The sequence below is a fragment of the Camellia sinensis genome, chromosome 1 (genome assembly GCF_055761805.1).
Source record: "Camellia sinensis isolate YWXY chromosome 1, ASM5576180v1, whole genome shotgun sequence".
NCBI lineage: Eukaryota > Viridiplantae > Streptophyta > Magnoliopsida > Ericales > Theaceae > Camellia > Camellia sinensis.
The window spans coordinates 166,399,513-166,471,601 of record NC_138961.1 but is presented as its reverse complement, the minus strand read 5'-3'; the positions used below and the strand labels follow the sequence as shown (position 1 = coordinate 166,471,601).

At 35.4% G+C, this 72,089-nt stretch overlaps 3 protein-coding genes across 4 annotated transcripts; 2 read left to right on the top strand and 1 right to left on the bottom strand.

The window, feature by feature from the left end:
- Positions 1-41,038: 41,038 nt before the first annotated feature.
- Positions 41,039-47,451, bottom strand: LOC145820615 (uncharacterized). The gene is made up of 6 exons (XM_082916877.1): positions 47,251-47,451; positions 42,494-42,564; positions 41,754-42,445; positions 41,467-41,657; positions 41,241-41,270; positions 41,039-41,149 (listed from the first exon to the last, which is right to left on the bottom strand). Exons 1-6 carry the CDS (start codon positions 47,449-47,451, stop codon positions 41,039-41,041), a joined length of 1,296 nt encoding a protein of 431 aa, XP_082773003.1.
- A 2,949-nt stretch (positions 47,452-50,400) lies between these two features.
- LOC114289259 (zinc-finger homeodomain protein 2) lies at positions 50,401-52,496 on the top strand. 2 transcript variants are annotated; one of them, XM_028232936.2, is made up of 2 exons: positions 50,401-51,455; positions 51,966-52,496. In XM_028232936.2, exons 1-2 carry the CDS (start codon positions 50,705-50,707, stop codon positions 51,971-51,973), a joined length of 759 nt encoding a protein of 252 aa, XP_028088737.2. In that variant the 5' UTR covers positions 50,401-50,704; the 3' UTR covers positions 51,974-52,496. The 2 variants fall into 2 exon arrangements, with proteins under 2 accessions (XP_028088737.2, XP_028088727.2); XM_028232926.2 differs by lacking the exon at positions 51,966-52,496 and having other exon boundaries at positions 50,404-51,887.
- A 17,478-nt stretch (positions 52,497-69,974) lies between these two features.
- Positions 69,975-71,180, top strand: LOC114288658 (uncharacterized). Its single transcript, XM_082916871.1, has one exon. The coding sequence runs from the start codon at positions 69,975-69,977 to the stop codon at positions 71,178-71,180; it is 1,206 nt and encodes a 401-aa protein (XP_082772997.1).
- Positions 71,181-72,089: the final 909 nt, after the last annotated feature.

Genomic DNA, 72,089 nt, shown 5'->3' with positions numbered 1-72,089 from the left:
AACAGCTCCAAAACTTCAAAACCAACCTCTTAGAACCTCAGTAGCTAAGTGAAGGTGAAACACTATGTGTTTGTGTGCAATAGTAAGACACAAATGCACTTAAACACACACAAGAGGGAGATATAGAGATAGAAAGTGTATGGTTTCTAACCCTAGAACTCAAAACCCTAAAAATGGCTGTCTAAAAATATCTAAAGTCTCTAAAGTGTCTAACTCTAAAGCCAAAAGAGAAGGCTCTCTCTTATAGAGCCTTTTGTCTTGTAAAGCTTACAAGACAAGCTTCCAAGAGAGAGATCCCTCCATACACGTGTATGGAGGGGAGCCAAAAGCAAGACAGCTGTGATAAAATATCTGCAAAAGCAGATGCACAGTAGTCGGCCGGCCAAAAATGTCATTTTGACAAAATTGAGTGTCGACCGGCAACAAAGAGTGCCGATCGGCAATATACATTGCCGATGGCAGCAAAAACCAGCCGGTGACCTCTAGCCACTGCCGGTGGTGTGTGGGGATGCCTCACAAGGCATTCCCTGCCCCTCCAAGGCAAAACACAAGTGTTTGGTGCAAAACTAGACACTAAACAGTCAAGTTCGGAGATCCTGAGGCAGGGCGCGTAGCCGAGACCTCCGGGAACTCCAAACGAACACAAACATGGATAATCACCGAGTGTTCAAACGGTGATGTCCAAGTCTTGAAGATGGTCAAAAATGGGGTGTCTACACCAGCTGCCTCGAATGCTGAGTTTAGAGCTTCGTCGACCTCTTCGGCCTCCGCAGCAAACTCTCTCATTGGTTCGGCAACTACCTGGACCACCGGCGCTACGTTTTGCTCCGAATCGGAAGCTTCGAGACCAATTTGCCTAAGGGTCTTGAAGCTGGGAAAGATTAGAGCCGTAAGGTGATGTTCGCCGGTTGGGATCAGAATGTTGTCCGCAGCCGAGAACATAGTATAAGTAAGCTCGTACTGCAAGAGTATATGGGCAGATCTCCCTTGTTTCTGTACATTTGGACGGCCAAAATACTTTAGTGCATTCCTAATTTTCGCAAGGACTGCGTCGTCAGCCAAGGTCAAAATCCTCTTCAACTTATTGCCTACAAAAACAAAGAATTAGACTTGAAGAAAAAGCCGAATAAAAGAAAGGTCAATAGACACAAGGGGTTACACGACAAACCTGGTTCGCCCTTCTTTCTGGGAATAGGGTCTAGGCGATCTTCGCCCTCGTCGAATTCCCAGTTGCCCCGGACATTGACCATTACATCGTCAACTCGTTTGCCAGAGTTGGCAAGCATGGTTACCAAGTGATGGTCGATGTCCTTGGCTCTGAGAAAATAGCGCCCGACCCGACCGGAGGATTGGGCTAAGGTGTAGCAGTGCTGAATCGCTGAAATGTCAAGGTTGATCCTAAGGCGCCGGTTCAACCCTACGATTCCCATTATGATTCAAAAGAAATTCACATTGGGTTGGGAAGGAATCAGACCCCAATGGCGAAGGACGGCCCTAAGAAATGGGTGAAGGGGAAAACGAACCCCGCCCTCCACAATGGATAGGAGAGGAAAAACGATGGTATTTTGGTCTTCTCTCTCCATGTCAAGGGTATTGTCCGTTACTAGAGATAGATGGACATTGTCAGGGATAGAGAAATGTCGTCAGAACCCAGAAATTTGACCCTCGAAAATGAGGTCTTTCAAATGTTTAGCCATTCTCGTAAGGACCCAAGGATATTCTAAATCAAAAATAAATACGAAAAGTAGGATTACAAAGAAAAGAGAAGAAAACTTACGAAGAGCAAAGGAGACAAGAAGAGACGGAAAGGAGTTGCAGAAAATGCGAATCAGAGAAGAGATATTGACTGGCAATCCAGGAGGCTCAAATATTCGAAAAAGCATGCATTCGAAGGGACTGAAGTTTCAAATCGTGATAAATGCGAGAGAAGCTCGAATGAGGCGGGAAAGCATTATAATGACCAAAAAGCATGTACGCGTTTTGACATGCATCGGGGAGAGGATTAATCGCCGAATTTTTTACTTCCCAGACTAGAAGCCAAACAAGCCGACTGGTGCTAGTAGGGGTGTTTGGGGGCAATTGTGGGGGCTGGATAATTTGAAGAATCAGAAGCGTACTCTAGAAGACAGATATTACTCGGCTCTTTCCTACACGATCAGGAAGCCGAATAAAACAGATAAGCCAAGTAGATACTGAACTATGGAGCTGAGTAAATAAAAAGATAATGAGTGAAAAGTGGACCTGGCCCCGAGGGCCAGGAAACGAGTATAAATAAAGGAACAACAGACTAAGAAAGGTATGTGAGAATCATTGTGCTTAATTTAGAATATAAGTAATCTTGAGTGTTGAGACTGACTTGTCCGTCGAAGTGCTAATTCTGGCACCCCCGGCCGGAGTGTTTATTCCTTTTCAGGTGACTATCAGCGGATCACGAGCGTCCCCCAGGATCAGAAGAGTATTTCCAAACCACTTCTCCACACCCTCTTATCGTTGGCATTGGCCCCTAGTGGATAAACCTCATTTTCTAAGAAGTTCCAAACATCAAAGTACCAGGGGTTCTGATCTAGTACTTCATCTATTGTGGCGATCAGCTCGTAGGCCGACACATACCTCTGTTCAATAATGATTGGACGCATCCGGACTCCCAGAGGGATGTCTATCATGGAAGATAGAGTTGATAAGGCATCAGTGAACCTGTTGCGCTCTCTTAACAGATGGGTGAAGGTTAGCTTCTCAAACCTGGGAATCAGAACGTCCAGGGTTTGATGATAGATTTTCATCCTTTCTTCTTTAGCCTTCCAGTCTTCTTTCACTTGAGACACAACCAGGTTTGAGTCCCCAATGATGTCCAACCATTTTGCCCCTAGTTCCAAGGCAGTTTCCAAGCCAGCAATACATGCCTCGTATTCTGCTTCATTATTTGACACCTTGAACCGGAGTTTGAAGGCTAAAGGTATGTGGGAATTGTCGGATGCTATCAGTAATTCCCTTATCTCATACCCGAACTGATTAGACGCTCTGTCAAAGTACAGAGTCCAAATCTCTTCTTCAACCCGTAGAATAGCCTCATCTGGGAACAGATACTCTACTGCTTCATCTCCCTCCACTGGGTGATCGGCTAGGAACTCTGCTACTGTTCTCCCTTTCACAAACTTGCGAGTCATGTACTTCAAATCAAATTCGGAGAGAAGAAGCAACCAACGGGCTAGCCTACCCATAAGTGCTGGTTTCTCGAAGAGATATTTGATGGTATCTAATCTCAAAACCAATATTACAGAGTGAGCTAACAAGTAGTGCCTCAACTTCCTAGTAGCCCATACCAAGGCCAAACAAGCCTTCTCCAACGGAGTGTAACAGGTCTCATATTCTAGCATCTTCTTGCTCAGGTAATAGATGGCCTTCTCTACCCTATCCTCAGATTCCTGTGCAAGCATGCAACCCATTGTCGTGTCGGTTACTGACAGATACAAAATCAACGGCTTCCTTAGCTCTGGAAGTGACGACACGGGTGGATTCTGTAGATACTGCTTGATCTGCTCGAAAGCAACTTGGCATTGATCATCCCATTAGAATTTCTTTCCTTTCTTCAAGAGACCAAATAGTGGTTCACAAGTCAAGGTTAATTTTGCAATAAACCGTCTAATGAATTGCACTTTACCCAGAAAGCCTCGCACCTCCTTTTCAGTCCTTGGTGGTGGCATTTCTAAGATGGCCTTAATCTTGGAAGGATCGACCTCAATGCCCCTTTGTGTAATCAAAAACCCAAGCATTTTCTCTGCTGTGACACCAAAAGTGCATTTCTGAGGATTCAGTCGTAACCAATATTCCCTGATCCGTTGGAAAATTTTCTTCAAGGCGGTGTAGTGGCCCTCTCTTTCCTTTGACTTGACAATCATGTCATCCGCGTACATCTCAACCTCTTTGTGGATCATATTGTGCAAGATAGTGGTTACAGCCCATTGATAAGTAGCCCCAGCATTCTTCAAACCGAACGGTATCACCCTCTAACAGTAGGTTCCCCACGGCGTAGTGAAGGCAGTCTTCTCCCTATCCTCGGGGGCCATTAAGATCTGGTTGTACCCGAAAAACCCATCCATAACGGAGAGCAGCACGTGCCCTGCAGTGAAGTCCACCAATTCGTCGAGGTGCAGTAGAGGAAAGTCGTCCTTCGGACTAGCTTTGTTCAAATCTCTAAAATCCACACACACCCGAATTCTGCCATCTTTCTTCGACACTGGAACAATGTTGGCGAACCAAGTAGGATACTCAGATACTAACAAGAACCTTGCATCTATCTGCTTGGTGAGCTCTTCTTTGATTTTCAAAGCCCAATCCGGGTGTATTCTCCGAAGCTTCTGCTTGACGGGTCGGGCCTCAAGGTCAAGAGGGATCCGATGCTGTACAATCTCAGAATTGATTCCAGGCATGTCTTCATAGGACCATGCAAAAAGATCTTTGAAATCTTTTAATAAAGCGACTAAGCGCTCGTGTTCCTCCAAAGACAACGTGGACCCGATTTGAACCAGACGCGGATCCTTCTTAGTACAAACATTAATTGAAGTGATTTCATCAACCAAAGGTTTTACAAACCTCTCTTTCTCTCGATCAATCAAATGTTTCAAAATCGGAGGAATTTCTTCCTCAACGTTTTTATCAAAGTTTTGAAAGTCCTGATTAATGCAATAAACGAATGGCACAAAAAAGTACTCAGAAACAGCAGTGGTACCATTCTCATTTACAACTTCCAGATCGTCCAATTCCTCGGTTACAACCGACTCAAAAGAAAAGGAAAAAGACGACCTGGACAAAACAACGGCATCCGGGTTATCAACCCCAGGAATACCGGACTCTGACTCAGAAGAACTGGAATCTAATTCTAACTCCACAGACTCTATGGAATCAAATTCCGGTTCACTACCTAACTCAGAACTGCTGGACAAAAAACTTTCTTCATACTACCAAACGAGGGAGAGTGCGATAGATGCATCCAGAATGCCGGAAGAAGGACCCACAGTCGTTTGATCTCCAATCATGGAAACAGAGAAGTCATCTCCTGAGCTCTCTGGTGTGATCTAAGGATCTGAGAGGAGACAAGCAAACGCTGCTCCCATCTCAAGTTCTGTGCCATCGGACACATCCTCTTTGCATTGTTCAGCCTCAACTGGTAGGTCAATCTGCTCTTCTGTAACTTTATCTCCTTGCAACTGTAGGTCGAAAAAGATTTCAAAGCCGGGCAAACGTTGCTTCTCAAAATTCAGTCATGGCTCAGGAAAGCCACAAAATGGGAAATCCTCCCTCTCCCGGACAAAGCGGTCGTTCAGGGTTCCTTGAATAGGTCTAAGCACCAACTCATAGTAATTCCCAACTTGTTTAGCCTTGGCTTTTCTTGCCATCTCCTTTCCCTTTCTTACCCAATCCTCTTTGGTAAGCGCGTAACCTAGACCAAAGGTATGAGGGTTGTGTGGCACTTCGGCCAATTCAGTAACGCCCTTCCGGCCGCTCCTTCCCAATCCCATTCCAGGTATATGTTAAAGCTTATTCATGAGGTAGACGGATTGCGCACTGACATACAATCCCTCATCAACAGCCAGAATATCTTGCACTACCCGGACCTCGGCCAAGGTGAACCCAGACAAAAAGACATCCTCCTCGCCGTGTACAATTTCCAAGATCGGTGTAGTAACCTCCAGCGACGGATATATGGAAGAGTTCCTAAAAACAATAGTTATCCCCTTCCCATGGGGGTACTTCAGCATCTAATATAAAGTGGAAGAGATAGCTCTTACTTGGTGCAGCCACGGCCGTCCAAGGAGTAGATTAAAGGTAGCTGGAACATCTAGAACATGAAACTTGATGTCCTATTGTGCCGGGCCAACCTGAATTCTGATCCGCACTGTCCCCATCACTTCCCGACCGATATTGTCATAAGCCCGAATCACCTAGGCTGTTGGTACGAAGTGTCCGGGTTTCAAACAGATAGCACAGGCCATGTGCGAGGGACACACATTAATTGCAGACACGGTATCAACCAAGACACTGGTATCCACTTCTTTTTACATTCCACTGAGATGTACAGTGGCTTGTTGTGCTCAGAGACCTCAGGCGGTAATTCTTTATCAGTGAAGGTCAAAGTTGATGAAGTGACACCCGGGAACACCAGTCCTACTAACTGCTCGGAGGTTGTGTCAATAGAGAGCTTAGCCTTATCCATTGCTGATAGGACAGCTTGTCTATGCACCCGTGAGGCCATGAGTAATCCCCAGATGGAGATGTCTGCTTGAATCTTTTTCAGCTGTTTCAGTACAGCTTCCTCCTCCAAAAGTTTCTTTTTCTGTTTCTCTACTTCCTTGTCTTTCCCTGATGCCTCTAGATGGTCCAGATGTGGGGGCTTAAAGTACCACCAACTCCAAGTCATGTGATCGACTTCTTCGGTATACCACATATCATCCGGCAGATTCTGTCCCCAGTCCTCATCAGTAGAGGCAAGACGCAAATCATCGTCTTCCCACCACATTCCCTTGGCAACCGACAAACAACTGTCTAGTTCCGCTAATTGTTCCCGTGTTCGTAACACATTTTGTCCCCACAGGGGCTTTGGCTTTTCTAACCCTCTGATCAGTCTCAATTCTTTCCTGCTCGAACCGCTTCAGCGGAGCCTCCTGTTCTGTATCAGCTGTACACAAGCTACCCAATTCTTGAGCAAAATTCTTTGTACCGGTGCTCTCCGACAACTTCCCTTTGTTATCAATTGTTCCAGCCGTTGCAGACGTTCCCACTTCCAGCTTTTCTTGCTTTGGTTAAGACCCCTCATCAACATCTGGCTCATCACTAAGCCACCCTGCATTATCCGTTGATCCATTCACATCAAACCAGTTGATGCATACATCCCCCGGATCCTGCTCGTCGAAAAATTACAGATTAGCGATATCCTCCTCAAGCTCAGCTAAATCATCCAACGCCTGGCTTGGCCTGTCCTCCCAAACTACATTAACCTCCAGTCCCTTCGGCAATTCCACCCTCGGTCTGGCTTGACCAGCTGGTGCAATAAAGCGGCAAGGGTTGTACTCTTCCTCGATTAAGCTCACAGAGCCCTCGGGCATGCCTTTTTCTATCACAGCCACCACCACGGGTTCGAGTTGGGATATTGACGTGCTCATCATGCACAAGTATATGCTTTTTGAGATGAACAGCGCCGGCTTAGGCATGTGGGAGGGAGTGATGTATATGCTGGGGGCGTACGGGACGACCATTGTTTGGATAAGGTTTACTTACCTGGGTGGAGGAGGGGGTTGGTTATGTGGTGGAAGGGGATTTGTAATGACGTTTGGCTTCTCAGAAGGTGCTATCACTTTGTTGTTAATGAGATCCTAAATCTCATGACGAAGTCCAAAACATAGGTCAGTATCATGCCCATGCTGCTGATGGAAGGCACAATACTTGGCTGGGTTATGTGTAGGAGGGAGGGGATTTGGCAATGGGCATAGTTCTAGGGACTTCAAATGCCTTTTTCTAATCAAGACCCTTAAAGCCGCAGATAGAGACATGTAGAGCGGGGTGAAAACCCTCTGGCCTCAGGGTGGGTACTTTGCAGGCTGTGGGGTGGCTCCAGATGTGCCGGTAAAGGGTGTGGCTGTTTCGGTGTGGTGGTGACCATACCAGCATCAGAGGTCCTTGCAGCTGCGTTGCTACTCGTAGCCGCATTTGAACTGCATGTAAACGCCCTCTTAGGCTACTCCTTTTCATGGTCAATCAGACTCTGTTTCATCGCATCCTCTATTTGTACCCCTATCTCATGAAGATCAGCAAAGGTGGGTAGGGGTAAGACAATCATCTTCTGCAACAGCTTCGGTTGCAGATTACGAACGACCATTCTTATCTGGTCTTTCTCAGCTAGCCTAGTTGTCATTATGGAGGCCTTGGCCCTCCACCGAGTGATGAAGTCAGAGAAGCACTCCTTCAACTCTTGCCAGGTTGCCTCGAGATCACGAGTTGTGACCTCGATTTGAGTGCTATAAGAATATTGGGCAATGAAGGCCTCGGCTATCTCTTCCCAGCTCTTCTTCACCGAATCCTCCAGTTTAGCATACCAAATGGCCGCAATAATCAATAGGGTCCGACCAAAGAGGTATAGCTTTTGCAGTCTAGTCAGGCCCATCGACCGCAGGATATCTAAAAATAGCCACAAATGGACTATGGGATCGACCGAGTCGTCGAAGCGGTCTATGTGAGGCATTTTAAATCTATCCGGCAATGTCACCACCAAATCTGTGTAGCCATCCTCTATATCTGGGATCGAGTTGACTTCCTGAGTTCGTTTGAATAGCTTCTCAAGCTTGCTTACTTTCAAAGCAGTAGGATCGACCTCAAGCTCGAACGGTGTGTCCGTTGGGTAGGCCGGTGCTTTGGAAGTCTAAGGTGGGACTGGCCCTGCTGGACTGTTCGTATTCTCCTGGACATTAGTTGTATCCCCGGGTATTGGAACCCTAGGTGGGGGTGGGTGCGAAGCAGACGTCGCTGCTTGTTGTGGTTGTTGTTGTTGTTACTGTTGAAGCCTAGCAATTACTTCAACTTGCTGGGCTACAACCTGTGTTTGGCAAGTGGTAACTTCCGCTTGGCAAGCAACGTCCCACTACATGGCCTTGATATTCTATTAAAGTTGATACATCATATCCTCTATACTGACTGAGAGGTGCTGATCTATCAGAATCAGTGTACACTCTCTCTTTGAGGTCAAAGCAGAAAATTGAACCCAACTACGCACAGGTGACGTAGATAATGATCCCTGAATTGGCAACTGTTGAACCGGTGATCTATGCCTGACTGTCCTCCGTCTTGTAACCGGGGGTAGTGAAGCAAACACTGGTTGTCCTCCAATAAGATCCTCAGATCGGTAAATCCTCCTGACTCTGGTCCAGAGTGCTCGGGGGGTATCTGCCTCGTCGGAAGTAATGGTGAAATACTACCTTGCAAAAAGGAAACAACAATCAGCAAACGCACATCACCTCGGCTTAGATAGAGACAACATACAGTTGAAATCATAAGCTGGAGAATCTGTACTCAAATATTGATTTCTGTCCCTAAGTTTTCAGCCTCAAAACTGATATTCTCAAACTGATACCCAGACTTGCAACTGATACATACATTCCTGTAGAGACACACCCTAACAGCACATATCAAGCAAGTGAGAGCCAAAACACCCCTATGGTGGGGTAGGGTTTTCTTGTCCTAGTTTCGTCAGGAACTAAGTGTTCACTATGCACGCATGCGGGTTCGCTACAGACGCATGCAGGTTCACTACGCACGCATACGGTTTCACACAATCCTGCATTCGAGTGAGCAACATGTCCTAGTTTGGAACAGTCTCTATGGTTTTCGATATGCAACTAGGTCAATTGGTCAAAAAGCGTGCCTCAGCAAGACCACCTAATATACCTCTCGCTCCTAACACTGAGAAGTGAAAACGAGGATCAAATAGTATAGCGATAGTCCAAATCCAAGGTTTGTGTTCCCATCGTGGCAGGGCCCGTAACCGGTCAGCCTTATGGCACGCTTTTCCAAGCAAGCCTCCAACAAACCGTTCAGGAATAGCAGATGGCAAACACTGTGACTTAGGCGCACCAATGCAAATGCAATACAAAGAAACACATAAATGTAGATAGAACAACATATCATGAGTTCAAGTCAAGTTCGCTAAATCTCCAGTGGAGTCACCAGAAACTGTGGACTCGACTTTCTTCGCGCGCCTTCTTTCGAAGAGGCGTGAATTGGTCTCCTACAGTTCAGACTCCTGTCACGATTTTGAATCTAATCTCACAAAGTGCAATGTGAGACTGATAAACACCAAAGAGTCCAATTCGGCAAATCATTTTGGAAATCAGATTTTGAATCAAATAATGCCAAAATTGAACTGCTTTGCCAGATTACAGAGTCGCCACCTAAATATTTATTTTTGGGAAACTTAGAAAACCCTGACTCGTGCCAAAGGCCATGTGTCCGTCATCACCAAAGTTGCCTCAGCTCGGGAACTTAGGTACGAGAAGGGAAGGTCCTGAAATGAGCACCCCCACTCGTCCGATCAAAGGATCGGCCTCTACTAAGCATGATATGTTGTTTTATAAACACGTGTGTTCTTATTCCGGTTATTAGCTAACTTTACTATGTGATGAACACACACAAGTATAGACTAAGTCGCAAGACTTGGAACAAATCTACTCATGTTTGTTCTCGAAAAAGGTTTGAAAGTGCCACTCGCAAGTGGGCTAAAGCGCAGATTTGCCACCCTCAAGTGGGCTTAAAACATGATTTGCCACTTCGCAAAGTGGGCTTAAAACTCACAATCATCAAATTGTCCCAATTCAAGTAACAAAGCCTTCACCCACAGGCATTCATGCAGTTTAGCACTTAAGCGGATTGCCTCATGGCAAGCATGCTATCATGGCAACACTCATACTCATGCAAGTATGCTAAAGCATAACACTTACAGTGTACTCCAAACAAAAACAAAAAGCTAGTTAGAAATATGCATGATCCTAACTATACAATATGACTAATGTAACACATGCAATAATGCAACTAAACAGGCTCGGCTATCTAAGATAGCATATGAATGCAACAATTTGATACACGTATTCAAGTAAGTATTGAAATACAATGCAGTTTGAATGATGCGCCGCGCCCGGTGCATGTAAAACAAATGAATGATGCAAACATGCAAAGCATAAGATATGCTAATCTAAACGTGCCCTAAACTAACCATTGAAAGAGGTTAAGTAAAAGGGAGGAAGAAGTGGGGTTGGAAGACATGCACACACACACGCACGCTTATTACAACAATGCGCCCTCGCGAAGGAGGGTCCGAATAAATAAGCTAAGCTACACTAAGCTAAGCTAATTATTACAAACCAACCAATTAACTATTCTAGCTAATTAATTATTACAAACCAATTTGAATCTAATTAACTAACTTATTCTAAGCTAATTAATTATAACAAATGAAATTGAATAACTAGTTACACAAACTAATTATGATATTACAAAACGAATTAAATAACTAGTTACGCTAAGCTATTTATATAGTTTAAATAAAGTGAGTAAATGGCCCCGTAGGCGAGGGAGACATGCATGCTCGGTTGCGTCCTCCCGAAAATCCATCGCCATAATCTCTGTTGCCTCTGTTTGCACTTGTTTTGATCTCTGAACACTGTACCAGCTTCCAAACTACCTCTGCTCCAAAACAGGAACACTTTTGCACAAGAATGGACTAGTTGCCGGTCGGCTAGTCTAAGTGGCCGGTCGGCTACTTCAGGTGGCCGGTCGGCCATTGCTTTTCCAAACTTCTGTTTTTGCTGCAACAGAGAACAATAGAGGCACGGCAATGTATTTTTCAAGGAATATGTGTACTGCCACCCTCCTTATCATGTCTCAAGCTCAAAGAAGTATGGCACTTGGCTCTCAAGCCACCAATCAAGCATTTGCATGCATGATGGCCAAAGAACCAAGCTTGTACATGCTTAATGAATGCACAAATAAGACTCTAAGTACCACCACCCTATCATGCGTGATCAAGGGTGATGGCGATCAAGAAACGTGACACTGTACACACGTCATTTTTTACCAACCTTAAGACTCAAACATCATCGTTTGTGCGCACGATGATTGTGCATGTTTGCGCTCGTTTCGAGTGTCTGAAGTTCTCGGCTGAGTGCCTTGTCTTTGAGCCTCTTAACACTCGGTGTTTTGGCCTTGTTTTTGGGCCAAACCTTGATGCCTCTTGCCTGGAGGGGAGAAGGGCCTTGCCAACCACTTTTGGCTATTGTTGGCCACTTGAAGTGGTCGGTTGGCTAGGGGAGGTGGCCGGTCGGCCACCTGAAGTGGCTGACAGCCAATTTTCTCCTTTTTCAGATATTTTTAAATCTTTTAAGCCAGCTGCTGAGCACTGAGGCTCATCTCCATACACGTGTATGGAGGGATTGAAGCCAAGCTTTTGGGTTGACCTTCTACATAAGAGAGGTCCCTCCCCCTTTTTGAGGGTTCTAAAATTTTGGAAGCAAAATTTTACTCTCTCTAGAGCTCTCTCTCTATATATATATATATATATATTATGCTTGAAAGTGAGCTTTCTTTGCATTTTTACACACAACCTCTTAGCCAAACACCACCACCTTGGAGCTGAGGTGCTTGAAGGTCTTGTTTGGGCTCTAAAAGTTGGTTTTAGCTCAGAGTTGTAGTTGTTTAGCTGCTGTGCTTCAAGGGTAAGGCCTTACCCCTTTTAAAGCTTTGTTTCATTTACTAGTTTGGACACCTTTGCATGCTGTTTTGGCCTAATTGTCAACTACAAAAACCTCTATTTTTAAGTGTTAAAAATGGTAGTTTGAGGCCCTTTTGCGGTTAGGGGTGGTCCACCCTCTTTTGTAGTTTATTTGCTAAGCTTTGTGCCATCTTTTAAAGCCTTTGAAACAATTCTTTTTTGGACTTTTAACCATTGAATTCCAGGGGAATTTCAGTGGTAGAAAGTTGATTTTGAAGTCCCAAATAGGGGGGGTGGCCTCCCTTCCTTGTGTTTTGTTTGCATGTGTTGATGGCCTATTAAGTGAGCTTTTATTTCTACCTTTTTGAAGCTTAGTTCAAGCATGTTTTTGTGACTTTTTTGATCTGCTTGAGCTCTATTTTTGGTTGGTTAAGTCACTTGTTGCTTGCTTCTTACACTTGTAGTGTAATCATGCTTACTAGCTTAACATGTTTAATGAGTTGGCCTATCATTTTAGCTTGTGTTAGCTCCATCTCAGCATTCTTTTGCTCATGTTTTGCCATGCTCTAACTCTATTTTGAGTGGACTTGGTCCTTTGAAGCTTGCCTTGCATAGCTATAGTATAAATGGCTTTACTAGCTTTGTATTTTAGGCCCTCTAGCATGCCTTATTTGTGATGTTTGCATGATATGGCATCATTTAGCATGTGATTTTAGAGCATATACCACTGTCACACTCTCACATATATCGCTCATTAATTGCTTTTGAGAATTGTTCCCTATGCCTTGCTTGCAAGCCAACATGTGCGCATGATTTTCTACTCTTTTGTGCCTTAATTTCAACATGTTTAGGCCACTGATTTGGCATGTTTTAGGTCTGTCCATAGTTGGTTTGGCCATTTGAGCTTTGTATTGCATGCCTCTAGTGTTGTGTCGTTCACTAGTTTCAATGCTTTTGGCCTTTAACATGTTATGCATGTGTTGTTTGCATATTGTTGCATTGTTTTTCATGCCACTTTAGCACTGAATATCTGCCACCTCCCACATTTCTTCACTTCTGATTTGTTTTGAGGGATGGTTTACCTTGTGTTTGTGTTTAAGCTTGATAGAGTTTGTGCTCAAATGAATTTAACCCTCTTATGAGGATTCCTCCTAGCCAAAGGCATGATCTCTCTTATACCTTAAACCATTCTTTTGATTAACCCCTCTCCCATTAGAGGACTTTCACATTGGACAAATCAAGTAAAGAATGGTTTGGTAATGTAAAATGAGTAAACCAGAAAATGGATAAGTAAAACATGAATAAGATAAGCATTTGTGTTGCATTATACGTGTTTGGATCGGACGTTAATCCAAACACAAGAAATGTGGGACGTTTCATACTCATAGTGATGAAACACATTGCATTTCTTGGTTGATATCACCCTTGATCATGCATGATAGGGTGGAACCACTTTGAGTCTTATGTGTGCACTCACTAAGCTTGTACAAGCTCGGTCCTTTGGCCATCATGCATTAAGATGCTTGATTGGTGGCTTGAAAACCAAGGGCCACACACCTTTGAGCTTGAGACATAATGAGGAGAGTGGCAGTGCATATATTTTCTTGCAAATACATTGTTGTGCCTCTGTTGTTCTCTGTTGTAGTAAAACCAGAAGCCTGGAAAAGCAGGTGGCCGACCGGCCACTTTTTGTGGCCGACCGGCCACCAATCCATTTTTGTACAAAAATGATCCTGTTTTGGAGCAGAAACTGTGTGGAGGTTGGTTCAATGTTCAAAAACCAAGGTGAGTGCAAACAGAGGCAATTGACGGCAAAGCAATGGATTTCCGAGCGAACGCAAACCGAGCATGCATGTCTCCCTCGCCCGTGAGGCCACTTTATCGCTTTAATTAGTTAGTATAGCTAATTATTCGAGTGTTGTAATATTTTAATTAGTTTATGTAATTAGTTATTTTATTTCAATTGCGTTGTAATAATTAATTAGCTAAGTTAGTTAATTAGTTGTTTTGTAATAGTTAGCTTAGCTTAGCGCAGCTAGTTAGCTTATTCATTCGAACCCTCCTTCGCGAGGGCGTATTGTTGTAATAAGGATGCGTGTGTGTGCATGTCTTCCAACCCCACGTCTTTTTCTCTTTTATTTAACCGCTTACGATGGTTAGTTTTAGGACACGTTTTGATTAGCATACCTTATGCTTTGCATGTTTGCATCATTCATTTTGTCTTGCATGCACCGGGCTCGGTGCATCATTCAAACTGCATCGTACTTCAATACTTATTTGAATCCGTGTTTCGAAGCATGTTATCAAGTTGCAGTCATATGCCATCTTAAATAGTCGAGCCTATTTAGTTGTATATTGCATGCGTTGCATTAGGCATCTTGTATAGTTAGGATCATGCATATTTCTAACTAGTTTTTGTTTTGGCTCAGAGTACACTGTAAGTGTTACGCTTTAGCATACTTGCATGAGTGTGAGTGTTGCCATGATAGCATGCTTTCCATGAGGCTATTTGCTTAAGTGTTTAACTACTTAAATGCCTATGGGTGAAGGCTTGATTGCCTGAATTGGGACAATTCATCAAATGTAAGTTTTAAGCCCACTTGGCGAAATGGAAAAATCATGTTTTAAGCCCACTTGAGCGTGGCAAATCTGCGCTTTAGCCTACTTATGAGTAGCACTTTCAAAACCATTTAAAAAAAAAAAAACATGAATTGTTTTGTTCCAATTCTCGCGATTTAGTCTATACTTGTATGTTGTGCGCATCACATAGTAAAGTTAGCTAATAATCAGAATAAGAACACATGAGGTTTATAAAACAACATATAATGCTTAGTAGAGGCCGACCCTTTGACCGGGTGAGCCGGGGTGCTCATTTTAGGACCTTCCCTTCTCGTACCCAAGTTCCCGAGCCGAGGCAACTTTGGTGATGATGGACACATGGCCTTTGGCACGAGTCAGGATTTCCTAAATTTTTTAAAAATAAAATATTTAGGTGGCAACTCTGTAAGCTGGCAAAGCAGTCCATGTTTGGCACTTGTTATTCAAAATCGATTTTCTAAAATGATTTGCCAGATTTGGACTCTTTGGTGTTTATCAGTCTCAAATTGCACTTTGTGAGATTAGATTCAGAACCGTGACAGGAGTCTGAACTGTAGTAAGACCAATTCGCGCCTCTCCAAAAGGGGGGCGTGTGAAGAAAGTTGAGTCTACAGACACATTTTATCACTTTGAGTATGAAACATCCCACACTTCTTGTGTTTAGATTAACGTCCGATCCAAACACATGCAATGCAAGACAAATGCTTATCTTAGTCATGTTTTACTTGTCCAATTCTTGTTTACACATTTTAGCATTACCAAGCCATTCTTTAATCGGTTACGTCCAAAATGAGTGTCCTCTAATGAGAGAGAGGTCAACCAAAAGATGGTTTAAGACATGAGAGAGATCATGCCTTTGGTTAGGAGGAACCCTCAAAAGAAGGTTAAAGTCATTGAGCACAAGCTCTATCTCAAGCTTAAAAACAATCATAAGGTTAACCAACCCTCAAAACAAATGGAAAAAATGAAGAAATGAGGGAGGTTGCAGACTTTTCAATGCTGAAATGGCATGAAAAATAATGCTAAAACATGCAAACAACATATACACGACATGTTAAAAGCCAAAAGTATTAAAGCTAGTGAAGAGCACTACACTAGAGGCATGCAATATCAAGCTCAATTGACCAAACCAGCTCAAAACAGAGCTAAAACATACCAAAATGGTGGCTAAAACATGCTGAGATTGAAGCATAGAAGGCAATAAAAACATGCTCATTTGTTAGCTCGCAAGCAAGGCTCAAAGCATAACTCTAAAAAGCAATGAAAGAGTGAGATAAGTGAGAGTGTGACAGAGTTATATGCACTGAAATCACATGTTAAATGATGCTATAACATGCAAGCAACACATGCACAACATGTTAGAGGCCTTAAATCACTAAGCTAGTGAAGGCATTTGCACTACAACCATGCATAATAAGTCTCATATGACCAAGAAGGCTCAAAAAGAGCTAAAGCATGCTAAATCAGTAGCAAAAACATGCTGAGATCAAGTCACAAATAGGTAGAAAAACATGCTCGCATGCTAAGCGATCTACACTTGCAAACAAGACACAAGGAAGGGAGGCCACCCCCTCCTATTTTGGACCTCAAAACCAAGTTTTTACCACTGAAATTCCCCTGGAATTTAGTGGTTAAAAGGCCAAAAAAAGTTGTTTCAAAAGGCTTTAAAAAAAAAGCACAACACTTAGCAAACAAGCTACAAAAAAGGGTGGACCACCCCTAACTCCAAAAAGGCCTTAAACCAACATTTTTAAACCTTATAAACAAAGGCTTTTGTAGTTGAGAACTAGGCCAAAAACAGCATGCAAAGGTGGCCAAACAAGGTACTAAAACAAAGCTTAAAAGGGGTGAGCCTTATACCTTTGAAGCACAGCCACAAACAGTAACAATTCTGAGCTAAAACCAGCTTTGACAGCTCAAACAAGACCTCCAAGAACCTCAGCTCCAAGGTGAAGATGTTTGGCTAAGGGTCCTAGAACAAATGTGTAGAGAATTCCCACTTTCAAGCACAAAATAAGGAGAGAGAGAATTCTAGAGAGAGAAAGAGAGGAAAATTTTGCTCACAAAATTGTGTAACCCCTCAAAAGGGAGAGAGACCTCCCCTTATATATAATGCAAGCCAAAAGCTTTCTTTCATCCCTCCATACACGTGTATAGAAATGGTATTCAGTGATCAACAGCTGGCACAGGTGGCACATAAAATATCTAAAAAAGAAGAAAAATGGCCATCGGCCACGTTAGGTGGCCGGCTGGCCACCTCCCCTAGCCGACCGACCACTTCAAGTGGCCGACAAGGAGAAAAAGTGGTTGACAAGTGCCAAAAGTGGCCGACAAGGCCTTTCCCCCCCTCCAGGCAAGAGGCACCAAGGTTTGGTCCAAAAACAAGCATAAAACAAAGAGGGTTTAGAGGCCCAAAGACAAGGCGTCCTGCAGAGAACTTCGGGCACTCAAAACGAGCGCAAACATGCACAATCATCGTGCGCACAAACGATGACATCTGAGTTTTAAGGTCGGTCAAAAATGGGGTGTCTACAATGTGGCACTCTCCTACTCATTTGGAGGTTATGATAAAAGTATTAAACACATGTAGAAAGATGATGAAGAATAACGTGGAAAACATGAAGCATGAATTGGAGGTTAAACGAAGTTATGGAGACATGGAGATGAAGTGGAAGATCATGAAGTGTGAATAGATGGAAGAATATGGTAGTTATTAAGCAGTTTTTTCTTATAAATGTTTGCCTATAAATAGCCATTCATGGCTACATTGTAAAAGATCCAAAACTCAAATTAAAGATAATTGATTTCTATTTTTCTTATCATTTATATTTCCTGCACTTTATTTTATGCACTTCTTTTTCGAAGCATAGGAGTAGAGGTAAATTAATGGTTAGTTTGATTGTTCATTCAATCACCCTGATTGTTCACTCGATCATCTTTCTCCGTCTCTCTCCTTCTTTTAATTTTTCTTTTATCTACACTTTGGCAATTTTAAAGTCCTCTTCATTGAGGCAAAAGAATCATCAACACAATCGCTTGATAATTGGATTGAATTTAATCTGTAAGGATTTTTCAATCTTTGTTGGCACACTCGTATTTATGGTATTTTCTTTCGTAGGAAAAATAAGCCACAATTTTTGGCACGCCCAATAGGACGTCAAGTATAAAAAATGAAAATAAATTGGATTCATTCATTCCAAATAGCCTAGATGAAATCTTTTGGCGTTAAACAAAAAATTTTGGATCTTCAAAAAGAGATCCATTTTCTTGATAAAACAAACCTTCATCTATTACAATATTATTTAGTGGAAGAAAAAAGACACTATTTACTTGCGAAAATTCATGAACTTGATATGAAAGTTTGCCAATGGAATGATGAGTTGTCAACTCTCACTACCAAGTCTTTAACCGAGGCTTTAATGGCCGGAATTGGTGAATTTTTTCAAAATTCTTTCAGTGTTGAAAATGGCAAAAGAAAATAATTGATTTCATCAATGGCTCGGGGATCAAAAAACTCATTTTTAAATAGCCAATTTATGAAAATAACATGGCTAAAAACTACGTTGTTGAGCCAAACATGGTTAAAAATGATGAAACTCATATGGAGGATTTTCATAAGCCATTAATGGTTAAAATGAAACTACCCATTAGACCGCGAGATGGTAAAACTTACATGGAGCATTTTTATAATCCATTAATAGATAAAATAGAAAAACAATCCCATTTGTCAATGAATGATGAAACTTATTTGGGCAAAGAACATGTTCTTAAGCCAGACATGGCTAAGAATGATGAATAATTTAATGTTCATGAATCTGAATTTTTGGAAATTATTCAAAATGCCATGTTGTTTGAAGTTTTAAGGCCATCTTGTACTATGGTTCTTAGTGTTCAAAATCCTTTTTGGATTTGTGGATCATATCAAAATTTAATTTTGATGAAATGACTAATAAAACAATCATCTTTAACTATTGTTTTGATGAGTTTGATGCACTAAAGAACAAATTAGCCGTTTGAAATTTTGAACTTGGCTAAGAATGGCCAATTTATTCGAAATAATGGCAATTTAACTTTATTTTATTTTAATTTCTGAAATTTTCAAGCTTTATGGACAACCTCATACACCATAATTAACTTTGTGGAGTGGATTAATTTCGGATTTCATCTATGAATCCAGTCTTAACTTTGTTTTGACTTTGGGAGACATTGGTTAATTTCCTTTAAGGTAAGACCAAAGTTTGGTATTTGCATGTATTGGAGATGGCTCCAAGATGTCTTCAAAGTAGTTCTATCAATTATTATTATTATTATTATTATTATTATTATTATTATTATTATTATTATTATTTGATATGAATCAAAACATGTGCTTCTAAAGTTCTTTTTGTTGAGACTTCGAAAGCTTCAAAGGACTATCTGTTACATCAACAACAGTTTTGGGTTTCAAACAATCGATGGTTGGATGTGATTGTACGCCTTCGAAGCTTAGGGAAATGTTTTGAAAGTTAGCTACTCGCATTCGAAGCTTCGAGAATTGTTTCAAATGTTGGTTACTCACCTTTGAAGCTTTGGGAATTGTTTTGAAAGTTGGCTACTCCTTTTTGAAGCTTCAAGAATTGTCTCGAAGGTTAGTTACTCGCCTTTGAAGCTCTCAGGAATTATTTTGAAGGTTAGCTACTCGCCTTTAAAACTTCAATAATTGTCTTGAAGGTTGGTGTAGACACCCCATTTTTTACCGTCCTCAAGACTTGGACGTCACCGTTTGGAACACTCGGTGATTATCTATGTTTGTGTTCGTTTGGAGTTCCCGGAGGTCTCGGCTCGCGCACCTTGCCTCAGGATCTCCGAACTCGACTTTTTAGTGTCTGGTTTTGCACCAAACACTTGTGTTTTGCCTTGGAGGAGCAGGGAATGCCTTGTGAGGCATCCCCACACACCACCGGCAGTGGCTGGAGGCCACCGGCTGGATTTTGCTTCCATCGGCAATCTTTTCTGCCGGTCGGCACATTTTGTTGCCGATCGGCACATTTTGTTGCCGATCGGCACATTTTGTTGCCGGTCGGCACTCTTTTTTTGTCAAAATGACATTTTTGGGCAGCCGACCACTGTTCATCTACTTTATGGAGATATTTTGTGCCAGCTGTGATAGCTGGCACCAACTCTGCCTCCCTCCATACACGTGTATGGAGGGATCTCCCTCTAAGCAAGCTTGTTGTATAAGCTTTGCAAGAGGGAGTTCTATAAGAGGAAGGCTCTCCTCTTGGCTCTAGGTTAGAGACTTAGAAGCAAAAACCAGAGGTTCTACATATAGATACATCCTATCTCTATATCTCCCTCCCTCTCCTCCTTTGTGTGTGTTACTTGGCCCGAAAGTGTGATTTTACCTTACTTTTGCACCATTACACACACTATTACACCTTGCTCCGAGTTTGAGGGACTTGGGGGGTTGATTCTTGTGTTTTGGGACTGATTTTGATCAAAAGAAGAGGGCTGGACCATTTGTTCTTCAAAGGATCTTCAAGGGTGAGCACTTTACTTTAGATTCCCCAAACTTGCAATAGTTTTTTACCTATCTTGCTTGCTGATTTAGCTTTCATGTATAACATAAAAAAGGCTTACATTTTCATGCTTTAGAACTTTCATCAAGGTTGTTTTGTGGTTTGAGTGCAAACTCACCTTATTAAGCCTTGTTTGGCCCCTTTTTGTACCATCTTTGTTAAGCTTTGGTCACTCTTGTGTCTTGGCCTTCTCACCACTGAAATCCAGTGAATTTTCAGTGGTGAAGAAGGGATTTTGAAGTCTTGCATAGGGGAGGGACACCCCTCTCCCTTGGTCCCTCTTTTGTCCTCATTTTTGGCTTAATATGGTAGCATGTATGCTCAGTTGTTTATGACTGCTTTTCAGAGGTTTTTTTGGGTGTTTTGGATCATGTTATACCTCTGTCCTATGTTGGGTTTATTGGCCTTTTACATGAATAACATACTTGCTTTGAAATCCCATCATTTGGTTTAAAGAGTGCCATGTTGTAACACATCATTTGAGCATGATTTTGGTTCGGCACTAAGAAGTTTTTAGCATTGTTTTTCCATGCTTAAAGTCTGTTGGTTATCAATTTGGTCATGTTTGTTATGGTTGCTATGCATTTTGGCTTGTAAGCTTTGAGTATGTTGACCTCTAGCATGCATAGTTTTGACCATCCTCATGATTTGGCATCATTTAGGACCACATTTCAGTCCAAGAATCATGTTTGTATGTGTGCATACATGACCTCTTTCATGCCTTAAAGGTGCGCCTTTTTATGCCTACACATGAGCCTTGGTGCATACACCCCTTTGGAGCCATCTTAGCTGCCATATTAGGAGGATTTGGAGTCTTATTTTGCCTGTAAAAATTCTGTTTCTTACTTGTCTGAATCATGCTATGATTGGTCTTGTTTTTGGAAGTGAAGTGGCCCTTTTTGTGCCTTAGCCTTAGGGCCTTTGGTTTGCTTGTTGGCATGAGCATTGGTCCACCTTTTGGACACCTTTTGGCCACTGTTTTGGGGTGGATCAAGGTCTGCCCCTTTATGGTTCAAAGCCTTCTTGCATGCTTGTCTCATGTCCATTGCTTGATTGCTTCATTAAGCCTTGTAATGTGTTGATCCCATTGCTCGAACGGTCCATGTTTGCATTATGTTTATGTCTTGCATACCTAGCATTGCATACTTGCCATACGAGTTGCATAACATTCGGCATGCCTTGCATTTCCATGTCATTGTTGCATTTTGAACCATGTTTGCATAACATGCATTGCATTACTTGGTTTGGGGTGTCAAACCAAGTGTGAGGGTCAAGGAACATTCATACTTCAAGTGATGTAATGTCCCTTGATTCTCGGTCACCGGGGCTTTTGACTTCGACATGATAAGGCCTTGGTCTTCATTTGTGTGATTGCATGCATTTTTACATCAAGTGGCAAACTTGATCCCTTAGGCTATCATGCACCATTGATGGCTCGGGGGTCGAGGGCCATACTTCCCTGAGTTTAAAGCATGATAGGAAGCATGACCATGCTTACATATGCCTGAAATCCCATGCCATACTGTCTGTCCTCTGTTTGCTGTCAAAACTGTCTTCTGCAGGAAGTTTCTGCCGACCGGCAGAATTCAGTGCCGGCCGGCAATCTTTGAACAGCCGATTAATCCAAAGGCAGCCGATGGAAATCCTGGACTGCCGGTGGGTATTTCCCCCAGCCGATGGTACTCTGTGGCATGCAAGGAACCTGTCCTAGGGCTTTGGCAATTTTCAGAGAGACAGGGCAATATAAACAGAGGCAGCAATGGTAGGGTACGGGTTTTTCAGGCGAGCCGGGTTTCGAGCACGCATCATTCGCGCATCCCGAGGCAGAGGCTGCGGCCATCTCCTTTTTTTTTCTTTTGTATTCTTTCTATTAATTAATTAGAAATTCTGTAATAATTTATTTGCTTATCATTTGGACTGTAATATTTATTTGGCCCCTCCAAGTGAGGGCAATGATGTAATAAGTGTGCGTGAGTGTGTGTATGTCTTCCAACCTCACGTCTTCCTTCCTTTTTATTTGCCTGCTTATGATGGTAGACTAGGGCATTTTTTTTCTAAATTAGCATACCTTATGCTATGCATGCGTGCATTCATGCATTTGTATTGCATGCATCAGGCTCGGTACATCACGCTAACTGCATTTGTACTTTAATTCACAAATTGAATATGTAGTAGTTGATCGCATTTCACATGCCATGTTTAAGTTAGCCGAGCCTGTCTAGATTGCATTTTCGCATGCGATGCATTATCCATTCTTAACATGAACTAGGACATGCATATTTGCTAACTAGTTTATTGTTTTGGCGCGGAGTACGATGTAAGTAGTTATGCTTTAGCATCCCGCATGCGTGTGAGTGTTTCCATGACAGTATGCTTGCCATGCGACTAAATGCTTATGTGATAGATTGTTTGAATGCCTGTGGGTGAAGGGTAGATTGTTTGAATTGGAAAAACTCATTAAAATCCGTGTTTTAGCCTACTTACGAGTAGCAAATTCCAAAACGCTTTTCAAAACAAACGGATATGCAATGCTTATTTTCAAATTAGGCAATCTAGTCTATACTTGTTTGCTGTGCGCATGACATAGTAATTCTAGGCTAATAACTGGAATAAGAACACATAAAGTTTTCAAAAACGGATATCATGATTAGTAGAGGCCGGTCTTCGGACCGGGCGAGAGGGGGTGCTCATAGCTGACCTTCCCCAATCGTACCCTAGCTCCCGAGCCGAGACAACTCCAGTGATGACGGACATGTGGCCTTCGGCACCGAGTCAGGGTTTCCTAAATTTCCCCATTTTAAAATATTTAGGTGGCGACTCTGTATCTGGCAAAGTAGTCCATGTTTGACACTTCTTTTCAAAAAAATCTGTTTCTCAAAACGATTTGCCAGATTTGGACTCTTTGGTTCAGACTCAGAACCGTGACACAAATCGAGTCCGAACTGTAGCGAAGGCCCCCACGTGGGCGCGTCTACAGTTGGTTACTCACTTTTGAAGCCTCGAGAAGTATTTCAAGGTTTGGTTATTTATCGATTTCAAAGTATACCACGAAGCAAGAAAAGTTTCAGGTATGCTATAATCTTGAAGTCGAACATAATATTTGAACTATGTCAAAACATTTCGAAGGTCCACAGATTTGGTTCGAAGCTGGGTTGATGCTCCCTCAAAAGCACTTTGAAGGTCCATATATTTGGTTCGAAGGTAATTCGAAACTCAAAAACACTTCAAAGTTCTATATATTTAGTTCGAAGGTTGCTCAAAATTCCCTCAAAAGCACGTCGAAGGTCCATATATTTGATTAGAAAGTAATGCAAAACTCTATAAAACACTTTAAAGTAGTGTAATTTGAAGAGTGTGTATGTTCTTTGTCACTTTGAAACAATTTGAAGTAGTGCAATCAGAAGTGAAAATATATTGTTAAGGTCTGAAGAATCATGCTGCAAAGGTCTTGAAATTTTCATAGTCTCATGATGCATCGAAAGTCTCGAAGTAAAGCACAGAAAGGCCAACTGTTGCTAATGGCTCAAAGAATTAATAACATTGGCATGCATTGTGACTAAATCAAATTAGTAATATTTTGCTAAGAATTCACCATTTCAAACACATGCAAAGTAATCCAATTTCAAAACACATATTAAAATTCAAAGCATGTGAAATTATTTTAATTTTGTTTGAAGCTTTATAAACTCTCCAAGCAGGTAGCTATTATGCATTCGAAGCTTTTAAAGCTTCTAAGATATGCTATGAGCACCTTTCGGAGTAAGGTTTTGGTTTTTTTTTAATAAAATTGAATCATGTTGTATGACAAAAGAACCTTTGAACACGTGTCTTCCTTCGAATACATTAATTAATTTCTAAATGTGGTCTAAATTGATGTACAACTCTTTATGAATTCGAGGTTCCTCATTTTGAAAGAGTTGTAAGGGGTAATGTTGGCACCATAAATAAATAATTTTTTTTAGTTATTATTTATATAATTGTAGAACATGTGGCACTCTCCAACTCATTTGGAAGTTATTAGAAGTTATAAAGTATTAAACACTTATAGAAAGATGATGAATGACAAAGTGGAGAACATGGATCATGAAATGGAGGTTAAAGGAAATTATGGAGACATGGAGATGAAGTGGAAGATCATGGAGTGTGAAGTGTGGGAGATCAAAGAATATGGTAGTTATTAGGTAGTTTTTTCCTACAAATATTTGCATATAAATAGTCATTCATGGCTATATTGTAAAATATCCAAAACTGAAATCAAAGACAATTGATTTATATTTTTCTTGTCATTTATATTCTCTGCACTTAATTTTCTGCACTTTATTATATGCACTTCATTTTCGAAGCATATGAGTAGAGGTAAATTTTCTACACTTTATTTTATGCACTTCTTTTTGAAGCATATGAGTAGAGGTAAATTAATGGTTAGTTTGATTGTTCACTCAATCACCTCAATTGTTCATTCAATCATCTTTCTCTGTCTCTCTCCTTCTTCTTTTAATTTTTCTTTTCTCTACACTTGGCAATTTTGAAGTCTTCTTCATTGAGGCAAAAGAACCGTCAGCACAATCGTTTGATAATTGGCTTGAATTTAATCTGTAAGAATTTTTCAATTCTTGCTAGCACAGTTGCATTTATAATATTTTCCTTTGTAAGAAAAATAAGCCAACAGAAATCTATAGTTTGGTTGAAAATTTGGAGGTGGGATTAAGAGTACCACTAGACTATGAATCCCATATATGTTGGATTATTGTATTCTAGGGGAATGTGAATTAAGTTGTAAAATGACACATTTTCCTTTCAAGTATTTAATTTCATTATATATTGTATATTACTTAATTTATTTAATTTTTATTGATGTTTATTTATTTAATTTTTAAATAAATTTTTATAGATGTTTTATTTAATTTTTATTGGTTTTTATTTAATTTTTATTGGTTTTTATTTAATTTCATCATTTAACATTTATTATTTTTTAAATTAAATTTATTTAAAATTTTATTTTAAAAATAACATAAATTTTTATTGATGTTTTTTTATTTAATTTTAAAAATATATTTATTTAATTTTAAAGATAAAATAAAATAAAATTTTATTTAATCTAGCAAAAAAAATTAAAATATTAAAGACAGATTTAGTATTGCCATTAGTTAGTAAACAGTTGAAAATGGTAAAATAGTCTATTGAGCATTTATCCTTCTTCATAATATTCTAATCAAACATTGGATTCAATAGGATAGTCCTTTTCAGACATCTAATCTCATGAGAAAATAAACACGGGATACACATTATTTCCAACCAAATAGTTCATGGACTTTGGCCTCGTTTAGAAAAATGTTGTTTTAGGAACTTTTTTATTTTTTAGCTAAAATATGAGGTAAAAAAATTAGTATTTTTAGAATGAATTTTTTATTTTTTACGAAAAGATGTGCCAAAGGTAAAGAGAAAAGGAAATCTTTGACTTTTTAATATAAATTATAGGTTTTTTGATTTTTTTAATAAGTTTTTAGTTCTTAGGCTAAAAGTATTACATGCCAAACGAGGCCTATATATCTCAGAATTAATAGTATAAAAGATTATAATCCTTCATTATCTAATCCGTCCAAATAAATATGAGGTGAACATAAGTAGGTCGAATGTCGGGTAAGTTCACCGTAATAATTATATATGTGTCATTTTAAATCAAGTTGACCCAACTTGACATCAAGCTTAAGTAACCATTTCAATTTCAGCTCTGCCTTTTTCAGAGCTCAAACCAAACTTTTAATGACTATGTTTGGGAAGTGGTTTTTGGGATTTTTTTGGTAAAAATAATCACAAAAAATAAAATAAACTTTTTACCTTAATAAGACAAAACATTACATCCAACTCATAATCTACATTCTTTCTCTTACAAAAAAGTCAAAAGTTCTTCCTAAATTAAACTTTTTAGCCCCAGACTAAAATAACTAAAAAAACTAAAAATCTAACCCCCTTTCCAAACGAAGCCAATATGAGATTTCATATACATATATATATATATATATATATATACGTCCTAAAGTATAATTATAATATGAACCAAATTTTTAATTATTTTTTAATAGAATCGGACTAGTTGATTCAAATGTTATTTAAATTTTTTGAACTTTCGCACTTATAATTGTAAAACTACTAATAAAGTTTGTTTTAACTAACTTATTAACCAAACTCATTCAATCTTTCTTGTGACATATTTCACTAAGGTGGTGTTTGTTTCAAAGGATTGGGACATGGGATTGGACTGTTAGTCCGGATGGACTAATAATCCGTTGTTTGGTAGCCAATTTTTGCTCTGAACTAGTAGTCCCATATTTGTTGGATTGTTGTATCCCATGGGGGGTGGGATAGAAATCATAGGATAACTCATCCCATAAGATTAGCTTATGAAATTACATTTTTGACCCTCTTGTATTTAATATCTTTTTCAGTGTTGTTAATTTAAAATTTTATATTAAATAAAAAATATAAATTATAAATTTAATTTAATTAAAAATAATAAATTATAAATTATGGCCTTATAAATTAAATTTTTTTAGTGTTGTTAATTTAAAATTATATATTAAATAAAAAATATAAATTATAAATTTAATTTAATTAAAAATAATAAATTATAAATTATGGCCTTATAAATTAAAATTTTTCAGTGTTGTTAAATTATAAATTATAGATTACAAATTTAAAATTATATATTAAATAAAAAAAATAAATTATAAATTACAAGGTAAAATAATCTTTTGAACATTTATCCTTATCCAATCCGTCCAACCAAACATTGGATTCACTAAAAAACTCAATCCAGACATTTAATCCCATGACTAAACAAACATAGGATACAAATCTAGTCCAACCAAATGGTCCAGGACAATGTATCCCAAGATTAACAGTCCAATGGATTACAATCTCCCCTTATCTAGTCCATCCAAACAAGCATGCCCTAAATGTATTATTTAATCAATTTTAACTTTAAAATGTTTCTTTCTTCCGTAAACAATTATAAGTAATAACTATAATCAATTACAAGCAACTTCGAATGCATTTTTGCATTTTGCTTCGGGGGGCGCTACCCCTCAACCCCGCCTTGGCGTTACCCCAGACCCGCTAAGGGGTGCTGCCCCCTGGACCCCTGTGAGCTGACCGGGCAGCTTAATGTCCATCATAGTCAGCGAAGTGGCAAACATGAAAGAATTATCTTATGAAACTTCACTGCAATGCGCAATTCGAGTTGGATTCGCGTCTAAGTACTCATAATCTCACCAAAATAAAATAGCGAAAAAAAGTACAACTGAAAGGAATTTTGTCAAACGGGATTGCCAAGAATAAAAACTTAACAATCTCCCCATTTGGCAATGCCGTGACAAAACACACCTAACAAATAAAATCCTAATCACCTGAACCCATTACAGCAAACAAAAACAAACTTCTTTGTCAAGGTCATGATCTGCAAAACAGCTATTAGTGTCACAATCTCCAAAACAACTATTAGTGCCACAAGAGTATATGAAAACAAACATATGACAAGATTATCTTGAAGCATAAGATGGAAATATGAATAAATGTAAATTGGAGATTTTAAGAACATGTAGCATGATAACATGAAAACTAAGACATATGCACCTAACAACTTTTCTCCCCTTTTTTGTCACAAATTGACAAAGGAAGCTTTATTAACGAAAGTAAAAACATAAATCACACAAGCAAGGATATGATGATGTAATTAGCAGTAGCATGCAAGAAGGAAACAATAAAGAAGCAGTGCACAGCAACATGCAAAACAACTAAAGCCAAACTGCCTTACGAAACAAATCAAAGTGACCATGCTAACAAACTCTTGCAATGATAAACCAAACTCTCCCTCACTAAAAGCAACCACAAACACGATATTGAAAACAATGAACAAGAAATATATATATATATATATATATATATGTGTGTGGTGAAGCAAGTAAAGAATTTTATATTTGTACCTTAAAACACACAAGATTATCCAAGAAGCACAATTACTTGAAAACACAATGTGCACAACCTCTAGAAGATTCCTCATAAAAGAAAGTGATGCAAAATGTGAAAAGCATAGATCCCATGAAAAACGTGTGTGTGTGTGTGACTGTTGAAGTTCGACAAACATTAGATTCAAATCCTAGTAGTGATATGAAAGCTGGACCTCCGACAAGAGAATCTAAGCACACTTAAGGAAAGTCAAACCACTAGGAATTAAGAGGTATTTGGTGAGTAAAAACGGAGGCTTTCTCTCAATCAATAAATCTTTTTTTTTTCTTTTTTTTTTGTACATTTTTTTTTCTTTTCTTTCTTTTGCACATTTTTTTCTTTCTTTTGCGCACTCATTGGCGGCTGACATGCTCAAGAGTATGAAAACTGAACCAGAGAAGCATAGAAAAATTAAGGATAGCCTGGTTGGTGACTCTGAGGTAGCCTTTTCCTCATGGCTGGACTACAAAGAATAGGGGAAAAGTCGTGGAGATGCAAAAAAGATGGAAGGTGGTTAAGAGACTCAACATCACCCATGATGTGCTAGTATAGGTCAATTCCTCTAGAAAAGCAAAAGATATAATGCCAAAAGTCCATAGAGAAAAATGATCACTAAAGCGGAAGACTCCAAAATTTGCTAATCCAAGAGTGTGTACAGAATGAGACATACTAATCAAAGAACACACACTCCGAAATGACTAATGACCATAGAAAACACACACATATTAACATGTAATGGATATTCTCATCAATTCTAATATGTACGAAGGACTTCTCAAAAATTTCAAGCTTGCAAAACCATACTAAGAAAATCTTTTTGGATTTTTTTTTTCTCTAAAATAAAGAAAGACATAAAATGAATAAGGACACATTAAATGATACCACACATTAAATGACCTAAAAAGAAAAAAAAAACACACAGAAAATCCAAAAACTAAAATGAATAAACAAATTAACACAAGTCAAGTTTTTTCACTCAAATCGCTTTAACATGAACAAAGTTGTGAGAATTGCGATTCTTGGGTGGTGTCTTGACGTTGTGGTTCCCTTCCTCTTCAATAGGAATCCGTCTCGACTTGGTTTCCAACTTCCTATACCTAGGTCGAGGCAAATGTAAACTCGCTCCATGTTCGGTCTCAAGCACAACAAAATAGCAAGGTATATTATGACCCTTAACCTCATTACGACCAATGAAGTGTCTCTTATCCCACGAGATGTTGGAATTTCTTCTATCTCTATGAGACACTCTCTCATGCAGCTCATAACAATAAGGGCGAATATGACCATACATACCACAATAATGCCAAATAAAAATAGGATGTACCTTCTTTTCTTTGACCTTACCAACTCTAGGAAGTTTAAGAAGTCCATCCTCATGTTGAATTTTTTGTTCTCCTTTTCCTTGAGGTCTTGTATCATGAAATGTTGATGCACTCTGTTTTTGCTCTTTCTTACCACCAAAGCCAAAGCCAATACCACTCTTGTCAGAACAGATTTGTTGAGACCCAATGATATTGTCTAAAGTCTTTAATCCTTTGTTCCAAAGACCAATGGTTGCCATAGCACACTTGAGCTCTTCCTCTTTCTTGATGATTAGCTCTTCTAAGGCATCTTGAGACATTTCGAGAGTTTCAATATTTTCTTCATATGTTGTATAGATTTGCTATAGCTCATTCCTCTCTGTCTCACAAGTCAAGAGTTTTGCATAAAGAGCTTGTTGGGCATTAGATATCCTAATGGCATCATTCCTAGCCTCGAAAATCTCCTCTTTTAGTTTGGCATTCTCACTTTCACATGCTTTAAGTTTTGCTGTGAGTTTGTCATTCAATTTTGATAAGTTAAGAGACTCCTTATACAACTTTTCATAAGCTTGCTTAAGCTCTTCATCATCACTCCCCGAGGATTCATCATCAGTGGCATTCTCAACTGGCCTCTTCAGATACTCTGTTCTTCTTTCAGTTTTGGAAGCCGTCATGAAGGCAAGCAATTGTTTATGTCCCTCTTCGCCTTGATCTTCGTTGTCACTTTCGTCTTTATCAGATTCTGATTCATCATCCAAAGTGATAGCGAGGGCTTTCTTCTTCCTCAAACAAGTAGGGCATTTTTTAGCAAAGTGACCAAATCCTTGGCATTCATAGCATTGGACTCTTTCAGAGTTCCCTTGTATCTTTCCTTTCTCCTTCTTGGTTATAGAATTAATTTTGAGTTTATTTTTGCCTTTGGATTTATGAGTATGAGTAGATTCCAAAATATTAGGATTCTTTTTCAGAAAAGATTTTTTAAATTGTTTTACAAAAGCATCTGTAATCTTGGAATTTATCTCAAAATCCTCATCAGAATCCTCTCCAACTCTATGAGCACTACTAAAAGCAATAGCAACTTTATATTTCTTTTTGAAATTCCTATGTGCCTCATAAGTTTGGAGATTTCCAACCAAATGATCCAGCTTAAGGTTGTCAATATCTTGAGCCTCCTCAATAGCCGTAACTTTTAGTTGGAACCGATCAGGCAATGAACTCAAAATTTTTCCTACAATCTTGGATTCTGGTATTTTTTTCACCTAAATTGAAACTGAAATTTACAATGTCACTCAACTTCGCATAAAATTCATCAAAGGTCTCATTATCTTTCATTGAAAGGTTTTCGAAACTAGACGTGAGCCTTTAAAGTTTTGAGCGTTTAACAGAAGGAGTGCCCTCATGAATAATTTGTAAGATATCCCAAGCCTCTTTTGTGACTTCATAATTGCAAATACGATTAAACTCTTCAGGTGTGACAGCGCAAAAGAGAGAATTGATAGTTTTACTATTCTAGCTACTATTTTAATAATCAATTGTGTCACACTTATCAATTGGTTTGGAAAAAGTTACTCCATCAACGGTAATCGTCAGTTCGGTCCACCCATACATGACAGATTGCCAAAAATTTTCATCAATAGATTTTAAAAACGATCTCTTCCGAACTTTCCAAAAAGAATAATTGGATCCATCAAGTAGAGGTGGTCGAAACATAGAATTTCCCTCACGAATTGAATCCATTATCACAAATCAAAAAAGATCTCACTCTAAAAGATTTTTTTTAAAAAAATAAAGCTACCTGCTCTGATACCAATTGAAAAATCTAGAAATCCCCTAGATATTGATTTGTGATTATGTGTCAATTTTAAGCAATAAATACCAATCCCAATCAAACAATCAAGACAAATCGACACAACAATTTTAACGTGAAAAAATCACAATTTGAGTGCTTCCAATAGTGATAAAAAAAAATCATGGGCAAAAGTCACAAAACAATCCACTAAAAAGGCATAAAGGAATTACACAGGTATACTCTCAATTGCCTGGCGAATCCACGCCCGAATTGAACCAGCCCCTATGTGCCTCTTCCAGCCCCATCTTCACCTCAGAATTGTCTTGCCCAACGTTAAATCCACAACGCCGATGTCGAATCACGTCAATGAGCCACTCTAGAATCCATTAAAGTTTTAGGCTCGAATTCCCCAGAATCCACTAAAGAACAACTCTATCTTTTGTATAAAATAAACAAACAATCATTTGATGTATACTTCTCAAACCATGAGTTGAATACTCAATCAAACATCAAAGAAAACTAGCAAACTAACTCCAGATATAAACCCTAATATCCAAGAAGAAGATCTCAAAAACGTAATCCTATTTTTGGACTAAAACAAGTACTTATAGAAAACAGAGACTGCGAAACTCGCTCGAGCAGCGAGGAAACAAAAATGCGTGTTTTTCTCAAGAGGCGTCGCTTGAGCCAAGCTTCCTTTGCCCGAGTGTACAATCTTCCTTCTCAGGATTTTGGTAGACAGACGTAGCTTCTAAAAGTAGGACTTCTTCGCTCGAGCCAAGACTTCTTCGCTCGAGCGAGCAAGGGCGGACAAGCAACTTCGAATATATTTTTTCATTTTGCTTCGGGGGCGTTGCCCCTCAACCCCGCTGTGGCGTTGCCCCCTGGACCCCCGCGAGCTGACCGAGCTACTCAATTCCCGTCATAGTCAACAAAGTGGCAAATATGAAAAAATTATCTTCTAAAACTTCTCTGCAAGGCTTAATTCGAATTGGATTCGCATCTAAGTACTCATAACCTTACTCAAATAAAAGAGCGAAAAAAAAATACAAATGAAAGGAGTTTTGTCAAACGCGATTGCCAATAATAAAAACCTAACAATAGAATTAGGAAACAATCGTTGATTAGTTTTAAAAAATTCACCATATTGATAAGTGTTTTTTTTTTTTTTTGTTTTTTTAGAAACCGTTTTGAGCAAGTATAATAACAATATATATTTGATATTTTGGGTGGGGGGGGGGGGGGGGGGGGGGGGGGGGGTGGGTTGTCCCAACCAATTCCTCGCCCAAAGTGACCGCTTGTGTGGCTTGTGCCCAAAGCTAGAACTGAGTTCGGTCTAAATTTTTTTTTTTTTTTTTTTTTTTTTTTTTTAAATTCTAAACTTGTCTACTTAATTCAAATGTATCTGAGCTTCTTCTTTCCTTTTTTTCATGAAAAGTTATTAAATTAATCTCACGCTTTTAATAGTTATTTGGTTTAGTTGATTAAAAAGATATAAATCATACAAAGTAAACGTGTATATACAGTATTTTTCAAGTTTATTGTGCATAAAAGTAACATGAAAATAAAAATTAATACTTCATAAAATGAGTGGTTCATGTTGGCGAGATAGAAATCCTCATCCCAAACCCAATTAATAAATGGGCTTAAAATCTCAATACAATATTACCAAGGCGCTGTTTTGTGTAACTGTTAAAACAGCTTATAGATTATAACTTAACAGATTATAAATTATGACTTTAATCAGAAGTTGTTAATCTGTTTGGTGTAACTGTTGGATTATAGATTTAAGTTGCTGAGTAGTGTTTGTTAAATAAGTTGTGAAATAACTTTTTCAATTAATTTTTATTTTTTGTTTGTCTATATTTCTCAAAAAAAAAAATAACAATAATCTATAGTCCATTTGAGTCTTTTTCTATTTTTAAAAAAATAAAAAAAAATTTAAGAGTATAACCATAAATTAACATGTCCACAGCAGAAGCTGATAATCAGAAGCAAGGGGTGAGCAGCTTCTCAGAATCAGTTTTTTTGAGTTAAAATAAGCTGTTAGAATAAGAAACTGTTTAAAATAAGTTTAACCAAACAGTCCAAAATAACTTTTTCAAAGCTAAAAGTCATAAGTTGGCTCTGAAAAGCTGAAACAAACACCTCCCAAGTAGAAGCGACGGGTGATGTAGTTAGGAAAAATGATGGAAGAAAAATAATAATATTTTAAATATTTTAATAAAAAATAATTTGATCCATACATTATATCAAGTTGCAAAATAATTTTAATAAAGGGATTTGTATTGCCTTCAGTCTAAACATGTCGGTTCCATGGGCCTTATTTCGATAATTTATACTGTTCATTTTTTATAATCCTTGGTGTATATCATTTATGAAAAAATTTACTCGATTCGATAATTATAATCTATTCAATTTATCGTATTTGTTACCAAAATATGAATGATCTATTTTTAAAAATATATTTAATAATTTTTTTGGAGACAAATAAAATAAATTGAATAGGTTTCAATTATCAAATCGAGATAATTTTGTGTAGATTATATACATAAAAATATCCGATTTAGATTATTGAAAGAAATACCCTAATGATTTCCAAGTGTTTGGACAACACTATCCAATTCAAATTTTGACTAGAGGAAAGCCTAACTCTTAATAAAGTTATTTTCACTTTCCCTATTAGAGTTACTTGAAGAATTACTAGTGGTAATTAGGGTTGTGTAAAATATCGTTCAATCTACTAAGATCATCCAATCTGCATTGAACTGCATGCTAACTACTTTGTTGATTTGATCTGTAATTTTAAATTTATAATCTGCCTTTAAAATTGTTTCATCTCGTCATATTAATACATGTATATTTTTTCTTTAATCTAATAAAATATCAAATGAGTGTAAAAAAGATATAACATGTGAAATTTATTTCAAATTAATGTTATATTTATGTAAAATATTATAAAAAAAATATTTAGTGTTTTATATATATAAAATATTATACAAATTAATATGATACATTATATAAATATTATATAATTATTTATGATTTGACTACTGGCAATAAATTCATCATCTATTAGTCATAATTTTATTATCACATTACACCCCGCACACTCATATTAGAAACTAAGGCCTCGTTTAGAAATATATTATTTTAATAATTTTTTAGTTTTTTATAAAAAGATTTGTAGAAAAATAGAGAGATGTGATAACTTTTAGTAATTTTTTGACTTTTTAGCTAAAATAGTCACTCCCCAAACGAGGCCTAAGCCCTGGATTAGTTAATTGAGGGTTTATTTGTCAACTATACATTTTAGTTAAAAAGTTATTATAAGTTGTCACATTACTTTCTTTACTTTTCTGCACATCTTTTTATAAAAAGTCAAAAAATTAGTAAAATAGCTTGTTTTTAAACAAGGCTTTAGTTTGGTTTTTTTATTTTTTTAATTTTTTGACTTTAACTTGATTAAAAAAATTATATTTCAAATAAATTTTGACTGTTTTTAGTTAATTTAATAATTATAAGAAAAAAATAAAATAATTTAAATTTAAATATAATATTTTATTTTATTTTATTAATAATTATAAGAAAAAAATAAAATAATTTTAATTTAAATATAATATTTTATTTTATTAACTAAATTAACGTGCTTTGTCATTATTACTTAATTTAACCAAAATAAGAAATGCCAAATGAAACCAGAGGCGCATACGTAACGCGCAGAAAAAGAGAGTAGGGATAGGAAGCAAATTCACCTTATCTGGGGTCTAATTTTGGAGGAATTGAGATCAGTGTTGTGCGTTTGGCACGGCACAGCACAGCAGGGACTGTGTGTCTCATTTTGTGGTGTATTATGGATTTATTTTTATAATTTAAACCGTTTATATTATAGGGTTTGTTGAGTATTTCATGCTTACGAAAAATCATATTAATCAGATATCAATAACTATATGATTGATAATCAAAAAAATAAACAAGAAATTTTCTTTTGAAAAATAGTATAAAAATATGTAATTCGATCATATAGTTATTGATACCTGATTAATATAATTTTTGATAAGAATAAAATACTCAATAAATCTTACAAAATGAACGATTCAAATCATAAAAATAAGCCTATAATAGATCTCAAAATGAGGTACAACACGCACAGCACTGACCTAATGGCAATATTTAGACGAAGACACAAACAAATAAATGAATGTTGACGCCCAGAGAGAGCGTCACCATGTCGGAGATTGAGCTCCTCTTTACGCAAGCCAGCTTTAAATGCCGACAATCCTACTATTCCTATGTAATTCCTCCTCCTCTCTCTCTCTCTCTCTCTCTCTCTCTCTCTCTCTCTCTCTCTCTCTCTCCGTATATCACTTCATTTGGCATGTGAAGTTGAGTTAAAATAATCAACAATGATTCATCCCACTAAAAATATCATCACTAATAGTATTAATGCATTAAAAAAGTTAAAAAAAAAAAAAAACACAACTCCAAGACCAAAATATCACATCATTAATGACGGGACCCACTGCCACCTAATTAGTTGGAGCACTAATTAGTGCTCCCAAACATTTTTCATTATTATTAAAGAATAAAATATATTAAAAAATTAATAAAATAAAATATTATATCTAAATTATAATTATTTTTTTATAAAAATTTAAAAAAATTATTTCAAACGAGATTTTTTAATCTAAATTAAAATACTTAAAAAATTAAAAAAATTAAAAAATTAATTCACTTTCGAAACGAAATATAAGTGTGTGCCATTATTTTCAACGCGCCGCTTCACGCGCCGCTGCATGAGGGAGGACGCCACGAGATGTGAGTTCAGAAAACAGTGGGTACGGAACAGAAAATGAAGATGAAAACGTAAGAGAGTGGGGGTTGGGATTGCACCCAGTTTTCAGTGGTGTGATTGGAGGGTGGGGGAAGCGTGTGGCTGTACCCCCTCTCTGTTGAGGAGTTATTGATCCAAAAATGCTTGTGAGCTTTAAATTAAGAATTTTAAAAGAGGTTTTAATGAGGGGAGCTCATTATTAATTTGATGTTTTGATTTGTTTTTTCTCATTATCACATAAGAAGAGTTTAATTTAGAGCTCTACTGTTACTACATAAGTATCGTCACGTGATATCTCATTTATGTTAATAAAAGAATAAAACATATAATTTATATTAAATAATTAAAATTATAAAATTATATAGTATAAAAATTTATAATTGATTAGGAATATAATCACGTGTAACTTTAGCCAATCAATAATTTTTTCTTCTATCTGCAACATAAGTATATCAGTTGTGTTTGATTTGTATTTTGAGATAAATTTTAAAAAATTGGAGAAAAAATTTAGAAAATTTTTAAATTTATTTGATTGTATATTTTGAAGACAGTTTTAGAGTTTGAAAATTTAAAATAATTTGATATTTTATTATAATTAAATAGATGTGAAAAAAAAAAGTAATTAAAAAAGAGAGAAGAAAAAAAAAATTTAATTAATATGTAAAAAAAAGTAATTTTAAATTCTTTTTTTAAATTTAAACCAAATAAAATTTTAAAAAAAAATTATCTTACGATACAAATCAAACGAGACCATCATCTTCCCCTCACACAGACGCAGAGACAGACACAGACACTCACACGCAGACGTCACTCCCTCACCCTCCGGACGAATCTGACCTCATCAATCTCTCTCTCTCTCTCTGTTCGTTGCACTTTTACACCTGTTTTTACCGCGTAGTAAAATACAAACAGCAAATGCTGGAACTTTGAATCTGTATGGCACTAGTGCACTTCACCGGGTGTAGCCGGTCAGTTACCTAATCAATCCCTTTCAATAATTAACTTCTTATTATTTTTGGACATGTGCTTATAAATCATTTTTTTTTTATATATTTCTTTTAGTTTAAATTATTTTTTTATATTACAGTAAATTTTATACATGATATAATTATCAAAATATTATTAATAATAATAGAACAAAATAAACACATTAATATTCACATTGGCATTGTAAATGTTTAATGATGTAAATATTCATACTATCAAATTTATTTAATGTCAATATTTACGTAACGGTTAAAAAAAAAAAAAAGAATAGATGAAATATCTCTCTTCAACTTTGGAAGCAATTGTAATCGCTACAGAGAGTTTGCCCTGTACTCCGCTCGATACATGTCCTTAGCTGTGGCGTGTAGTTGAACTCCATTGGTGCCTTAGTGGTGGTCCCTTCCTATGGGTTGGTTAAATCTGGTTGCCAACCGACTACCCCGGGACCAGGGCCCGCAGAGGCTATGATGACACCACAGAACTTCCTTTTTATGAGTAAAAAAAAAAAAATTGTATAATAGAAGAGGTCCAAGATTTTTTTTTTTTTTTATTACCTAAGGCCCCTCAATATTTTCATAACAAAAATTCGACTCAAAAAAATTTTGTCTGACTCGGAGAAATTTCAATTTTCAAGAAAAATAGAAATTTTAAACTTTCTCTATAAAAATTAAAATTTCTCCGAGTAGAGCAAAATTTTTTTGAGTCAAATTTTCTTTACGAAAATGTTGAGAGATTTTAACTACTATAAAAATATTATATGTCATTTATTTTGTAAAATCTTAGGCCTCGTTTGGCAAGTGGCTTTTTTAGTCAAAAAGTCAAATATTCCCTTTTCTCTCTACTTTTTGCACATCTTTTTGTAAAAAGTAAAAAAGTCATCCTAAACATACTAGTCTTTTTTACATCACATTTTAGCCAAAAAGTCAAAAAGTTACTAAAAAAACATGTTCCCAAACGAGGCCTTAATATCAGGGATCTTAAAAAAAATTTCCAAAAAATTGTTTATAAGAGTAGAATTATTCATAAAATATCTAAAATATAAAAAATTAAGATTTGATAGATTAAATATCCAAAATAATAGAACCTATTGGAATGCAAAAATATTTTATATACTGATTTGAAAACAAGTATTTGAAAGAGAATTTTCTAATAAATTCTTATTGTTTACCGCTAAAATCAACTATACATTTGTGAGATAAAAAAATGTGAAAATAAGTGAAAAAAATTTAATACAACCATGATACCACGTGATCATGTATATGTAATATCACTAATTAATAAAATCTTATCATTTTCATAAAAAAAAATAATTAAATAAAGGATAAATTACATTTTATTTCCTTCAATTATTGTCCCATATCACTTTGTCCCCCTCAACTAAAAATTTAAACAACTAACCTCTCTTATCTATTTTTTTGTTTTTTCAATTTCGACTTTTATGACTAAAATACCCTTTCATAAATTGGATAAATTGCACTTTATCCATTGAAGTATCACCTCATATCACTTTATCTCCTTAAACTATCATCTAATATCACATTCAATTTGGACTTTCTTATTTTTTCGTTTAATCACTAAATTAATTTCTAATTTGTTAGAGAAAAAATTGAAAACCAAACAACAAAAATATTCATAGAAACATCAAATGTTCACTAAAGATAATAAATTGAATGGGTAAATTATACTAACACCACCTGAGGTTTGTGTTTATTGACATATTTGCCCCTTAGCCTTTCTACATATAAAATAATAAAATAATACTGATATTTTGTTCATGTCATTTCAAAAGAAATAACAATCATCTTCTTTGATTTAACTTACACAAAAAATTAAATTTCTTTTTTTTATAGTTTTTATTTTGCTGATTTTTTTTAATATTTTAAGCCTTTTTTTATTTTTTTTGATACACGTAATTTAGATATACTTGATAAGTATAATATTTTGTGATTTTTTTTTATATTCACCAAGTATAAAAATATAAAAATTTTAGTAATATTGTAATAAATGTGAATGATGGTGTTTGGTATACTATAATAAATGTGGGTGAATAAACGAGAAAGAAAAATGATGGTGGAATAAATATGAAAAATTCTATTCATATATAAAATTTTGTATAAAAAATATGATAAAAATATTGTGATAGTGATGTTGTTGTAAATATAAATTATGTTTATGAGTGTTTTGTTTTAAAGTGAAAGATCACCATTAAACTATATCATTGTGTTTGAAAATTTTATATAAAATTTATGTTTGTATTTCATCACTCAATAAGAATATGTTCAGGTAGAATTTAATGATGAAAAGTTACAGAATGTAGTCGTGATGATAGAGAGAAGAAATTGTAGGAAAATGACAAAAATGTCATTTAAAATTTTTTAAAGCATGACATCAGCTATCCGTGGAGCATTTTGTAATGAGATTACAAACTTTAGAAAAGGAAATGTGATTTTTCAAACGTAAAGGTGGAATTTATATTAAACAGAAATCTCATGGGGTGTAAGTGTAATATACCCAAATTGATTTTTTAAAAAAAATTCTTCACAAATATTTAAATTTTAGGTGCATCTAAAAATTTAAATTTTTTAGCTAATATGAAAAAATTACTAAAATTAAAAAAATATGAAAACTTATTTTAAAAAAACTTAAAAATTGTATTTTAATTTAAAAATCAAACATTTTTTTTAGTTGAATGGTAGAGTGATATTGAGTGATAGTTCAAAAAGGTAAATTGTAATTTACTCTTATAGATAAACGGGTATTTCTGTCACTAAGGCATGAATTGAAAATAATTAATAGGTAAAGGGAGTAAAGTGTTACAATTTTTAGTTCAACAGGGGTAAAGTGATATAAGAAAATAGTTTAAGTGGATAAAATATAATTTGTATATAACTAAGGGCAAAATAGTTTTTTTTTTTTTTATCGGCGAAGAAAATCTTTATTAATGAGAGCAAGCAAAAAGATACACAACATCAATAAAGAGGAGCTTGGAGCTAATTGAAGCTCCAAGCTCCAATTGGTGAGAAACCAACAAACAAAACAAGAAAAAGTATAACAGATCAGCAACCAAGAATTAAAAGAATAGGCAGCCACAGAATTCAGACCATGACTGGAAACCCAGACTTCACCCTGGTTAGCACACATTTCCTGCAGGATGCACTCCACTCAGCACCCAAACTGAACAAAACTGAACAAACCCAATCCAAACCAGCACCAGAAAGAGCAACAATACTGAGATCAGATCAGCAACATATCAGAAATGCACAACCCTATATCACCAAAACTTAGCCCCACAGAACTTCCCTAAGTGAGACAAAAAGAGAGAAAGTAACACAAGCAAACAACTTCAGTCCAGCAGCATAGCAGACCAGCAAACTAACTCAAGCAAACAACAGAGGGGCAAGCTAACTCTAGCACCAGCAGACCAGCAGTAAAGGCTTTAGTGAAATTAAGAAGCTAATTCAAGCACCAAACAACCCAGCAGCATAGTAGCCTAGCAGCTTAACATCCACCAGCAAAAATGGACTTCACAACAGTAGCCTTCCTAGCATGAACCCACATAGCAGACCCAGCACTAACAGAAATTCACTGCAGTAACACAGCAAAATGGACCAAGAACTAATCCAAGCAAAGCTCCTGGGCTAAATGACAGAAAAACAGATGCAACAGATAGAGCCTAGTCCAGGGCAAAACCAACCCCGAGCAAGCTAACCCAACAGCATATTAGCCAACAGCCTTCCCAAACAGCAGGCAGATCAGCAACAGAGCAGCTAGGCACTTAAGCAGTATACAAATCAGCAAAGGAAAGTGCAGAACCCAAGACAGAGCAGGACCCTACAGAAATGATACCACAGGAATGATAGCAAATGAAACTACCTCAAATGACCCAAAACGGAGCAGGACCCCAGGACTCTAATACAAACACCTGTTGCATTGGGGCACTACTGTTGCAGACCTATAAAATAGAATTCAACCAAAACACAGCCTTCATACAGCAACAACCAGGTCTGCAGAGCTTCACAGACCAGCAGTCCAGCACCACAACTACTTTCACCGAACTACTATGGACCCCCCAAACACTTTCTAACTTGCCTCAACTTGAAGACAAAATCATGCATTGAATAATGTAGACCTACAAAGTGTGATTTTACCCAAAATGCAATCCTCTGCTTGATTAGATCACGGAAGTCCTCCAAATTTGGGATGTTTGCTCTAAACACACACTCATTTCTGTACTTCCAAATTGACCACATCACTACCAATGGAATTACTCTCCAAATCTTCTTTTCTAGCTTCATCCACTTCCCTCCAGCCCACCACAGCAGAAGGCTCTCCACAGAACCTGGAATAATAGCTTGAACATCCCACCAATTTAGCATTTCAGTCTATATCTTCCACACAAAGGGACACCAAAGTAGTACATGATTCACTGATTCACCTTCACTACCACAGAATACACAAGCAGTAGAGGTACCTTGATTAATCACACCCAGCTTCTGTAAGAACTCCTTAGTCTTCAATCTCTTTTTCCATACAAACCAACCAAAGACCTGTACCTTATGAGGGATATACTTGAGCCATATCAGCCTAGTTATGCTCAGAGAGGCTCCAGCAGTGGCCACAGCAAACTTATACAAATCTGATGATATTAGAATCCCAGAAGAAGAGACTGACCAGACAGGCTGATCAGGGCACTCTGGACACAGATCTGAAGTTGCCAGCAGCATAGTAACTAATCTGTCCAGCTTCAGCTTCTCCCAATCACACAGCTCCCTTCTAAAGACCAGGAACCAGCCACCTGCTATGATTTTCTTGTTAACCATAACACTCAAAGACTCTTGTTTCTCCAAAGACAACCTAAACAGTGTTGGGAATTCATCCTTCAAGCAAACAGAGTGGCACCATATATCAGTCCAAAAAAAGATCCTCACCCCATCCCCTACCTTTAAATAAAAATTATTCAGATAGAACTCCTTTAAGCTATTACTCTGTTCAGCAACAGAGATGATCCCCTTCCACACTGCTGAGTGGTTAATGGATGGGGTGAGTGACGGAATCCAACCACCCACCTCTATCTTATATTTGCTGCATATAACTTTTTTCCATAAAGCATCCTTTTCACTACCAAACCTTCACCACCATTTAATAAGCAGACAGTTATTTACAACCCTCAACTACCTAATACCCAAACCACCTTGATCCACTCTTTTAGACAACTCCTCCCATTTGATCATATGGATTTTCTTTTCCTGTTCAAAATCACCCCATAAGAATTTAGCTTGAATCCTATCCAATTCTGAAGCAACCCCTTCAGGCATCTGTAGACGTCCCCGAACGCCCCGGGAGGGTGAGTTCCCGTTCTGTTCATTTGGGGTCACTACAGCTCAGGACTCTCAAATTGTCACGGTTCTAAATTTGAACCAAAGAGTCCAAATCTGGCAAATCGTTTTGAGAAAATAGATTTTGAAAGAAGTGCCAAACATGAACTGCTTTGCCAGATACAGAGTCGCCACCTAAATATTTTATTTTGGGAAATTTAGGAAACCCTGACTCGTTGCCTAAGGCCACGTGTCCGTTATCACCAAAGTTGCCTCGGCTCGGGAACTTGGGTACGATTGGGGAAGGTCACTTCGTGAGCACCCCCACTCGCCCGATCAAAGATCGGCCTCTACTAACCATGATATCAAGTTTTGAAAACATTGTGTGTTCTTATTCCAGTTATTAGCCTAGGTTTACTATGTGATGCGCACAGCATACAAGTATAGACTGAGTCGCCTGAATTGGAACAAAACATTTCATGTTTGTTTGTTTGAAAATGGTTTGATGGTGCTACCCGCAGGTAGGCTAAGACGTGGATTTGCCACCCTCGGGTGGGCTTAGAAAACAATGGTTTTGCCACTATCCAGTGGGCTTAAAGCAAACATTTGATGAATTGTTCCAATCCAAATAACCCAACCTTCACCCACAGGCATTCAGGCAGTTATATCACATAAGCATATAGCCTCATGGTAAGCATGCTATTCATGGCAGTCACTCATACGCATGCAAGGATGCTAAAGCATAAAAACTCACCGAGTACTCCAAACCAAAACAGAAACTACATTAGAAATCATGCATGATCCTAAGTATACAGAAATGCCTAATGCAACACACGCAAAAATGCAAACTATAGCAGGCTCGGCTATTCTAAACATGGCATATGGAATGCTACAGCTAACATGTATTCAACTTGGAATTGAAATACAAATGCAGTTAGTATGATGCGCCGAGCCCGGTGCATGCAAAACAGATGAATGAATGCAAACATGCTATCATACTGTATGCTAATTGAAATATGCCCTAATCTAACCACCATAAGCAGGTAAATAAAAGGAAAGAAAGACGTGGGGTTGGAAGACATACATTACACCCACGCACACTTATTACAACATTGCCCTCGCGTAGAGGGTCCGAATAAATATACAGTCCCGAATAAAAGAATAGTACAGTCCAAATAAATATTACAGTCCAAATATGTACAAATTCCTAATTAATTAACAAATTAACTAAGAAAATAAATAAACTGGCATGTAAGCTAGGGACTGCCTTGATTCCATTCCAGATGATGAATGATGCATGCCCGGGTTGCCTTTGCGCGGAAATCCATGACGATGCCCTAATTAGCCTCTGTTTGCACCTGTTCTTGAAATGCGTGCCAAGCCTCGGAAGACCACTGATTCTTGATTTGCAACAACAGAGAGCAGGAGAGGGGCATAGCAATGTATTTTCACAAATGTATGCATGCCTCGATCCTCGTGCCACCAATCACGCATCTCGATGCATGATGGCCGAGGAGTCGAATTGCATAATCTAATCTGAAATGAATGCACATGAAAACAAAATAAGACCTAACTCCATCATGGATGATCCGGAGTGTCGGTGACTAGGGAATTGAGACACGTTCCGTCACTCGGAGTACGGAACGTACCTCGTTTCCCGTGCTCGGGTTAACTCCTATCCCAAGCACAATGCAATATGCATGACATGCATGAATGCAAACTAAGATACAACCTAACATGCACAATGTTATGAAATGGTATACACGATGCACGAGGAAACATGGCATACACAATGCGCTAATATACGGCCTAGCATACGCGATGCTATGGAATGAAATGGCATACACAATGCAATATGGACTTACACCAACACAAGTGGACCTCAGCCACACTCACATAGGAGGCCATAAGATGAAAATGAGACAACTCGAAGTGCATGCACGCGTGCACGCAAACCGAGGACCGAACCTACGGCACGGAATGCCACTCTAACAAGACATGGAAAAACATGGAATATGGCATATGATCATGCAATTTTCAGAGGCAAAATGAGATGCAAAACAGCCCCGAATCATGGAAAAATGATACCCGATGCATGGAACGAGTCCCGAAACATGAATTTTGGCGCATGAAATGGCCTATAGCTATGCAATGCATGCATAATTTGAACATGAAGTATGAAGACAGAAGCTAGGCAGCCCCAAAACAAGCATGTTTACAGTTTAAAGCATGGCCAAACATGGAACACAAATGAGGCTAGATTAGCATACAAAAATGGGGCCAAGAGAGGGGTAATGAAGCAACTCACAAATGCTGGCCCCAAACAGAGAAGGGACCTTCTAAAATATTGAAGAGGGGCCAAAAATATGATGTTTTACAGTTGATGGACAAGCCCAAAACAGTATACAAGTATGCTCAAAATACTATGCAAGATTAAGGCCAAAAAAAGAGCTACAACATAAAGTATACAAAGGGTGTCTCAAACAGCCATAGACCCTTAATGAAACATAAAGAGGGGGTCAAAATAGGGCTATTTTAAGTTCGGACCAAAGTCCAAAAACAGAGACACAATAGGCTAATAAATCATGCAAAAATGGGGACCAAAGAGGGGTATAATGACAAGTGGCACATGGAGGTCCCAAACAGTGATTAGCCCTTCTTAAATGTTGAAGAAGGGCTCAAAATAAGCCTATCTACAGTTTACATCATACTCCAAAACAGATCATACATAGGCCAAAAATACTATGCAAGATTATGGCATACAAAGGGGTAATGAAGCAAGTGCAAGATGGGGGTCCCAAACAGGGTAAGACCCTTAATAAAACAAAAAAATGAGCTCAAAAAAATGATATTTCCAGTTATGGTCGGAGCTCAAAACAGCAAGCAAAAGGGGCTAAGAAAACTTGCAAAAATGAGCTAGAAAGAGGGAGAAATCAACTCACCCTTGAAGACCAATCCTTTGCTACCTCTTGGACCAAGAAAAGCTGCCTCCTAGCCTCTGAGAAGACCTCCAAGCTGCTGGAATGGAAGTGGTAGTGTGGTGCTAGGTGGTGATGAAGAAAAAGGGGTAGAACTTGGTTGTTTTTTAGGGTTAAAGAGAGAGATGGAGGGAGGTATGCATATGCAAGCTCAAGGCAATTTTTTTCAACCCTCAAGACAGAGCTGAAGGCTCTGTTATGTAGACAAAAATGGGGGAGAAATGGAGGGAAAAAGTGGGGGGAAAATGGATCAAGTTTCCCCCCAAAAGTTGTCCTCCGGATACAGGTTTTTTGGGGGGAAAACAGATATACAGCTAGAATATACACATTGCAAGGATCATGGCCGGCCAACTTTCAGAGTTGCAGGTGGACGGCCGGCCACTCCCCATGGCCGGCCGGCCAGGGGTCAAAAGGGCCAAGGTGAATTAATGGCCGGCCACTACAAATTGGTGTCCTCCCAGATGCCCTCAACACAGCCCTGTGGTCAAAAATTGGCAACAGTGAACCAGGAGAGAGAACAAGCCATTTTTAGGAAGGGTTCAAAAGGGTCAGGTGGAATTACTGGCCGGCCACCAACTTTTGGTGTCCTCCCATGTGTGTACAACACAAATATGGGGGTTAGGATTGAAGAAAGTGACCCTAGGGTGGTCAACATTGGCTTGGAAGTGAGAAAAAACGGGCGTCGGAGGGCGCCGGAGGAATATAACTGGTTGTTGAAACAATTGCTGGCCTCCCACCCTTCTACGGCCTTCCTGGTGATGAAACAGAGGTACTTGCCAAAAATGAACGAAAACCGATGCAAAACGAATGTTCGGGGGCCAGAATGCGCAGTTTGGGACCCCGAAAACTGTCTGTTAGGCACCGGGAGTGGTGTTCGACCACGAAGTCGGTCTCTCAGGTCACAGTGTCCCTCAAAAGGGAGCAAATAGGATGTATGCCAAAAATTGGAGCAAACGGAGATGGTTAAGCGGTCCCGAACCGAGGCACACGGCCAACGATTCCGAAAAACCGAGAATCGGACTCCAAACGGGCAAAAATGACCTACGACCACGAAACGTAGCCTACGGCCACTGAGAGATGGTCTACGAGACCTCTCCCTCCCTTCGCAAAGAGAAAACAGAGAAAACCGAGCCTGGTTCGCAAACCGAGACAAAGCACAAAAGAGTCCGAAAGTCCGGAGGCAAGGCTCGCAGCCGAGACTCTGAAACTTCTGAGCAAGCACAATATGCGATATCACCGAGTGCTCAACTGGTGACGTCTGAATCTCAAGGTCGGTCAAAAATGGGGTGTCTACAGCATCTTGAATAATGATAAGTAATATACTGGCAAGGCTAAAGTTACTGCTTTAATCAATATGAGTCTCCCCGTAAAAGACAACATCTTCCTCTTCCATCCAGCCAGCTTGCTTTTGACTTTGTCCACAACTGGTTTCCAAGTAGCCTTCTTTCTTGGATTAGCACCTAATGGCAACCCTAGATAACTAATAAGGCAATGCTTGAGTTTTACAATTCAAAATTGTAGCCATCTCATTCATCATTTCCACAGATACACCCGCACCACATACAATACTCTTGTGAAAGTTTATTTTTAGGCCAGACAAGATTTCGAAACATCTTAGCACCCTCTTCAATTTTCTCACCTCCTCCACCTCAGCTTCCTCGTGGCCTACCTTCACCTCTTTAATTAGGTTTAGCCTACAAGCTCTGCTCAACAGAAGATGTAAGCCTTCTGCAACTACATTAAACAGAAAATGAGATAGTTGATCACCTTGTCTTAGACCCCTTTGAGGGCTAAACTCTTCAGTAGGAGATCCATTGACAAGCACTGAGACTCTTGCCATAGTTACACACTCCTTCATCCAGTTGATCCACTTAGCACCAAACCCGAACTTAGACAGCATAGAGAAGAGAAAGCCCCAATTAATGGAATCATACGCCTTTTCAAAATTCAACTTAAGGGCAAATTAAATAAGGGCAAATAAGGGCAAAATAGTTTTTGTATATAAATAAGGGCAAATTACATTTTTAAGTGTATGAACAACGAATATTTTCGTTATTTATTTGGGAGGGAAAATGCAATTTAACTTTTTGTATTTTATTTCATATGTGATTTACCTTATTATATTTTTAAAATAAGCACATAACTTCCTTATGTTTGAGACATTTCACACTTTGCTATTAAGTTGGACGAAATATTTAATGATACACTTTAATTCACAAATCACAGTAGGATTATGTGGTTATTTTCAAATAAGAGAGGGCTAATCTGCATATGAGACAAATCATAAGGGGTAAAGTGAAATTTTTTACAAAAAAACAAAAAAAAGGAAAGAAAATTATATGTAAGCCAACTTTCAAGACCCAAGTGAAGTAATTGGTTGATAATTAAAGAATATAGAAGAGACGAAGAGAGTTGCCTTAGATTTTATAATTGGTTAGCCAATTATTGGATTTGAAAAGTGAATATAATTTTTAAGATAGAACAGCAATGCCAAAAAAAAAAAAACACCATTTGCTTTAGTTTTAAAATTATCATTTGATTATGGAGTTGAGAGTTGAGAGTTGAGTTTAAAAAAAAAAAAAAAAAATTGTTTGTTAAGAGTTTTGAAAAAGTTTTTGAATTTTGAATTTTGAAAAGAGTTTTGACTTGTAATTTGAGTTTTAAATTTTTAAATTTTGAGTTGTATTTTGAAAAATTTTGGATTTATTTTTTTAAATATATAAAAATGTTTAATAAAATTTTATTAATTTTTATTTTAAATATATAATTTTCATTTATATATTTTAAAATTTACGTTTTATTTTGTATACATTTTAATTTTTTTAATATTTTAAACTCAAAATACAACTTCACACTCAAATTATAACCAAACACATAGCTCAAAATTCCACACTCAAATAGTAACCAAACATATAACAAAATATTTAAAATAAAAAAATAAATTTTTTAAAATACAGCACACAAATGAATGAAATACAGTGCACATTAAAATAAAAAATTAAAATATAAATTATTTATCCTAAAAAAATAAAATAATTTTTTTTGAATATTTAAAAAAAATCGAAAATATTTTAAAATATAACTCAAAACTTTAAAACTCATAACCAAACAAATTTTCTCTTTTCAAAACTTAACTCAAAATAGGATTCCAAACTCAAATCATGATTCTAAAAATAATTTTAGAAAATAAAATAAAAAATATTTTTTTGAATTTTTTTAAATAAGTTTTGAAAAGAGTTTGGTTTTGAGTTTTGAATTTTGAATTGAGTTTTGAGTTGTGTGTTTGGTTATGAGTTTTGAAAATAATTTTTGAATTGAGTTTGATATATTTTTGAATTGTGTATTTAGTTATGAGTTTTGAAATTTTTTGATTAGAATCACAATTCCAAAACAAAATCAAATCTAGCCAAAATAAAAATATATATATATATATATATATATTTTTGATTTTTTTTTAAATAGAGTTTTTAAAAGAGTTTGGTTGTGAGTTTTGACTTGTGTATTTGATTATAAGTTATGAAAATAGTTTTTAAATTGAGTTTTGAGTTATACATTTAATTATGAATTTAAAAAAATAAAATAAAATTATTTTATTAGAATTACAATTTGAAAAGAGAACCAAACGGGTGCTTTACGAAATTACAAGATATTCCATTAAGGGTTGTTTTGAAAAGTGCAAAGCTTTCATTTGATAATAATTTTTTTAGTCTTAATTTTTAGGGTTCGTTTGGTAAGAAGAGTTTGGGGTTTTTTTTTTGGCTATTTTAGCCATTAAAGACAAAATAGGCTATTTTAGCCACAAAAAACAAAATATCACATCTAACCCATAATCATTACACTTTTCTCTCACAAAAAAAGTCAAAAAAGCCAAAAAGTCCTTCCCAAACCAAGCTTTTTAGCCCAAGCTAAAATAGCCAAAAAATTCAAAAAGCCAAAAAGCCAACCCACTTCCCAATTTGTTTGGACTTTTTTAGGTTGACTAAAAAATTTTCCTTTACAAAGAACTTTTGATTTTTTTAAAATTTTGTGGGCGGAAAAGTAAAATAATTATAATTTAAATATAATATTTTATTTTATTAATTTTTTAATTTATTTTGTCTTTAGTTGATTAAATTATCCTAACATACTTTCCAAACCACGCTTAAATAAGTTAATTGTTTTACTTATTAAAAAAGGATTAATGATTGAGGCCTCAAATTTTTTAACTCAAATTTGACTCGAATTTTCTTTCTTTTTTTTTTTTTTTTTTTTGCTGGGTTGATGCTTTGCTTGTTATTATTATTATTATTATTATTTATTTTTTTCTGCAATGTATTAGCCCAGAAAAAAAAAATGCATTCGAGGCAATTTCGAGCCTCATTTTCAAGGCCTCAATCACAGCCGTTAAAAAAGTAATATGATCTAAATAAGTCAAATAAATTAACTTAGGTTATGTTTGGCATGTGAGATTTTGGTTATTTTAACCACAAAATTAATTAAAAAATTAATAAAATAAAATGTCACATTTAAATAATAATTATTTTTTTTTTATGAAATTAAAAAAATTAAAAAAATTCACTCTAAGCGAGATGTTTTAACCTAAATTAAAATAATGAAAAAGTTAAAAAACAAAAAAGTCAAACCATTTCCCAAGGCTTATAACTAATTTCCAAAAAAGCCCAAAAACAAGTTTAAATAAACAAAAAAAATTATCAATTATTGTGAATTTAAAATGTTTTTTTATTATATATTTATTTTAAAACTGTCGCTAAAAAACAGCATTATTCGTAAACGGGAAAGTATTTGAAGACCTTTTGAGGAAGACGGCCCTTTTTTGCAGGGAGAGAGAGAGGGGGGGAGATTGATGATGGCCGCACTCTCTCACTACTCTTTATCTTCTCTTCTTTTGAACTTGTATTATTCTTAAAAAACCTCCAAACAATAATTAGAAAGAAAACAAAATTATCGGCAAAGCCCTCTCATCTCCGGTGACCTTTCTCTGTTAGCCTTTAGTTTTTTTTTATTATATATTATTTAGGGAGAGAGAGAGAGAGAGAGAGAGATCGATTTATAGAGAATTAGTGTTTGGTGTATTATTAGGCAAAGAAGAATTAATGGAGTTTGAAGATCAAGAAGAGCACGAGGAAGAGATTGGGCTTCCACCAAGCTATTATGACTCACTCGGCAACTCTTCTTCACGCCCCAAAATGTCGACCTCAGTTTCAACTGGGGTCGACCCGCCGCCCAGGAAGCCCAGGTACAGAGAGTGCCTCAAGAACCACGCCGTCGGACTCGGCGGCCACGCCGTCGACGGCTGCGGCGAGTTTCTCCCCGCCGGAGCTGACGGCTCCCTCGATGCTCTCAAGTGCGCCGCCTGCAACTGCCACCGCAACTTCCACCGCAAGGAGTCCGATTCCACCACCGTAGGCGGCGGCGGAGAGGTCCTCAACTTCCCTCACCACCACCACCCCCCACCACCCCACTTCCTTGCTCCTCCGCATCAGCAGTTCTCTCCCTACTACAGAACCCCATCCGGGTACCTCCACGTGGCGCCCCACCAGAGGCCTCTGGCTCTGCCGTCGACCTCAGGCGGCGGAGGCGGAGGAGGAGGCGGTGGTTCGCAAAGCCGTGAGGACGAAGAGGATATGTCGAACCCGAGCAACATGAGCATGGGAGGGAGTTCGAAGAAAAGGTTTAGAACAAAATTCACGGGGGAGCAGAAGGACAAGATGTTGGATTTGGCGGAGAAGTTGGGGTGGAGGATCCAGAAGCAAGATGAGGCGGTGGTTCAGCAGTTCTGTGAGGAAACTGGTGTGAAGCGACATGTGCTCAAGGTCTGGATGCATAACAACAAGCACACTCTCGGTAAGAAACCCTAGAAGAAGAAACGCAACCCCAACCCAACCCAACCCAACCCACCAACAACAAAGTTAGTAGTAGTAGTAGAAGAAGAAGACATTTATATGTGTTTTATCTCTTAAATATCTTAATATATATATATATATATATATTGTACTATTTATAGACCGCGAGAGAAACATATGAAGATGGCAAGAGTGTAGTAGATGCGTTGTTGTTGGTATGAAAATTGTGAGAGTGAGAGTGAGACTACTACTTTTGCTTTCTCCAATTTCTAGTAGTGCTAGTGTTAGGCTTTTCTTTCTTTCATTTTCTGGTATTTTCTTCTTTTTTTTTTATCCTTTGGTTTCCATTTCTGACCAGCTTTGTGACCGGTGCTGGGACGATGTGTCTATATATATATATATATATATTTATGAAGTTTTAGTTTCATCGCAAGTGTTAAGCGTGCAATTGGGAGATTTAGATTATGAATATTGGGTTTAATTAAAGTTGTGTGTTGTTGAATGTGTGCAGTTCGGTGAAGCTTATGGATTGCAGACATGGTTGAATTGAAGCTCAAGAAACACTGATATGCTTATCTTGAGAGTTTGACCTTTAAACTGTGTTTTTGTGTCGTCATCTAAAATAATCCACCGAGTGTTTGCCCCAAATGACCGACTTATAGACTTTTGGTGAACTGCATTTGCCCTTTTTTTGTATGCTCATCTCTCTCTCTCTCTCTCTCTCTCTCTCTCTCTCTCTCTCTCTCCATATGTGCGTCATCGTCATTTACTTCTTCCGACCTATTTTCAGTTTTGAGTCCTTGAATGAAGCTTGGACAAATGTGCTTGCACGAGTTTGAGAGAGAGAGAGAGAGAGAGAGAGAGAGATCAGTTGTATCAATGTTGCTGTGTTATTCGCGTGTGTGGGGTTGGGTTCTCAGTTTCATTCATTTATTTGTGTTCACATCCGTTGTATGCTTGCAGTTATTTCCTATTTTTCTTCTACATCACTTTCTTAGCCCTGCACTATTCACAGAAATAGAGTGTCTCTAATAAATCTTCATATCTATCTCTTTTAAAAGTTTCTTCCCTCTTCAAATGCTAAGGTTTTGATCATGGGCATTTCATTTCTGCTTAACATCTGCTCCACTATTTTAAATAGCTATACAATCAAATATATACATATCAGAAATGTATCGGCCAATATTTAAGACCGATCTGTTTCTGTTGCAACTCTCGGTTCTCTTTCCTGGGTTGCAATTGCTTTTGCTTTTCAGTCATGAAATGAGTTGAAAGATTGATATTTGAACATTTATTTTTTATTATGTCCATGATATATTGATTGATATACATTTAAATAACTATAGATTAGCATATGATTTTTTTTTTTTTTTTTTTTTATCAGCAGTATATGTATGATCTATATATGTATTTTTTTATGTTGTATGATTGAACTCTAGGGAAGAAGTCCAAGCCCAGATGTTTGATCATTGGTGGCTGTATCTTGGGAATGATAGAACTGAATTAAAATGTTAATTTCTATATCAAATTTTTTTTTTTTTTTTTGTCACCAAGTATAACACTTTATCAATAGATGTTGATACATGTAATTACTGGTATATCAGTATATCTATCAATTAGACCCAACGATTAAGTATTATAAGTTTGTTGAGAACTTGAGAATCGAAAAACAAAATTACCTAATAATGGAGTTCTTATGGCATTGGGCGACCCATGCAGGTTCAATACAATTTTGTTCTTAACTATATATAGGTATATATGTCTGTGTTTTGTTTGTTTGTTTTTATAATTTTCTTGGGAAAGAGAATAATGCGTCTGCAACAGTGGTATATGTTGCTCTCATGGAAACTCAAATCCAAACATGGGTAAGTGTCCATGTTCGAGAAAGTCGATAGATCCAAAGCTTGGTCTCTCGAATTCAATTTCTCTTCCCTTTCCCCTTTTCGATTTTAATATTCCTAAGGGAAACATGTGGGCACTCCACCAACAAGCAAAATTTATTATCTGTGCATACATATATACACATCTTTACATAGAATTATGGGCACCTAGGAAGGAGACAGCTTTTCTTTGCAACAACATTTCTTAGTCTTCAACTACTACTCTCACTTTCTCAGCTATGCATTATATCCAAAAAAAACCCCTCTTATCTTGTTAGGAATTGATGCATTTAATCCATATTGGTGAGACACGAAACACAAATAGAAATAAGAAGAAAAAACAAAATAATCACACGTACAAAGCACGAAGATTTACGTAGTTCACTTCAAAATTAAGATTATGTTTACGGCTACTATGATTTTCGTGATGATAGAATTACATTCCCCTCAACTACAAATAACATAATGAGGGCAATTTGACAAAGTGAAAATACTAAAATATCCTCATTTCAAAATTTGCAATTGAGTAGTAAGTGATCAGTATTTATCAAGATTTATATTATCCAACAAATCTATCTGCCTCTTATTTATCAGCAATGCTAGTTATGTATTTGAAAAAAAATTACTTAGCAAATACATACTTCAAAAAAGTATCCCAAATTTAAAATGAGTAGATTAAATTCTGATTTAAATCTACATCCAATATTTAAATTCTGATTATTTCTCTTGGTAGGTAGCATTTTTGCTTATTTATTTTTGTTGTATAGTAATGCTTAGATTTAGACAAGTTGAAAATGCTTTTATGCATTATAATTCAATTTTATATATGTAACTCATGCAATAATGATGAAGGCATGCAACAAATAAGGGATAATTAGTGTTGCTCTTACTGAATCATGGTTTACCTTTATGTTGCTGTGGATCTGATTTATTGTTTTCAGGTTATGAATCATGATTTGGTATGTGTTTACTTTGTTCTTTTTAGATCTTCTCATCAGAGAGAGAGAGAGAGAGAGAGAGAGAGAGATTTAGACTATTTTAGGCATTTTACGTAATTTCACCACAGAATAGTCTCCAACAGGATAGATGACTCGCAAGTATTTTGTCTCATTCTCTCTTAGTTAGCTACGAGAACTTGAGCGGTTCGACAAATCAATTTTAAGAGTACAGCAAAGTGATTAGATAAAATGCAAAATGTAAAGTTTTTAGACAAAATATCTATTGGGGTTGGAATTGCTGTTACTAGTTGTGTGGTTTGAATGATGTCTCAAGTTTACTTGCAAGGTTATGATACTGCTATTGATACTTTGCTTGTTTTGGGGTCCAAGAGCTTGCCTGCAAGATATACCCTTGAAGATATAATTAACTTGTCCTGGGGAGATTTTCAGTATCAGTTAAAGCTGCATACTGGAATTGTGGTCCACATATGGCTATCTATATGTACATATATTTTTGTTGGTTACCGGAAAAAAATAGATGGGCAGATTTAATAATGGCATTTATCAGTCTTACCAAATTTATGGCTTGCTTAGCTATTCATTCAAAAACTTTGGGTGAATGAATCTTCAGTTTAAATGTAAACCCAAAAATGGCAATGACAACATTAAGCCTAGCAACGCATGAATCGGTCACATATACAGCTACAAAATGAGCCAAATTAGTTGAGTTTGACGTGTGTTTTACTTCTCAAATATATGTTTAACGTCAACTCATTATCATCATTTTAAAAAAAAATATATTAGATATTGATATTAGACAGTATTAGGTGATATATCAATAAATAATTGTATAGAATTTTAAAATCTCATTACGTAACGGTTAATATAATGCGTAACAAACTATATTTAAAACATGCTTGTCATATAAACAAACCATGGTTTAAAATCGCGATATTAATATAAATGTTGATATCAATTGTTGTGTAATGGTATTGGGAATTTTGGCCAATATGTATCAGAATGATCAAGGGTCAGGTGTTACCGTAATGAATTTTTAAAGGGGATTGGCTTCTCTCCAATCCCAAATCAGACTAGTGCGGTATTATTAGGTCCATTGGGTTCACTTTTGGATCATGTTTTGATAATTCAAACTATTTACATTTTAAAGTTTGTCGAGTACATCATTCTTGTAAAAAATCAAATTAATTGAATAATTAAAATCATGTGTTCTGATTAGTTTTTTATGAAAAAAATGATCGATGGGAAAATAAAATGTTCATACAAAATTGATTTGAACACATGATTTTTGTTATCTGATCAACTTGTTTTTTTGTAAGGTTGATTTACTTGACGAACCCTAAAATATAAACGGTTCAGATTATCGAAATGGGACCCAAAACTAAACCCAATGAACCGGACTAAACGATATAATTACTGAAGACAATCTAGTCTTTTTTAAAAATCATTAATAGCACTCTAAAGCTCAATTTTTAAATCACAATTGTGAAATAGAACGATACGATAAAAAAAATTGACTGTGATTGACTTAGAAAATTACCTAATAGGTATTGGCCGGTTCCGCCATGTCGAATCAGTTCGTAATGGAATTGGTCGGTCGAAAAATTGTTACACATCGGCTAAATCATTAAGGTAGTGTTTGATAACGTTTATGTTTTTTTTTTATTTATGTTTATAAAAATTTTATAAGCTGATTTTTATTTATTTTTAGAAAAAAATAAATTACAAATGCGTTTGGTTTGAACAAAATATTTAAAAAAAATTTAAAACACAAACTTAAAAATATGTTTATTCAGGTCTAAAATATTTATATTTATTTTTATTATTTATGACAATGGAATCACACATATTATAGTTGAAAAAAAATAATTTGGAAAAAAAATAATTCAAAAAAAATTTAATTGGGAAAAAAGATTAATTGAAAAAAAATAATTTGAAAAAAAATTTAATTGAAAATTAAAATATTTGAAAAAATGATTAATTGAAAAAAAAATTAATTGAAAAAAAAAATTGAAAAAATAATTAATTGAAAAAAAATTATTTAAAAAAATTAATTGAAAAAAAAAATTTGAAAATAAATTATTTGAAAAAAAAAATTGAAAACTGAAAACGTAAACTCATTTTTTGAGTTTACGTTTTTTTCTCAAATTTATAAACTGAGACAACCATTTATAAATCAAAAAAATTATTAAACAAGTTTTTATGATAGTTTTTAAAACTTTTGAAAATATAAACTGTGTAACGCTAATTAATTATTTTGAACCCAACTTAATAAATTAATATTATACACCAAAAACAATCAAATTACTATATTAGATCGACTCAATTGAAGTTTGTTAAAATTGATTTGAAAGATAAACAAATCAAGCTCATGTTTAGAGTTGGTTGTTTCCAAGCTTTGTCATTTGCAATTCTGAAATTGCAATGAGTGAAAAATTTATATCTACATTTACTTCATAGTACTTGGCTAGTTAAATGTGGCATAAGTAATAGAATAATACATGTACCGATTAATATATACATTAGTCTACTAATAGATGACATTGCATCATTTGTATAATTTTGGATATTTGTAACTTGTATAATAAATGTAATCAATAATAATATCATAATACTAGTTAGTAGTACATTAGTGTATACACTAATTAGTACATGTAATACCATCGTAAGTAAAAACTAAGCTGGGTTTTCTCTTACATCACATCGATTAATGTGTCGCATACACATAGTTGAGTATTTTAATTTTAGCCTAGGTTTGGGACGTTGGGTTTAAGGATTTTTTAGTTAAAATAATCACAAAAAATAAAATAAATTTTTTAGCTTCATGAGACAAAACATCTCATCTAACCGATAATTATTACATTCTTTCTCTCACAAAAAATTAAAAAAATAAAAAATTCTTTTCAAATTAAACTTTTTAACTCCAAACTGAAATAATTAAAAAAACTAAAACGCTAACTTACTTTCCAAATGAAGCCTTAATATGGGTTGGAAGTGAGTGGTCTCACCAGTCTCGTCGTGATCTTCCAGTTTTAGCTAAAAAAACGGATGGCCAATTAATTAATGCTTGAATTCAGTTACAAATACATACAATACAACATGGGCTTGCCTTTTACTTTGTCGGTAGCTAATACATTACAACATGGGTTGTTATGAAAATTTAGGATTGTTTTGGAAATTAAATTTTTTAGTAATTTTTTGATCTTTAGAAAAAAAAAAATTATATACAAAAATAAAGAGAAAAATTACTTTTTCAGATATTTTTTTGACTTTTTAATTAAAATTTTCCAAAATAGGATTTGTGTTGCATTTCAAGCAAAACTGATAAGACACTTAAAAGCTTACTTGACCAAAACCCTTTGCTCACTTGGCTAGTACATTTTGGCATCTACCTACTTATTTTATGAAATGGCACATTCAACGATTATGTTTGCTTTCCCTTTCACTTTTTCATTTGGATAAATTATATTGAGTTTTTTCTTTTTAGATTTTAAAAATATATAAGAAATTTAATATAATTATACTGATTTTCTTTTTAATATGATTAAAGTAATTAAAATTAATATAAATAGTTTGAAAATTTAAAGATAAATAAAATAAAGTATATTTTTAATGTAAAAGATGAGACAATATTATTTTTTTATATGACTAATGAATTACTGATAAAAATATAATTAAGCGTTATATAAATTAAAATTTTATAAGAGTTTAATATAATTATATTAAATTTGTAAAATTTATTATATTGTTTTTAAACCTACCATTTTTTATTTTGATTTGATGCGAGGATGTTTTCAGTTGTGGACCGTACAGTCCAGCCCACTGGACTCATTATGGGCCTATTTCAATGTTTCAATTTATTCATGTTTTGGGCTCCTATGTCTAGATATCCATAAACCAAATTGGAACAATGACTTATTTACTCATAAGCGTTGTGTAATTTTTTTTTCTTTTTTTTCTTTTTTACATGTTTGACCCTTGTTATGATTAATAAGAAAATTTTAAAACTTTTTAGATGTTATGCATTTGTTGAATGATAAATTTATCAAAGTGATAATTGACTGACACATTTTGACTTTTGTTTGTGAGTTTTGATTTATTTTTAGTTTATTTGTGTTTGTTTTTATTGAAATATAATGTAAGAATTATAAGTAGTAGAATTTTATTTTTAGAAAAAACATATATATTTACATTGATAAATTTATCACTGAAAGTTGAATATAATTTTTTGATAAATAAGTTTGGTCCACATCAAAATCGGCTCATAATTGCCCCCCCCCCAAATGACGCTAATGCAATAATTAGAGTAGCACAATTTCATCATATGATATTTTGAAAAAAATAGATGATATATTATCAAAATTAAAATTTTTATATATTTTTAAAAAATATATAAATATGATAAAATCATATAATTGTGTTTATCGAATGATTCAAATCAACATATAATAGCAATTCCAAAATTACTATTCATTTTTCATTAACTAAAATACAAAAATTAATTACTCTATTTTGCATAACCAATTTTTATTTTTATTTTTATATAATCCAGCACCGCTCTTTATTTTAGTTACTCATCTACTCAAATGATTTAAAGAGCCTTTCCAAGGCCTGGAAAGAAGTAGCTAGTCTAAAAATGCTATGTTAAAATAGTTATTATAGTGTAGCATGTTGAAATGAGTTAAATAGCGTAAGAATAACCAATAGCTTCTTTTAAAGAGTCATTATAAACTAGTCAAAATTGGCATGGAACAAAAAAAAGTAACTTTATGGCTAAAAGTCAAAAAAAATCTATTGTCATTGGTCAAAAATGCCAAGTAACTCAACTTTTTTCACCTCTGAAAAATAACTGTTTTATAACTTCCTGAATAGATAAACTTTTTGGCTTCTAAAACAATTAAAAAGTCTTTAAAAAAAATAAATTAAAAAAAAAAACTAAAAAGCCAATGTCAAACTCACCCAAAACGAAACTAAACTATCCAGTTAACTTTGCAAACTGGAGAGACGTTATTGTCCTCTTTTTTTTTGTGTTTTGGAAATGAAAAAACAATTTAAACTACAAGTAGTGTTCAGTTCTACCTTTAGGAGAAAAAAATAAATAAAAATGAAACAAATTAAAATATGTTTGGTACATATATTTTATAAATATTTAAAGATAAAAACAAAGAAAACATATTCACCAAGTTGTCGTTAGGGGGTGACACTGTGACAGGAAGGCGAGGGTTGGTAGGAGGGGTGGCAAGAATGTAGATGGTGATCGGAGTGAGATAGGGAGGAGAGAATAAAATTTTATTTTGAAAACACACCATTTTATACTCAAAACATGAAATTCTAGAAATTATTCACTGTGTTTTATTTTAATTTTCTGAATTTAATTTTTCCAAAATTAAGTTTTTATTTTTTGTTTTTATTTTTATTTTTAGTGAATATTTTTAAAATTTTAAACAATTTTTTTTTTACTTTTTTCGATACACCTTACTTAAATGTATATAAAAAGTAAAATATTTGTAAAAAAATCAATAAATACACAAGAATACGAAAAATATATTTCTTATTTTTTTATTATATTTTTAGTATTTAGTGAATTTTTTTTAATTTTTTTTTTTCATAAATATTATACTTTTTAAGTGTATTTATATTATGTGTATCTAAAAATTAAAAAAAATTACTTAAAATATTAAATTTTTTTAATAAAAACAGAAAAACACGAAAAATAAAAAAACTTTAATCTTTTAAAAAGTGAGTCATGAGTGAGTTATGAAACCAAACAAACTTATTGCCATTTTTTTTTTTTGGTTAAATAGGAATAGTTCCCAACTAGGTTTGTACAGTTTTTGTAATATGAAGTCAAATGCACAATTCATAAATGAGGGAATAAACTAATATTTACTCATATTTTAGTGTAATTTATCCAAATTTCTATTTAGTATCTCCACCTTTTATGATACTCTTGAAACAATCTTATGTGTAAAAAATAAAAAATGAAACAAAGTAAATAAATTACTTACAAGAAGTTCTTGTACCGGAAAGTTAGAACAGCAAAATTACGATCAAGTCGAGTGTGTGACATTGTCCTTAAGACAGATTTGCCGCCGTATAAGTGCTCACGAATTATCGACGTCTATCTCCCAAGATACAATGATCACTTACACAAATTGTAATAGCATTGCAAACAACTATTTTGGTGAACTAGAACCTAAATTCTGAAACTCTCTTAAAACTCTAAGAACTAGTATGAAGAGTAAATGCATCATTGAAGGAAAATGGGAAAGGAAAAATGGAATGAATTGAATAGCTGGAGGATCATGTATTTAGAGGCCAAGAGATGTATGTTTGGAAGGGCAGGAAACCCTTCGAACATGTGTGAAATCTGGAACCACTAAAAAATGAAAAGAGGCGACTGGAGAGGCACTGTTCTGGGAAGCAAGAATTCAAATCGAATTTGGTGCAAAAGTTTAAATTAATCTGTTAGGGTTTCAAATTTTCCTGTAAGAATTTGAAAAAATTCAGATGGATTTTGTCCAAAAAATTAAAGCTATGGCCCGACCCACAACCCATACCACACACCTGCGCCCGCCCCGATCGGTCAGACAGCGGCGACAGCTCGCATGTGTGGTGGATTTGGGTCAAACCCACTTTGTCCATAACTCTCATCCTTACAAAACTTGGGATGCCACTTGGAACCCATCCCAAGTATGTCAACCTAAAGCTTATATACTCATATAAGCTCTCTTATTATTTCTATGTGGGACACCCAAAATAAGGTAACCCACATTTGACTTCTCAACTTCTCATTTTACGAAACTAAAAACGACGCCAATTTTCCATTCACTCATAAACGGTTTTGATGATCCGTCTTCACTATGTGACTTGCCATACAACAAGGAACACGTCACGACTTGGATCACCTCAAAAGACGTGTGGGTTCCACTTAAATGTGGGCTCAAAGATGACCCAAAATAAGCCTATAAAACCAAAATTTACAACAATCCCCAATATGAATGGAATTGATAGAGAGAAAATGTAACAACATGATGTTTCTAAAAAGAGTACAGAAATCGAAGATATTCTGCGAAGAATAAGTAGCTTTTGACTTTGAACCTTCCCTTATGAGACACTATCAGATTTACTAGCTAATAAGTTAATATGATGTCTTAAACTGTTCAGCCATTTGTGTAAACTAAGACAATAGAACTCACACAGCATATTTCTAGACACAGTTTGGTTCTTACGATTGTGTTCATTTTGGCCCTGAACAACCTGGTACTTCATAAGTGCTCTAGAGAATTGTAGTCCTTTACAAAACTCATAGAATCGGCCCAATTCATATACATATAGGTGATTCTTATGAAAAATATCCTGCCATACTCCACTAGGTATTCCTAGATATAAAAATCATTAAAAACATTGCTTATCCTAACACGCTGTAGATATCAATATTTCATTATAGAAATAGGTAGGAGTTTGACTCCCTAGTGATTCTAATGAGTTATACACAACTCGGTTGTCCCTTTGAACTTAGATTTTGGGATCTCCAGTCAACTAGATTAAGTTGTCATTGTGGTAACTCTTATTAAATAAGCTTAAGTCCCATTCCCCTCGATGAATTCTCAACTAACTCTCTTGCGTTTGGTTAGTGGATTCGCTATGTTGTCTTTAGACTTCATATATTCAATGGAAATAATTCCATTAAAGAGTAATTGTCTCGCGGTGTTATGTCAACGATGAATGTGTCGTGACTTACCATTATATATATAACTCTATACTCTACCTATTGTCGATTGACTATCATAATGTATGCATATAGCAAGCACAGGTTTCGGTCACATTGGAATATCTTCAAGGAAGTGACGAAACCATTCTGCTTCTTTCCCAACTTCATCTAGCGCTATAAACTCTGATTCCACAGTAGACCTAACAATGCAAGTCTGTTTGAAAGATTTTCAAGATACAGCCGCACCACCAAGAGTAAAGACATATCCACTAGTGGATTTTAAGTCTCTAGTATCCGATATCTAGTTTGTATCACAATATCCTTTAAGTATTGCTGGATATCTAGTATAATTTAGTCCAATGTTACAAGTAAATCTAAGATATCTTAGAACCCTCATAATAACTTTCTAGTGCTCTACTCCTGGATTACTCGTATATCTACTTAATTTACTTGCTGCATAAGCTATATATGGGCGAGTACAGTTTATCAAGTACATTAAACTTCCAATAATTTGGGCATACTCTAACTAATAAATACTTTCCTGTACATTTTTAGAAAGAAACAAATTAGCATCCACATATGTTCTAACAAGATGGTTATCAGCTTTACTAAATTTGTCAAGTATTTTCTCAATGTAATGTGACTGTAACAAAGCATATCCTTATGATATTTTGGTAATTTTCATACCAAGAATTACATCAGCAATCACCATGTCCTTCATGTCAAAATGTTCATTCAACATTTTCTTGGTAATTTTAATTATGTCATTATTACTAACTATGATGAGTATATCATCAACATAAAGACATATTGTAACATAACCTTTGTTTGTGTGTTTAATATAAACACATTTGTCACATTCATTAATTTTAAATTTATTTGACATCATTGCATTGACAAATTTCTCATGCTATTGTTTTGGCACTTGTTTTAAACCATATACTATAAAGGAGCCTCAGAATTGGACATACCTTCTTTAAAAGTTAAAGACTCATTTTCCAGCAAAAAAGTTAGAAAATTTGGACCAAAAGATTTTGAGGTTCTAGCACGTTTACTATGCCTAGGTTCCTCTTATTCATTTTGATCTATCTCTTGTTCTTGTATTTGATCTTTTTATTGATCATGATTAGTAATAGTATCATAAGATCTTTTGTTAGTACTAGTCTCTTGTCCAGTTTTCGTAGGAAACACATGTTCAAAGAACAATGCATTCCTAGATTCAATAATAGTATTTACATGCATTTCTGGGTGTTCTGACTTGTGAATCAAAAGCCAATATACATTACTATTCTTGGCATAACCGATGAATATGCAATCAACGGTTTTCGGACTTGTTTTAGTCTTTTTAGGATTAGGAATAGCCATTTTAGTCAAACACCCCCATACTCTTGAGTATTTATAGGATGGTACTCTCCCATACCACATTTCATAAGGTGTTTGATTCACTTTCTTTCAGGGTACTTTATTAATAATATAATTAGTGGAAAGTATTGTTTTCCCTCACAAGTTCTAAGGTAATCCAAAATTTATTAACATGGCATTCATCATTTCTTTTAAAGTCTTATTTTTTCTTTTAGCAATTCCATTTTGCTAAGGTGAGTAAGGAGCGGTGGTTTGATGAATTATTCTATATTCTTTACAAAAATCACCAAAAGGTGATTCATATTCACCACTTCTATCACTTCTTAAAATTTTAATTTTCTTGACAAGTTGATTTTCAACTTCATTCTTATTTTAAATGAAAGTTTTCAAAGTTTCATTCTTGGTTCGAATTAAATAATAATAACTACATCTAGTATAGTCATCTATAAAAGTAATAAAATATTTTTTTCCACCTCTAGTTCGAATTGACTTAAAATCACAAATGTCACTATGAATTAATTCAAGTAGTTCAATACTTCTTTCAATTCAATGAAAAGAAGTTTTAGTTAATTTTTCCTCAACATAAATTTCACATTTATGATTTAGATCAATTTCAAATTTAGGTTTAGATTCCATATTAATTAATCTACGCAAAGATCCATAATTAACATGTCTTAGTCTACCATGTCATAAATTTGAAAACTTAAGCAAGTAAGAAGAAGATGGATTTTTTTATTAATCATAGAAGATACAATAGTCATTACATTCATTTTGAAAAGGCATCATTCATGTAACATTTTTCTACATACATCCCGTTTTTTATAAGTACAAAATTGTCACTCTCAAAACCTAGCCTAAAACCCATTCTTACTCAATAAAGATAGGGAAACAAAATTCTTGCGAATGTCTGGTACATGCAGTACATTGTTGAGGGTGAGTTCCTTTCTAGATGTCATCTTTAGAATAACCTTTCCTTGTCCTTCGACTTTAGAAGTCGAGGAGTTGCCCATGAACAGTTGTTCTCCATTGTCCACCTTAGAATAGGAGGAGAACATCTTTTTGTCGGCACAAATGTGACGAGTAGCACTAGTGTCCACCCAACATTCTTTGAGATTTCCGACAAGGTTAATCTCAGACACAACAGCTGAAAGGTTTATGTCATCAACACCATTGGAGATTCGGTCAACTTCGGTAACATTGGCTTGAGCAGGTTTCTTACTTGAACTTCCTTTATCTTTGCACTAGCGACGACAATCTTTGCCTGGTGTCTTTTTTTGTCACAAATGTTGCATTTGCTATTAAACTAGAATTTCTTGGTTTCCCCTCCCTTAGAGCCTTGTGAGGAACTTTCTCCGGTAAATTTTTGTTTCTTTATTTTTGGTGCATGTTCCACCATATTAGTCTTTGACTCCATAGGATGCTTTCCAGCCATTTTCTCACAAATTCGGTTGTCTTCCTCAATCCTCAAACGCACAATCAATTCCTCTAAAGTTATTTCTTTGCATTTGTGTTTGAGATAGTTCTTAAATTCCTTCCAGCCTTGTGGTAACTTTTCAATTAGGGCAACAACTTGGAAGGAGTTGCTTAGTGACAGAATGAGTTGGAGATCCTAAACTTGGTTGATCATAATTTTTGAATCAACCATTACGAAATCCAGAAATTAGCCCACTACGAATTTTTTCGAGCCAACATCTTCTGTTTTTTATTTTTTTCTCCAATGACTATCATAATTTCTTTGCTATCTTGATAGGGCTATAAATGTTATACAATGTATTATCAAGCCCATTCAAGATATAGTTGCGGCAAAAGAAATCCGCATGCTTCCAAACATCGATTGCAGTAACCACTTGTCGGTCGATCCCAACCTTGTGGTAACTTTTCAATTAGGGCAACAACTTGAAAGGACTCACTTAGTGACAGAATGAGTTAGAGATCCTGAACTTGGCTAATCACCATTTTTGAATCAACCATTACGAAATCCAAAATTTTTTCCACCATGAATTTCTTCGAGCCAGCATCTTCTGTTTTGTATTTTTTTCTCCAACGACTCCCATAATTCCTTTGCCGTCTTGATAGAGCTATAAACGTTGTACAATGTATTATCAAGCCCATTCAAGATATAGTTGCAGCAAAGGAAGTCTACATGCTTCCAGGTGTCGACCGCAGCAACCACTTTTCAGTCGGTTTCATCATCCTTTAGAACAGGACCGTCTTCACGAAGGAAACAGACCAGATTTAATCTAGTAAGATAGAACAACATTTTCAGCTGTCATATTTTAAAGTCGGTTCCTAGGAACTTTTCTAGCTTTTTCCCATGATTCACTATCACGGTCACAATAAGGAGGGATTGAAGTAGTCGCAGCACCGGTCGGATTAGACGTTTGAGCAATTTCAATAGTCATTGAATTCTAAATTATAAAGCAGAATTATAATTAAAATTTTATACTACACAGAAAATTAAACCAAAAAACACAGAATATAATTTTGTAAAAAAAATAAATAAAAGAAACAAAGTTGTAACTTTTCTTTCAAAGTAATTTGAAAATAAACTTTTATTTAATCAAATTAATTCCACACAGAATATTATTTCTGTAAACTTCAAAAATTAAGATACTAAAAATTAGAATTTTAATTAATGAAAACCCAGAATATTATTTCTGAAAATTCAAAATTAATTTCTGACAAACTTAACATAGAAAATAATTTCTGTTAAAAAAAACTAAAATGAATTTTTTCTACAAGGAAACAAACGAAAATTTCTATATAAATAGAATAAGGCAAATTTGTTTCAAGATTGTTGGAACAATCTTCTGTGTAAAAAATAAATAATGAAACAAAGTAAATAAATTACTTACAGGAAGTTCTTGTACCGAAAGTTAGAACAGCAAAATCACTGGGTAGTTAGAATAGCAAAATCACGGTCAAATCGAATATGTGACACTCGGTTCTTAAGACAGATTCACCGCCATACAGGTGCTCACGAATTATCGGCGCCTATCTCTCAGGATACAATGATCACTTACACAGATTATAATAGCACTACAAACAATCCGTTCTGGCAAACCAGAACCTGAGTTCTGAAACTCTCTTAAAACTCTAAAAACTAATATGAACAATAAATGCAGCACAAAAGGAAAACGGGAAAGGAAAAATAGAATGAATTAAATTTGTTGAAGGATCTTGTATTTCTAGGCCAAGAGGTGTCTGTTCGAAAGGGTAGATTCTTTGAACAAGTGTGAAACCTAGAACCGTCGAAAAATGAAGAGAGACAACCGGAGATGCACTGTTTCGGGAAACAAAAATTCAAATTCAAATTTTGACGCAAAAGTTTGAATTAATCCATTAGGATTTCAAATTTGCCCACAAGAATTTGAAAAAATTCAAACTAATTTTGTCTAAAAAAATTAAAGCTCGGACCCGACCTACAACCCACACCCGGATGGATGGCATGCGGGATGGATTTTGGTCAAACACACTTTGTCAGTAACTCCCCTCTTTATAAAACTTGCGGTGCCCCTTGGGGCCCATCCCAAGCATGTCAACCTAAAATTTATATACTTATATAAACTCTCTTATTGTTTTTGTGTGAGACACTCAAAATAAGGTAGCCCACATTTGACTTCCACTTTCCATTTCACGAAATCGAAAACGACGCCAACTTTCTATTCACTCATAAACAGTTTTGATGATTCGTCTTTACCATGTGACTTGTCATGCGGCAAGAAACACATCACCACTTGGACTTACCTCAAAAGATGCGTGGGCCCAACTTAAATTTGGGCTCAAAGATGGCCCAAAATAAGTCTGTAAAATCAAAATTTCCAACATATATAATTTGGTATTCCTAGCATTACCCGTAACATTTTTCTGTTTTCTTTGCTTTTGATTCTTCATCTTCTTTCACTAAACCCAAGCATAATTTTCAACTCGATCATTAAAAATCAAGTTTCTAATCCCCTTTCTCCATTTGTGAATATAAATATTTGGTACAAGCAAAACTTCCATAGAATCAAGATCAAATCCATATTATGGATTTAGTAACAGTCAAGATTACATAGATTTTTCTATTTAAATGAACTTTCATTTTCAACAAAAGTAATACCTAGAAGAAAAGCAAGCTATAGAGGATATGCTAAATGTGGTCACTTCCTATCCTATAAAGCACCTTCGTCTTGAGAACAAAAGCTATGGAGAGCTAAAGATGATCCATTATTTTCCTATATGATCCAAACAACTTTTCAAAAAAAATGGAGCTACCTTAATTTTAAAACAATAGCTAAATTACATAAAAAGAGATAGAGAAATGTACAAATGATTCCAAAATTCTAACAATAATGTCAACTCATGTTACAATCTTAATCACGGATGCGTCAACACGAAGATTTGCAAATATCGTGATTTTGTTCCATTAACTCTCATATTAACCATCTTTAAAAAAAAAAGTTAAAAAAAAAGAAACAAAAAAAAACCTGATATTAACTATAAAAAAGATTTTTTTTTTTTTAAAAAAAACATGACAATGTCGGTGTAGAACATGTAATACTGTTTACCAAAAAAAGAACTTGTAATACAGCTTTGCCATGAGGCTTTTTAAAGAGAAACATGGCTAGAGAGATTCGTTTGGATCATCAACTTTTTGAAAGCAGGATTCACCATTGGAAAGAGAAAGTTCCCAAATAAGTTTGCTAGCTTTTGCATCTAAAGGGGAATTATTTTTTATTTTTATTTTTATTTTTACTTTTTTGACTGTCGTACAGGGGCCAGCTCAATTCTTACTGAGGCTTAAAAGAAAATTGGGGAAATTAAAAAAAAAAAAAAACTCAAGGTATGATGTATGTAACCAAATAAATCATATGTTTTTAATTTTATCAATTTAAATTCTAAAATGTTGATTTGTTTTCATATTTCCATGAAATAAAATTGATGAAAAAATTGGGTATTTTAGTTATTAAACTTAACCCACAAAAAGATAAAATAGGCAAAGTCAATCATACAAAATATCACATATAAACCATAATCATTTCATTTTTTATTTCACAAAATTATTTAAAAAATAATAATAACAACAAAACAAAACATCAACCCAAACAATACTATTTTAGTTAGGCTAAAATAGCTAAAAATTCAGGCTAAATTTTTTTTTCTCAAACAAAGCCTTAATGAAAAAGTGTATTTTATACATTTTATGTATATCTACATTGAATTTAATGACTAAAATAATTTTTTTCTATCAATTTTACTTAATGAAAATAAGTAAATAGTTTAGATTAAAAATAAATTAAAATATTAGGGTTTAAATTAACAAAATTAAAATTTTAGAATTTATTTTGTTACCATACTCAAATCTTGGGATTTTTTTTTAATTGCCCAACAAAATTTCAATAACAGTGTCTTTTATATTTAAAAGAGATTAATTAACTTTTTGTATTTATTTGGGACCTTTAGTCAAAGAATATATTTTTTTTGTTGGGCCTTTTTACGAGAAGAATTTTTCATTAGCATTTGCGATTGGAACTTTTAATCCAGAAGCGTTATTTAATGGGCTTATTATGGAAATACATTTATAGTATTCATGATCAAGTACTTTTAACACTGAGATTTTTTCCTATTTAAAAAAAAAAAAACAAAACAAATCAAGTTGTTTGGTTTTGGTTTTCGGAAAACACTTTTAAAAAAATTCTATTTTTTTTATTTTCTGTATTTTTTTTTGTTTTCAATGAATTTTTTTAATATTTAAGCAATTTTTTTTTAATTTTTAGAAACACCTAACATAAATACACTTAAAAATAAAATATTTGTGAAAAAGATCTTTAAAAAAAATCACTAAATACCAAAAATACAAAAAAAAAAATAAATAAAAATTATGTATATTTTTCATATTTTGGTGTGTTTATTAAATATTTAAAATATTTTTTCATAAATATTTTACTATTTAGATACATCTAAGTAAGGTGCATCTAAAAAAATAAAAAAATTACTTAAAATTTTAAAAATATTCATTAAAAATAAAAAATAAAAAATTTAATTTTTCTCATTTTGGATGTTGAAGATTTTTTTTTTACCAGGCATTTAGATTTTGGGCCTTAATAAACAGAATTAAAGTTTGGAACTTCCAAAATTTAGGGCTTAAAGCATCTCCAACCATACTCTCTAAAATGCCTCCTCAAAGTACCCAGAAAACTACCTTTTTTATTTTGCCTAACTAATTTAACTAGTGTGCACTCTTTATTTTAGCTAACCAATCAAACTAACTTAACTAATTTTTGAAAGAAAACTATTATAAACATTAATAAATAAATAAATAATCTTTTTATGACATGCTGCATATATTGATGTGGCATTTGCAAAAATTTATTTATTTAAAATATATAATTAAATTATTTATAAAAAAATATTTTCAAACAATCATATTATCTTAACGGTCATATTTTCAAACGGTAATATTCTCTCAACGGTCATATTTTTAAACGGTATTATTCTCTAATGGTAATATTCTCTAACGGACGTATTCCTAACGGTTATACATTTTTTGTTTATAAAAAAGATTTGTTCTTTCATTTTTACCAATTTGAACTATATTTCTCAACTTCATTCATTTTTTAATTACCATGGCTCGCAATACCATGAAAATGATTCTTAACGACTTTGACGGTGATGACGAATTGCAACTAATAACGACAGCTGCAGTGGAAGAAGAGGGACTCAATAGAGAAAGATGTTCGAGAAGATGTAGTGGTTCCATTGAAGGCCATGCAATTATTTATCGCGATCGAGTTCAATACCATGAGAGACTTTATCGAGACTATTTCTCAAAAACAACTATATATCCTGCCCATTTATTCAGGAGGAAATTCCGGATGAATCGATCTCTGTTTCTTCATATTCTATCTACGGTGGAAGCATACGATCCATATTTTGTCCAGAAAACAGATGCTGTTGGAATCATTGGTTTGTCTTCCCTTCAAAAAATGACAGCTGCTATGAGGATGCTCGTTTATGGAGTAGCAGCAAATTCGGTGGATGATTATGTGAGAATTGGTGAAAGCACCGCCATAGAGAGTCTAAAACACTTCGTTAAGGCGATGGTTGCAATGTTTTCTGAGAGGTACATGAGGAGCCCTAACAACGATGATATTTCAAGATTATTAGCGATGGGAAGCAATCGCGAGTTTCTTGGTATGTTAGGGAGCATTGATTGTATGCATTGGAAGTGGAAAAATTGTCTTACTGAACAGAAAGGTATGTATTCTAGTCACATTCATGAACCAACTATTATTTTAGAGGCTGTGGCTTTTCAAGATTTATGGATATTGCATGCCTTTTTTGGCATGCCCGGATCTCATAGCGACATCAATGTATTAGATCATTCTTCTGTATTTTCACTCCTTACTCAAGGTCGTATTCCTCCAGTCAATTACTCAATCAATGGAAATGATTATACAATGGGATACTATATTGCCGATGGTATATATCCGCAATGGGCAACATTTGTCAAAACAATCTCATCTCCACAAGGGAATAAGCAAATATATTTTGCAAAAGCTCAAGAATCGGCAAGGAAAGATGTTGACCGAGCATTTGGTGTGCTCCAAGCACGTTTCGCGATTGTGCGAGGACCTGCACGTTTTTGGAAAACGGAAATAATGGAAGATATTATGATGGCATGCATAATAATGCATAACATGATTGTTGAAGATGAGAGGGATGCCAATGGAATAGACTTTAATTATGATACAATTAGTGAAAGTTTTCCACTAGTGTCTCGTGAGCGTACACCAGAACTTTTTGAATTCATTCAAAATCATCATTATTGATTTTTGTACTAGTTTATATGCTTTAGTGAGTGTGTTTTCAAAAATATTTGTACTGCTTTATGTGCTTTCAATAATATATCACTAGTGATTTGTTTTTAATCTATGATCTTTAGTGATACTTAGAATAAATTTTTTTTGTCAATAAAACAATAAAACAAGTCATACTAAAACAATAAAACAATATATCATTGTAGCTTGTATCATATTTACTCTAAATAAAACAATATAAAATGTGCTAGCAACAAGCCATATAAAAGTGATGTAATTAATTTAGCTGTTTGATAAACCATCAGCAACAACAAGCAGCAATCCCAACTGAAACTATCCCAAAACATCACAAAATATCTCTATTTTCAGCAGCATGACAACTCAGCAAAGTAACCCCAACTGATACAAGATGTGCCAGCAAACCCAAAAATCAAATACAGTCAAACTTAAATTAAATAAAAACATAGTTTTGAAGCTAAATAGAAACAATTAATTCATTTTTTCAAGGATTTGCATCTAACGTTGGCGAATATATTGTGCTTGCAGTGGAGGCATCATACTTGTATCCATTGACATGATTCTCTCTTCCTCTCTCCCTTCCTCCAATGCAAGCCTTCGTTCCTCTCTCTTTTCCTCATTTTCAATCCTCCGTTCCTCTTTAAGATAAGATTTCTCAAATATCTCTATTTTCTTCTCATTTGTTATGTCGTTTTTTACCTTTATCTCTTCGAAGAGCTTCACAAAAGGCGACTTTGTAACATTATTTCTAAGATCTTTGGCTTTTTTTTTTTCTTTGCGGCCTTCCTTCCTACCGGTCTTTCTACAACATCATAGTTATCATTGTCCCCTAAATTTACTAAATCTTGTGTACAAGGGGTAGACGTTGCCGGAGATGCCTTTTTTTGTGCTTTTTTGCTTCTT

Excerpts from the sequence above, each read along its gene's own strand:
- LOC145820615 (XM_082916877.1), bottom strand. The coding sequence starts at position 47,451 with ATGGCAAGAGTCTCAGTGCTTGTCAATGGATCTCCTACTGAAGAGTTT. Across the intron at positions 41,271-41,466 it reads AGCAGAGGATTGCATTTTGG|GTCTGCAACAGTAGTGCCCC; the intron begins GTAAAATCACAC and ends TCTATTTTATAG. Across the intron at positions 41,150-41,240 it reads GTAGTGCCCCAATGCAACAG|GGTCCTGCTCTGTCTTGGGT; the intron begins GTGTTTGTATTA and ends TCATTTCTGTAG.
- LOC114289259 (XM_028232926.2), top strand. The coding sequence starts at position 50,705 with ATGGAGTTTGAAGATCAAGAAGAGCACGAGGAAGAGATTGGGCTTCCA.
- LOC114288658 (XM_082916871.1), top strand. The coding sequence starts at position 69,975 with ATGGCTCGCAATACCATGAAAATGATTCTTAACGACTTTGACGGTGAT.